Genomic DNA, 60,948 nt, shown 5'->3' on the forward strand with positions numbered 1-60,948 from the left:
TTGTTCTTTATAGTTACCTTGTTTATCTCTCTGTAGTTGATGCATGTCCTCATCAACCCATCCTTCTTCTTCACGAACAATACTAGTGCTCCCCAGGGTGATACGCTTGGTCGAATGAAACCATTATCTAGAAGTTCTTGCAATTGTTCCTTTAACTCCTTTAGCTCTATTGGAGCCATTCTATACGGCGCCTTGGAGATTGGTGTCATCCTAAATGCTAAATCAATAGCAAAATCCACTTCCGAATCTAAAGGAAACCCAGGTAAGTCCTCGGGAAAGACATCAAGAAACTACCATATCACTGGAATATCCGCCAGCTTCAGTCCTTCCTTTGGTACTGCTTTCACACATACAAGATACCCCTGGCAGTCAACTAAAAGTAACTTCCTTGCCTGCACCGCTGAGAGGATTTGTGGTGCAGAGTGCACTCATGACCCTACAAATCTAAACTCTTCCTTCCCCAAAGGTCTAAACACTACCTCCTTTCGGCACTCTATGCTCACATAGCTAGATGCTAACTAGTCCATCCCTAAGATAATATGGAATCCCTGCATCTCCAGAACAATGAGACTAGCAAACAACTTCCTCCCTTGAATCTCTATAGGATGGTCTTTAACCACCTTACTGCACATAATAACCGACCTCGTCAACTTAACCACTCCTAACTCAACCCTTAAAAATTGGGTCTCAACTCCACATACTCTAGCAAATCTCCTGGATACAAATGAGTGGGTAACCCCTAAGTCGAACAATACAATAGCATTATGTGACATAAATGAAATTGTACCTGGCACCACAATGTTGGCATTCTTTACATCATTCGGTGTCAAAGAGTACACCCGCGCCTACACGGTTCCCCTTTGGTGACATCCTTTAGTCGCCTGACTACTTCCTCCATACTATTGCTGCGAAGGCACGTGGTTGAGCACCATGCAACAATCCCGTCGGTGCCTCGTACTACCACACAAGTAGCAACTCAAAAAACCAGCCTTGCACTCGCCTATATGCATCTTATTGAATCTTGGGCAGTTACGTCGCTTGGAATTATCCCAAGGGATTCAGGGTCCTGACACTATTGCTGGCCTGACGAACTACCCGACCGCTTCTAGTAGCTTTGACTAGCACTAGACTGATAACTCTAAGATAAAAGGCCTTTTCTTCTAACTTGGCTCTCTCTCTCCCCTTCTTGTATACTAGCTTTAACCACCATGTCTTTGTCCACTAGCTCCATAAAGCCTTGGACCATCAATGCTACCACCTGCGCGTGTATAACGTGTCTCAGTCCTTTCTCGTACATTTGAGCCTTCCTCAGCTCATCCGGGACCATATGTGGAGAAAAACGTGGTAGCTCCACAAATATGGCCACATACTGTTGCACAACCAAGATCCCTGTGTTAGACGTAGGAACTCATCCACCTTTACCTCTTTGGTGGCAACGAGGAAGTAACTGCTGAAGTAGACCTCCCTAAACCGGCTCTACGTAACCGATATACACCCTAATCGCTGCTCCTCAACCAGCTTTGCCGATCACCACCATCTCTTTGCCTCCCCCACCAGTTTGAAGGTGGAAAAACGTACCTTTTGTTCCTCTGTGCATTCCAGCACTTCTAACAACTCCTCCATCTCCTAGACCCAGTCCTCCGCCGCAATCAGGTTCGGTCTTCCCAAGAATGCCGACAGATTCGTCCATGAGAACTTTTGGAATGTGCAACCTCTATCAGCCACTGGATGACTCCATTCCTTGGAATCTCTCCGAGACTACCTCTTGGCCTACCGTGCCCTACTACACAGTACAGACAAAGCCTCAACATCATCACTGCTGGAAGTATCCACATGATTGTCCCCTCCCATGACTCCCTTTCCTCTAGAATTCATCCTGAAGATAGGATATGACCTGATTTAGAAATTCCACATTTATCATGGTTAAAACAAATATGGAATGGCTAACACTTAGAATACATAAGTTTGTAGTTCAAAGGACCCACATGTACATTTCTATTGCAAGACTTCCAAAAATATCTTACCCTAAATATATGATAACACGACACACATACTTTCTAAGTTCGGTCCTTCAACCTAGAACCAAAACCATCAATGGATTTACCATGGTTTTCCAGAAATCCTCATTCTAGGAAAAGCATAAAAGACCGTCGACAAAATTCCTTTTCCAAGCCTCTAAACTAAAACCCGATCTATCTTACACTTCTCATTCTTAACTTATCCCAACATATACTCTAGTAATTAACACAGATCGTCAAAGTCTGAAAAACCTAGAAAACCTAGGCACTGATACCACCTATAACGCCCCGACCCAACACATGGGCTCGGGTGCTACTTTAGTGACATCTGTGTACCTGATACCATCTCAACATATAAAATATGCAGTGGAATAAATAAAAAATTTTCCAGAATCTATTACCAAAGTCTAAATATCAACATACATCCTGGTCTTTCCATACACATATAACATCTCAATCTAATAAGTTTCCAAACTCGGTCCACATGACCATGAAGACAAGCCCGAAGGCATACTACAATAAGTACTCATATCTGAGTTCTTGAAGACACTCACAAAAATAAACACACTAGTCTCCACCTCCTGGATCCCGCTAAACTCGATCTCTGTGATTCCTTGAAAGGATATGTTATCCAACAGGGTGAGACACCTCTCAGTAAGGAAGATTAAGTTAATGACAATGTGTGGAAGCATGTTTTTCAGTGTATACTAGAATCATATCTCTTTCTTTTACTGAACATAGTATGTATACTCATTTCTCATAACATATATCAATATTGGAGAACATTTACATTATTACATAAATATACATATATGCATAGAAGATACACCCTGGAACTACTAGCCATGTATAAACCCGTGGTTAGGGTTTTGCGGCCCGAAGGCTAGACAAAAACTCGGGGGATCAACCCAAGCCAAGTTAACTCTCTACTATACACACTGACGGAAATCTTTTGAAATCACTTGCGGGTTCTATTGCCCCACCACTTCCTAGAAGGGTACTTCCTCTGCCAAGGGCAATCAGTTAGGACCACCCAACACCACACACTCGTAGATGTGGGCACATGCGGCCAACTAGTGAAACTTTCTCTCTAGCAATGGTACCGCACTCGCAACATTGGGTTCACAGGTTTCCTAAAGCATATCGTGCAATTTAAGTAATTAAAACTATACTTTAAAACTCGTTTCTCAAATAAACTCCAACTTTGGTCGTTTAATACAATCTAGGGCCTCGACCCCTCTGTTACAACTCGGCCGTTTAATACAAACTCCAACCTCAAAATAAACTCTGTTATTTATAAAACTCGGCCTCGGTCATTTAATATAAACTCGACCTTGGCCCTCTCATAAGTTCCTACATTTTCAAAACAATTCTAGTATTTTCGCAAACAATTCAGTATTACACAACATACCCTCTCTAGTATTTCCATAGCTCACAAAACAATATACACCTGCCACACAATTTTCTTTATTTAATACATAGCCCATAGGCAAGCAATAAAACTCTGTACAAATGGTTTATAAGATCAAACCGAACTTTCCACCATTCATTTCTACTCAAAATATCATATAGTATCCTAGGTTTGTAAACACGCCCTTTGAACGGTTGGTTTTCAAAAGAATAACTGAAAACATAAACGTACTCATTCCATAAACATATCCACCGGTCAAAAACGATAAAACACTACATTATACATAATCCCCTTACCTGATTTCGGAAAAAAAATTGAAATGCTCGAAAACCAAATCCCAACCTCTTTCACCAAATCGAAATTCTAATCTGCTAGAACTGTAGATCCTAGCTCCCTAATCCTCACAATATTTTTTGATCGTCAAAACGGGTGATGAATGGTGAAGAGCTGTAGAGAGAGAGAGTGAACTCGCCGATTCTAGAGAGAGAGAGGGAGAGATTTTGGGATTTCTTTACCCTGAAGCAATAAAAAATGATATTTATAGGCCTTTTGACTCGGTCAGACTCGTCGACGAATTGGTCCCTCATCGACGAGCCATAGAAGGTTGTTCGTCGCCAAACCTCCTCCCTCGTCGACGAACCCAAGCTTGATATTTTTCATGTCGGTTAGGATCTCTTCGTCGACAAGAATCTGAATTTTGGTGACAAAACACTGAAGGGCATTCATTGACGAAAGCATTGGCTTCATCGACGATTCCTACAAAAATCCCCTTTTATACCTTTTCTTATTTACGAGTTCGGGTCTTTATAGGCTACATAATCATATATAATGTGTTTTGATGATATTAACATATTAGCAGATCCTAGTGTATCCTATCTTTGCAAATCACATTTAGTAAAAGAACAAGTGACAAATACATGAAGGTGTTGGATCAGAGGCAAAGATCGGACCGAGTAGACGTTTGAATAGGAAAGATCAAAAGGACACTCCCTCGAAAGAACTTAAGCACGTCCAAGGAAGCTAATGTAGAATCATATGTAATGGGGAGTGTTTGAGGTAGTGTTTATTGTAACTCTTGTAGTTCTGTTTCACACATGTTTACTAAGTAAGAGTTGAGTAAAATTGTACATGCACACTAGGACATAAAAGTATATAGGATTTCACTAAGTCACAAGTTCAACACTCATGGTTTTTGTTAGGAATGGTGTATTCCGAAGAGGGGGGTGAATTGGGTTTTAAAAGATTTTTGGCTAATTTAAACATTTCTCCGATTCACCATAGATCATATCCCATTCAAAGTACATGTGTGTATGTAGAATAATTTTAGCAGTGAACACACACAAGCATACACGTATGCAGTCAATCTTATTTAAATTAAATTGTGTATATTCAGATGATTATGACAATGAATATAAACAGACATACGTGTGTAGAAATTAAAGTATAGGAATTTAAATAAGATAAAGAAAGAAACACACATATTTGTTATTAAGGTTTGGCTAAGTCAGCCTACATCCCCACCTTCGGTATACCCCCCAAGGACTCCACTTGATGCTCGCTTAAATTGGGAGGAGCGACACCACTTACAATCCTCTCCTTATTGGGCGAGGAATACCCTAGGTCACATTACAAGGGTGACCCCAACCTACACACCTCTCCTTACGGGGTGAGGAATACCCCAGCTTAATTACCAAGCTGAGCTAAACTGGTCTCCTTTATGGGGCGGAGACTCCCCAATTCAATTACAGGCTGAACCCAACCGGTCTCTCTTACGGAGCAGAGACTCCCCAGTTCAATTAGCGGGGTGAACCCAAGTGGTACATAAAAATATTTTTGTAGATATAAAAATGCTTCTGAAAAAACAAACAGAGATGTACAACACTAAAGCTCAACTATGCACTTTATAATAATATAAATTTATGCTCAGTAGAGTAAGGGTGTTTTTCAAAAAATTTATGTAATCTTTGAATATGATGTATATAATAAGATGCTTCCAAGATTTGAACCCTAATAAAAATACATCTCCAACAATATTTTCAATACAAAATAGGAGAACCTAGGGTTTTGCTTTCAAAGGCATTTTGCAAATAATAATCTTTGAGTTAAAGATATATATATATATATATATACACATTAAGTACTCAAGGATTCAAGTAAGATTTATTGTTTCTTCAAAAGTATTGATCAAAAGAGATTATGTGAAGAAACATAAGCTTTACTCTCCAAAAATATTTTTCAAGATGAATATATAAATGAGAGTAAATGATCTAAGATGATTAACATGAATGCCCAAATAAAAATACTCTTTTGAAGAGAATTTTCAAGGAATGATTAAGAGAGTAAGAGAGAGTAAAAAAAATTTGCCCCAACAAAAAGATTTTTGCAAAATAAAATTTATGGGGGAACTTTGATTAGAGATTTGCCCAAAATATTTGAGAGAAAAATTTTGCTAATCAAAGTTACTAATTGAAGTTATTTGAGGGATATTTATAAACTCTAGGAAAATTTTGACCGTTGGGGACACGCACGGTATTTTGGAAATGTTTAATTACGAAATTAATTACATTTTAGCACTTAAAAAATTTCCAACCCAAGAGGTTCGGTCGGATGACCTTCAGCATCGGTCGATTGAACAGACACAACAATTTTGAATTTTGGGACAGGTTCGGTTGGCTATGGATGGTAGCTAATCAGCTGGCCAAGGCGATTTCCCAAGCCTTCGTAGGTTCGGTCGCCCGGGAAAAGGTTTGGTCTGCCAGTTCTCAAGGGTCGGTCGCCCAAGGCATTTTTGAGCAAAGGATGGTCGACCGGGGTAAGTAGAAAGGTCAAACTTCATTGGTTGGTCGATCGTGGAAGCTATGTTCAAATTAAGGTCGGTCAACCAAGGCTTTAGTCAACTATTTGACTTCTAGCCTACAAAGCATTCGGTCAACTGTGGTGATTTTAAAAATCAATGGGTCAGTCGATCGGGACTATTTAATTCACTTTAGTCCTAATTTTTTACCCTAACCAATTAGTTATTAAGAAAAAGTTCTTCTATGAAAAGTGTTGGTTCCTAGGGTTTGTCTACAACCTTTGATTCCCTACAGTTAGTCTATGGTGTTGTATGAGCATTCAAATCATATCATACAAGATGTATGCATTATTACAAACCAAATATGAAAACTAAATGGTAATACAATAGACACAAATATGTCTTCTTCTTTTGCTCCTATATCTTCCATGGAATGCGCCAAGAGTATAATCTTCAGGTTCCTCCTGGCTTCCATGTCCCTTGTCCTTATGTGTGAGTTGAAACATTACCTGTTCAAGCACTAAATACACACATAAGAAACTTGTGTTTTATCAACATCAAAATAGGGATTGGACTCAAAAAGCCAATAGTTTTCATCAATGGTTTTATCAAACCATCGATGGTTTAATACCAAGACTGAAATCGTTGACGATTTCAAGCAAACCATCGATGATTTTCTCCCGAGGGTAAATTGTCAACGATTTCTTCCTACGGCCCAGCTTCCATATTCTTGCTCACCATGCTTTCCTTATGCATGTGCTCCACTCAATATGAGTCATATACTCTAACAATATCCACCTTGGAAAATATTTACACCTTAGAAGAAATATGAAAGCATAACTCACAGCTCCACCTAGGACGGTAAGTTGTGATGCCTCCCATCTAGCAAGTAGAGACGATGATCAAGACCAAGCAATGCTTAAACTTGTCCATGATAACATGCTTTGTTAACATATCTGCCACATTCTCATACGTGTCAACTTTTTCAAGCAGTAGTTTACCAGAAGCAACCAATTCCCTGATCCTATGAAACCGTACATCTATGTGCTTGGTCCTCGCATGATACACTTGGTTCTTTGCCAAATAGATGACAGTCTAACTATCACAATGCAACTGAACTCCACCTTACTGAATGCCCAGCTCCTTGACCAATCCTGTAAGCCACAACGCTTCCTCGGCAGCCCCAAACACTACCATATACTCTAATTTAGTTGTAGATAAAGCAACAAGTGACTGCATTATGGACCTTCAACAAATAGGCCCTTCTGCAAGGGTGAATATGTACCCTTCGGTAGACCTTCTGTCATCCAAGTCCCCTACATAGTCAATATTCACGTATCCTACCACTAAACATAATGCCATAGTCTGTAATAGCCCTCAAGTATCTGAAAATTCACTTAACTATATCCCAATACTGTCGACCTAGATTCGAAAAGAACTTGCTCACCGCACTGATAGCTTGTGCCAGGTCCGATCTCGTACAAACCATAACATAAATTAAACACATTACTGCACTAGCATAAGAGACCTTTGACATGTCACAAATATCATCATCCATCTTTGGGCATTGGGCAATAGATAACCTAAAATGGTTCGCTATCGGTGTACTCATCGGTTTTGCATTAACCATGCTAAACCTCTCTAACACCTTCTCCATGTAGCTACCCTAAGATACCACAATATCCCTGAAGCTCTGTCCCTATGAATCTCCATCCCAAGAATCTTCTTGGCTGCACCCAAATCCTTCATGTCCAACTCTTCACTCAACATAGTATTTAACTGATTTACCTCAGTCATATCTTTCGTAGCAATCATCATGTCATCAACATAAAGCAACATTAAAATGAGTTAACCGTCTTTAGGGCTGTTCACAAATCTGTAGAAATTATACTCACATCTTATATACCCAATGTAACGACCCACTATTTAACTAGGGTTTTATATATATTTATAATGCTCTGATACCTACTAGATCAAATCAATCCATCAACCTAAGCAGTAAGAAGTGGAATTCATATAAACACAGCCAAGAAAAATATACAATACTAGAGTGCTAAAAGGTTCCTCAAAATATACATATATGAATGCTTCCCAAAATACCCTCAATCGGGTTAGGGCTATACATAAATACTCTAAAAAATACTCACTCTATTAGCAAGGTAGTACTGAAGCCCCTCTATCTACGAGCTTGATCTGCTCGCCTACCTGGATCACTTGAAAAATGTTAAAGTAATGGGATGAGCCAACGCTCAGTAAGATGAAATATGTTATTGCTAGTGTGTGGCGAATAAGTTACAATACTGAGAAGATCTGTTTCTATATAAACACATATAATTGAATCTGAAAATATAGTACAAATAATATAACAACCATCATCTCATGTTGCTTAACATAACTGTATTTTTAAATTTCTATACATAATACTTCTACTATACATAAGTACGCCCTCTATTATTGTAAAACTATATATACATATAATAATAACTGAAAACTTACCCAGATGGTTGTATGTCATGATTTAACCCCTCATGACAGGGTTGTGTAGCTTGAAGGCGGGATCTACCCTGGCTGGCTGACCAGGATAAACCACTATACTCCATCAGTCTGATTATCCCTCCTCAACCTATATCTGATGGGGAGCCTATCCGCTCCTGGGCATTTGATCGACCTATAAACCACGTATTATCTGAATAGGTGGTTGCACTCTATACTGAATATAGGTAACTGATATATGTAATATATTATTTTTACTGTGGTTTCTAAAATAACCATAACCCTATAGAATTTATTTGAAATTCTAAATAAACTGACTAAAAATATAATTTCTGCATAACTGAACTGTTGTCTAAACATTTGTATATTGGGGTGTTATGGTATTGATAAACATGTTATTCTGAGATTACTGAAAATGCATATTTCTGAGTATACTGTACACTGAAAAATTCGTCATTCTATAACATGCAAATATCATGGTATTTCTGTTAATAACTATAACCATGGTATTCACAAATTCTATAAATGTAGTACTATTCTGTTATCAACTCAAGCCACACAAATAAATATTAATATTATCAAGTTCTGGAAACTGTAAATATATATATATATATAATCTGAATAATAATTTGATAAAACATATAGTTCGTAGTGAAATCGTAAAAGGGTTTCCTAGCATAGCATGTTTCTCTTACCTGATTCCTGCTAAAATCTCTCTACTATAAAGGGTCCTACACTCACAGGGTTCTCCACTCAACACCTTAAAAACCATATATCCCAGAACAAAACATCATTATTTTTACGTCTACTACATTTCCTACAACTGCTACTAAACCAAATTTTGCTTAAAAGACCTTACCCTGAATTTGGGATGAAATGCAACTTCATCTGACCTACCATAAGCTTTAGTAAACTTGAATAGAACTTCCCCAGGAGCATCGTGGTGGCCTCAGATTGTTGATCTGACAAACGACGAGGCCGAAATTGAAGAGAGATAGAGGTGGAGCCATCGGAGAGAGAGAGAGAGAGAGAGAGAGAGAGAGAGAGAGAGAGAGAGAGAGAGAGAGAGGGAGTGAATTTCTGTTTGTTTTTTGTGTAAAAATCCAACTTTCAGCTATTTATAGAGTCGGATTTGTCGACGAGACATGTCACCACGTCGACGAGTTCTGTAGAAAGTTCGTCGATGAACCTGCACCCTCATCGATGAATTTCAGACTTCCAAAAATCCTTTCTCGATATCGTCTCGTTGACAAAACTTGTCTTCGTCGACGAGGCCCTCTTATACCATTGTCAACAAATCTCCTGTGTTTGTCGATGAGGCCCTCTTATACCATTGTCAACAAATCTCCTATGTTCGTTGACGAGGACCTAATAAATTCTCCTAGTTACATCCCAAAGTGCAACGCCATTTGCGTTCGTCGATGAAGTCGACTGCTTCCTTCTGTTCCTGTTTCCATTTCTACCTCTTTTATTATTTAAATACCATTATTCTTCGAGGTGTTACGTTCTCCTCTCCTTATAAAATTTCGTCCTCAAAATTTACTATTCATATAGCTCATCATCCCTTAAGGGCAAAATGATCTACTTATTTTATTACCTACCCTCACTTATGGCGGAGGAATACCGTGGTTACATAGGTAGTTTTGAGAGATTAAAATTATAAAAGAAAATTCCCCCAAAACCAAAATACATGATCTTATACTCTACATTACAATTACATTGTACAAAACAAAATTATCACTACTTTAATTACACATCACTGCTATTACCCACTAAACAAGTGGGGGTATTTCTGTCTAATTTCATCTTCAAGCTCCCACGAGGCTTCTTCTACCGTGTGATTCTTCCATAGGACTTTTACTAGTGGAATTTTCTTACTGCGCAATTCCTGTTCTTTTCTATCTAAGATCTGTATTAGAGCTTCTTCGTATGCTAGATCACCACTAAGTTCCAATTCTGCATAGCTGATGATATGGGAAGGATCTGGGACGTATTTCCTTAACATAGAGACATGAAACACGTCGTGAATCCTGAATAGAGATGGCAGTAAAGCCAGCAGATAGGCAACTAACTCAATCTTCTCGATTATTTCAAATGGGCCAATGAATCTAGAGCTCACTTTACCCTTCTTCCCAAACCTCATAATTCCCTTCTATGGTGCAATTTTCAGAAATACATGATCACCCACTTCAAATTCCAGTTCCCGACAGTGAGTATCCATGTAGCTTTTCTGCTGACTCTGTGATGCACTGATTTGATCTCAAATGAGTCTGACTTTATCGTACGTCTGCTGAACTATCTCTGGCCCCAAAACTCGTCTCTCACTTAACTCACTCCAGTGTAAAGGAGAACGACACTTCCTACCATAAAGTGCTTCATAAGGAGTCATGCCTATGCTAGCCTAATAGCTGTTGTTGTAAGCAAATTCCACCAATGGCATATACTGAGTCCAGCTACCCCCAAAATCCAACACACACACTCGCAACATATCCTCAAGCACCTGAATAATTCTCTCTGTCACCGTCTGTCTAAGGATGGAATGCGGTGCTGAATGTTGACTGAGTCCCCAATGCCTCCTGCAAACTTCTCCAGAACCGCAATGTAAAATGTGGATCACAATCCGAGACTATAGATACCGGCACTCCATGAGGTTGAAAAATCTCCTGTATGTAAATCTTTTCTAACCTGTTCATAGGGTAGCTAATCTTAGTGGGTAGAAAGTGCGATGTCTTCGTCAACCTATCAACAATTATCTAGATGGCATTCTGACAATGCGGCGCCGGCGGTAACCCAATGACAAAATCCATGGATACATGGTCCCACTTCCATTCAGGAATGAAAAGTGGCTGCAACTGACCTGCCAGCCTCTAGTGCTCAGCCTTAACCTGCTGGCACGTCAAGTACTGCTGTACAAATTTTGTTATTTCCCTCTTCATGCCACTCCACTAGACATACTCCTGCAGATCCCTATACATTTTCATACTTCCAGGATGAACAGTGTATAAAGATCTATGTGCCTACTCTAAAATCGTCCTACTGATGCTGTCATCTGCAGGCACACACAATCTGGTGCGAAATCTCAAAGCTTCATCATCAGAAATGCTAAATTCTTCTCTCTAGCCATCCTGTATTCTAGCTATCACTTTTGCCAATTCTGGATCATTCCCTTGAGCGACTTTAATCCTTTCATATAGTGTAGGTTGTACAACCAGACTGGCAATAAGTGCTTGAGGATCATCTGCTACTAATTCCACACCAAGTCTTTCCAAGTCCATTTGAATTGGGTGCTGAACCACTGCAGCTAGCTGTACAGTATCTTCTGATTTATGGCTCAAAGCATCAGCCACCACATTTGCTTTACCTGGGTGGTAATTGATGGTGTAGTCATAATCTTTGATGAGTTCCAACCATCTCCTCTTACGCATATTCAACTATTTCTGTGTGAAGATGTACTTTAGGCTCTTGTGATCATAAAATATTTCACATTTCTCACCATATAAGTAATGTCTCCAGATCTTCAGTGCATATACAACCGCAACCAATTATAGGTCGTGAGTAGGTTAGTTCTTTTCATATTCTTTTAACTGCCTGGATGCATATGCCACCATCCTACCATGCTGCATCAGTACACACCCGAGTCCTCTCAAAGACGCGTCACTGTAGATCACATACCCATCACCTCCTAATGGAATCGTCAGTACTGGTGCAGTGACAAGCCGCTACTTTAATTCCTAAAAACTCTGTTCGCATTCTTCATCCCACACAAACGTGGAATTTTTTCTAGTCAACCGCGTGAGAGGTCCCAACAAAGCCAAAAACTTCTCAACAAACCGACGGTAATAACCTGCCAATCCCAAGAAACTTCTGACTTCCTGCATGTTCTTCAGCCTAACCCAATTCACCACCGCCTCAATCTTGCTAGGATCCACTAAAATACCATCTCCTAAGATCACATGGCCTAAAAATGCAACGTTCTCAAGCCAGAACTCGCACTTACTAAACTTGGAATAGAGTTTCTCTTCCTAGAGTGTCTGTATAACCTGTCTTAAATGCACCTCATGATCCTCAAAACTCCTTGAGTACACTAGTATATCATCAATAAAAACTACTACAAACTAATCTAAATACTGATGAAAAATTCTATTCATCAAGTCCATGAACACAGTTAGGGCGTTCGTTAAACCAAATGGCATAATGAGGAATTCATAGTGCCCATACCTAGTCCTGAAAGTTGTCTTTGCAACGTCCTCTTCCTTTACTCTCACCTGATGATAACCTGATCTGAGGTCAATCTTGGAATACACCCATATACCCTAGAGCTGATCAAACAAATTGTCTATACAGGGTAGAGGATATTTATTATTAATAGTAACCTTGTTGATTTATCTGTAATCAATACACATCCTCATAAACCCGTCTTTCTTCTTTACAAACAACACTGAAGCTCCCTATGGCGATACATTGAGTTGTATAAATCCCTTATTCATCAAGTCTTGCAACTGATTCTTCAATTCTCCTAATTCAGCTAGAGTCATACGATAAGGAACCTTAGAGATTGGCGCTGTCCCTGGAGGCAAATCTATAAAAAAATTCCACCTCACATTTGGGAGGCAACCCTAGTAGCTCCTCTGGGAAAACATCCGGAAACTCTCGTACGACCGGGGTACTGTCAAGCTTTGATTCATTCTCTAATGCTTCCTTTAAAAAAGCCAAAAACCCCTTACTTCCATCTTGGAGTAATCTGCTTACCTATATAGCTGATACTATTTGCAACGGAGCATGTACACGCGAACCAACAAACCCGAATTCTTGCTCACTAGGGGGTCTAAAAACTACTTCTTTCTAATGATAATCAATACTTACATGATTAGTTTCCAACCAATACATGCCCAGTATTACATCAAACCCACACATCTCAAACATAATCAGGTCTGTTGGTAGCACTTTCCCCTGAATTTTTATAGGATACCCTTTGAGCACCCTTTGACACCTCAACATTGACCGAGATGGTGTAGCTACTAGCAATTCTCTATCTAATAACTAAGTCTCACTTGTAGATAATTTAACATACGATGTAGAGACAAAGGAATGAGTAGCACATGAATCAAATAAAATAATAATGGAATGTGATAAAACAATAAATGTACCTGTCACCACATCTATAGCAGCCTTAGCATCACCCGGCGTCAATGCGTAAACCCTCGCCAGGGCCACATTCCTCCGGTATCCACCACGAGGTGCCTGATATCCCCCCTGATAGGGCCTAGGAGCTAGGACCTGGTCTGGCGGACCTAGGCATGCACGTGCCATGTGGCTAGGTCTCCCACAATAGTAACATACACCTCTCCCTGCTAGGCACTCCCCTAAATGACGTCTCCCACATGTCTGACATATCGGGACATTCGGCACACCCTAATTCCCACGAGGTCCTGTCATTTACCTCTGATCTCCCCTATCATGACCTCCTCTCCATGGACCCCTATTAAAGCCAACTTGAAAACCCTGAGGCGCAAGCCTCTTCCTCTGACTCTAAGCCGCTATACCCCTCTGTATACCACTCTCAATGATCGCAGCTCTATCAACAACCTCCATAAATGTCTGAGCTCTGAAGCCAATCACTTGTTTAAACAAATTCTGCCTTAGTCCCTCTTCAAACTTCCTTGCCTTTTTCTCTTCATCAGGTGCTAGATGTGGAGCAAAACGCGACAACTCGATAAACCGATCCACAAACTGAGATACGGTCATCTGCCCCTATACCAGATGCATAAACTCAACTACCTTCACACTTCGAATGATAGCAGGGAAATACCGCTCGAAGAATAGCTCCTTGAATCGGTCCCATGTCACTGGTACTGGAACCAGCCTCTACTCCTCTATCAATCGCGCTGATCTCCACCAGCACTTCGTTTCTTTTGTCAGCTTAAATGCTGCAAATACTACCTTCTGCTCATCCGAATAGGGAAGCACTGCTAACATCTTTTCGATGTCCTGGACCCAATTCTTAGCTACAATTGGGTCATCTCCTCCAACAAAGGATGGGGGCTTCATCCGCGTAAACTGCTCGATCGAACAGCCACGCTCCCCAGAGCTCCTAGCCATCTCAGCCATCACCTGCTGAGTGATGCTGCGTAGCACAGCATCTGTATCTCATCCACCTATGCTCAAAGGTCCTGGCCTGTCTCCCCCAACATTCGTACCACTGCTTCCTCGGTCCATCCTGAAAAATAAGAACACACTTAAGAACCTTATCTTCTACACAGACCCTATCTATTTCATTCCACTCAAATCACATATTTACCATTAACTACTTCCCCAATCTTAACTCAAAATCTAGTTATGCCACCTAGACACACGATCTGACGACAATTTACTATGGTTTTTTTGAAATGGTCACCCCAAGAAAAAAACAGAAACCACCATGGAAATCCTATATCCAGACAACCGAACAAACCTCAAATCCTTTCCTATACTCTGGTATTGCATCCGCTGCACTCTAAAGTCTACAGAACTTAGCAACCTAGGTTCTGATACCAAATTGTAATGACCTGCTCTGATACCTACTAGATCAAACAAATCCATCAACCTAAGCAGCAAGAAGCGAAATTCATATAAACACAACCAAGAAAAATATACAATACCAGAGTGCTAAAAGGTTCCTTAAAATATACATATATGACTACTTCCCAAAATACCCTCAACCGGACTAGGGCTATACATAAATACTCTAAAAAATACTCACTTTGTTGGCAGGGTAGTACTGAAGCCCCTCTATCTGCGAGCCTGATCTGCTCGCCTACCTGGATCACTTGAAAAATGTTAAAATAATGGGATGAGCCAACGCTCAATAAGACGAAATATGTTATTGCTAGTGTGTGGCGAATGAGTTACAATACTGAGAAGATCTGTTTCTATATAAACACATATAACTTAATCTAAAAATATAGTACAAATAATATAACAACCATCATCCCATGTTGCTTAACATAATTGTATTTTTAGGTTTCTATACATAATACTTCTACTATACCTAAGTACGCCCTTTGTTACTGTAAAACTGTATATACATATAATAATAACTGAAAACTTCCCTAGATGGTTGTATGTCATGATTTAACCGCTCATGACAGGGTTATGCGGCTCGAAGGCGGGATCTTCCCTGGCTGGCCGACCAGCATAAACCACTATACTCCATCAGTTTGATCAGCTATCCCCAACCCATATCTGATGGTGAGCCTATCCGCTCTTAGGCATTTGATCGACCTACATACCACGTATTATCTGAATAGGTGGTTGCACTCTATACTGAATATCTGTATATAGCAACAGTACCGTGCTCTACTATCTGATCCATCAGGGTCTGATATTATATAGGCAACTAATATCTATAATATATTATTTTTACTGTGGTTTCTAAAACAACCATAATCCCATAGAATTTATCTGAAATTCTAAATAAACTGATTGAAAATTTGATTTCTATATAACTGAACTACTGTCTGAATATCTGTATATGGGGGCGTTATGGTAATGATAAACATGTTATTTTGAGATTACTGAAAATGCATATTTTTGAGTATACTGTACACTGAAAAATTCGTCATTCTATAACATGCAAATATCATGGTATTTTTGTTAATAACTATAACCATGGTAATCACAAATTTTATAAATATAGTACTATTATGTTATCAACTCAAGCCACACAAATAAATATTAATATTATCAAGTTCTGGAAACTATAAATATATATATATAATCTGAATAATAATTTGATAAAACATATAGTTCGTAGTGAAATCGTAAAAGGGTTTCCTAGCATAGCATATTTCCTTTACCTGATTCCTGCTAAAATCTCCCTACTATGAAGGGTCCTACACTCACAAGGTTCTCCACTCAACACCCTGAAAACCATATGTCCCAGAACAAAACATCATATTTCTACGTCTACTACATTTCTTACAACTGCTACTAAACCAAAATTTTCTTAAAAGACCTTACCCTGAATTTAGGATGAAATCCAACTTTGTCCCACCGATGATCCGCTCTGACAAACTTGAAGAGAACTTCTCCAGGAGCGTTGTGGTAGCCTCAGATCATCGATCCGACTAACGATAGGGCTGAAATCGAAAAGAGATGGAGGTGGAGCAATAGAAGAGAGAGAGGGAGTGAATTTCTGTATGTTTTCTGCGTAAAAATCCAACTTTAAGCTATTTATAGAGTTAGATTCATAGACGAGACACGTCACCTCATCGATGAGTCCTGTAGAAAGTTCACCGATGAACCTGCACCCTCGTCGACGAATTTCAAACTTCCAAAAATCCTTTCTCGGTTTCTTCTCGTTGACGAAACTTGTCTTCATCGATGAGGCCCTCTTGTATCCTTGTTGATGAATCCCATGTGTTCATCGACGAGGACCTGATAAATTCTCCTAGTCATTACATCCCAAAGTGCAACGTCGTTCACGTTCGTCAACAGAGTCGGCTGCCTCCTTCTGTTCCTATTTCCATTTCTACATCTTTTCTTATTTAAATACCATTATTTTTCGGGACATTACACCCAATCCGAATCATGTAAGAGTCAAACTGGTTGTACCACTACCTCGAAGATTGTTTGAGTCTATAAAATGATTTTTTTAATTTACAGACCAAGTACTTCTATCTAGGTTGATTGAACCCTTCTGACTAGACCATGTAAGTTAGCTTCTCCAAATCACCATGGAGAAACACTATCTTTACGTTCATTTGCTCCAAATGCATGCCAAAAATGCACCACCAATCCCAACACTACCTTAATGGAAGTGTGTCTGACTATAAGGGAGAAGATCTCATCATAATCAACTCCTTTCCTCTGTGAGTAACCTTTTCCCTCTAACCGAGTCTTAAACTTCTCTTATTCTTTTTCTAATACCACTTCTTTCTTCCTATACATCCACTTACATCCTATTATCCTCTTCCCTTATGAAAGCTCCAACCAACTCCCACATCTAGTTCTTATGCAATGACGCCATCTCCTCCATCATAGCACGCATCCATATACTTTTCTCTCGAATGTGGACCTCCTCTTGAAAAGCAGTAGGATCCTTGTTAATAGTGCTAAGTGCATAAGACACTAGATCATCAAATCTATACCTAGGTGGTGGCCTGATAATGCATCTGGGTTTATCTATAACTATACTACATTGCTACTAGTCTCCTGAGCTAGAACTCCCTACGTTATGCATATTGTCATCTCCACCTTGAGTGTTTAACTTCGTTTGCACCAAATGCTCATTGCTATTGTTAGAGATTTATACTAAAAGACATGCTTTATGTAATCAGTTTTATTGTTCATTAATAACTCTAGTTATTCCATTTTAATGAGAATCTTTGTGAGCAATGTTTGTCTGACATTATCTATTTAAGGATTATGCATGTGTGTCTTTTATTCTATATAGTAGGTGATCTAGTGTGTGGAGTACGGCTTACACATAGAAGATTAGATCATCAATTCTTATAGAATATAAATTTATTATTCTTAAATGAAATTTGACACACCATTGGAAGAACTGTAGCACAAGGTTTTAATAGGTCTATCTTAACTATGGGAAATGGTATAGTTCAAACTCCTTGTGCTAGTACACTTTGTGTGTATTGAACAGGACCTTCTTGGGATAATTTTTTTTATACTGACTATATAAAACAATTAATACCTCATGATTATTATGAGTGCTTATGCTTTTAATCCTGATATGATTATTGGACACGTGCGTGTAGTGTTTATTACTTTGATTTATAGAAGAGTGAGATTCTTTATGGGTCAATAAACTCACTGAGTTGGGTAATGACATTATGTGTATGGTGAATATTAATTATTGATGGAAACCACATCTCGGTATCGGGATTGATGATACCCCCTTGAGGAAGCTTATAAGTTTTGATTGTGTCAAACTCTGCAAGTGGATTTTGAATCCGACACATCAAATAAGTTAAGCTATTAACGTAATTAAGGATTAATCCGAGTCGAATTAGGAATTCTTAATTACATTGGAAGCCTTAGTCATATTTTCTTAGAGGTCCCTGCTATAGCCTATATACACACACTCTATTTAGCGGTAAGGGGAAGACGAAAATGCACTCACAAAGGCAGACGTTTTCGTGAGAAGCAAACCCTAGCCGCTGCTGACGAGCGCACTCTCTGAGGAGCAAGGCATGTTCGAGGAATATAGTAGAAGATCCCTGGTCATCATCAAGAGTTCTTCTTCAATCTCGCAGATTTGGGAGTTCTTCTTCGTGCTTGTAGATTCGACATCAAACCAGAGAGATCTCGCATGTATGATCTTAATCACGTAATTAGGATTTGTAGTATCGAATTTTTATTGTGATCCGGGCTTGAAAGATCAAATTTTTGTTTAACCCAGGTATGCAAGATCATTTTTTTTTTGGTTATCCATATGCACTACAACCAGATCTTATGGCTATTCCGCAGCATGCCCCTTTAATTGGTATTAGAGCCTCGATTGACGCTGTATACGGATAATAGTACCATGTTCTTCAATTTTTGAACTAGTGCGTGTGTAGGGTAGAACGTGTGGATGCACTAACTTTTATTTTACAGCGTTCTGGCTCGGTTATTATGGTTACATGAATGCATGGTTTATGATTGCGATTGTTTAAAACTTTGTAGCATGTGAACTCCGGATTATGGAGGCATAGGATTCTGTAATCTGATTGCGATTGTTTGTTACAAGATTCATAGCATATGAACTCCAGTCATGGAGGCATGGGATTCTGCAATCTGTTGCAAGTTCATCCGAGACGCAGGCAAAGTTGCGGCACATAGTAGTGGCGGAAAAGAAGAAGAACCCTAGAACAGTGTTGCACTTTAAATTTGAATTTGAATTTGAATTTGAATTTAAATTTGAATTTAAATGGAGGGTTTATAAATAGACTTGCACCCACAATCTATAGGTCGGACCCTACCAACTGCCGACACTCCGTAATGGAAAGCATAAAATCACGGTTTTATGATGCGAGTTGGTGGACCATAATAGCCACGATTTTTATTATATCATATTTCTTATTTATATATATACTTTCTTGGCGTGTTTTTTGTTCTTATGTTATGTCATTAGCATATAAGACTTAATATTTCAATATTGGTTTATGCATGTGCAACTAGAGAATAAAATTAATTCCCAAGTTATAAATTTTTTTTAAAAAAATAATTTAAGGGAATTTGGAAATTTATTTGTTGCGTGTATTTTAGTTACCAATATTGGAATATTAAACACGTGCAAATTTGCATCCCTCGTGAATTAAATAACTAAGTGGGTGAGGGAATTTATTACGTATAAATCCCATGGTCTCCATCACTAGTTTATAGGTGATGTAATTAATTTTATGAGTTTATATTAGTATCTTCCTCCCCATCAGATGGAATTAATTACAGACTCACAAAGTATAAATTCTAGTAAATTTTAGTATTGGGTCACCTCTCCATCTGAGGGATTCACTACGGGATAATAGGTCTAGTGTTATGTAATGGTATACACTTAGTTATGAATAATAGCATTCTCACCATCTGAGTCACTGCTATTGTTTATAGGACCAAAGCAAAGTCAGCAGTTTAATTTTTCTTGGCATAGTCACTTGCCTAGATAGTAAAATTAATAGGTCCTCACCTGTCTACACAAATATTAAGTAATAGACTACCTCCCATCAAGGCATATTACTTACAGTACGCTAGGTTGCAAATAGATTCTTTAAAAGAAAAATATTGGTAGAGGGAACCATATTCTTTTAATTGAATTAAAAGTTTATTATTGCTCATCATATTTTGTTATAATATGTGATTCTCGGGATTAATATGGCTTTCAATCCCCTGGCTATTATTCTCAAAGAAAACAAACTTGTTGGACCTAATTATATTAATTGGAAAAGGAACTTGGACATTGTACTGACTGCAGAGGAGTACAAGTATGTGCTCGTAGAGATATGTCCACAGAAACTCGATGAAGGGGCGACCGATGAGGAAACCCAGGCTTATTGGAAGTGGATTAAGGCTGATGAGGTGGTGCGGTGTTACATTTTGGCATCTATGTCAAATGTTCTACAACATCAACATCAGTCTATGCCTTCTTTCTATGATATAATGCATAACCTCAAAGAAATGTTTGGGGATCAAAATCGTGCTGCTAGGCAAACTGCTATGAAGGAACTTATGAATATCACTATGGCAAAAGGGACCCCAGTAAAGGATTATGTTTTGAAGATGATTGGTCTTCTTAATGAGCTATAGATCCTTGGAGCTGAAATCGATAAGGAAACCTAGGTCAATATCATTCTCTAGTAGCTGCTTGACTCGTTTAAGCAGTTTTTCCTAAATTACAACATAAATAAGCTCTCTCACTCATTGGCAGGACTACTTAAAGAGCTTTAAGCAGCGGAGGGCCTCATCAGGACGCCAAATTTTGCTCTTGTGACAGAGATAGGTTCTTCTTCTAGGCCAAAAGGTCGAAAGAAGTAGAAAAAGGTTCAAAAACCACAGGGAGCTCCTTTAGTAGTTAGTAGGCCACAGGATGGAGTGAAAAAGCCCAAGGGCAACCAGGGCACTAGAAAGCACAATGTCTAGTTTATCTCGCCAAACAGAACAACAAAGGTATATCTCATTCACTAGTAGTAGAAACATGTTTAGCGGTGATATCTACCAGTACTTGGTGTGTAGATACGGGAGCCACTAACCATGTTTGCAATTCTTTGTAGGGGTTCCAGCAAACCTGTCAGCTAAATGAATTGAATAGCACTGATAAACAACCATGTAAGAGAAAGAAACCTTTTGAATTGAACCAAACTTATCTTTGGCACTTATGCCTAGGTCATATTAATCTGAGATGGATTTCAAGGTTGGTTCAAAATAAGCTATTAGGTTCATTAGAAGTGGAGGCACTACCAGTCTATGAATCCTACTTAGAACGTAAGATGACCAAGCGAACCTTTTAGGCCAAAGGCTATAGAGCAAAAGAGACATTAGAATTGGTTCACTTTGATTTGTATAGCCCCATGAATATCCAAGCTAGAGGTGGCTTTGAGTTTTTCATTACTTTCATTGATGATTACTCAAGGTGTGGGTATATTTATTTGATGTGCCATAAGTCTGAATGCTTCGAAAAATTCAAGGTATTTAAGTCAGAAACGAAGAAACGTTAAGGTAAATGTATCAAGACGCTACATTCTGATCATGGTGGCAAGTACCTCTTAGGTGAATTTGTGGATTACTTATTAAAGGAGGGAATTGATTCCTAATTGTCTGCACCTGGTGTGCCACAACATAATGGTGTAGCAGAAAGAAGGAATATGACTTTTATGGACATGGTCAGATCTATGATAAGTTATTCAGATTTGCCTAATTCGTTTTGGGGGCATGCACTAGAAACAACAACCTATATTTTGAACTTGGTCCCATCTAAACAAGTACCTACTACACCCACAAAATTGTGGACTGGGTGCGAACCTAGACTGCTGCTTGTTCGGATATGGGGTAGTTCAACACACATGTTAAAAGGGAAAACAGATAAGTTAGAATCAAGAATAGATGTATATTTATTTATTGGCTACCCTAGAGGAACGAAAGGTGGTTTATTTTATTGTCCTAAGGATCAGAAGGTCATTATTAGCACCAATACTCGTTCTTAGAAGAGGACTATGTAATAAACCACAAACCCAAAAGTAGGATTGTTCTAGAAGAGTTGAGAGAAGATATACGATCTATACCAATAGTGCAAGAAGAACCACCACAAGACAAATTTATTCACATCCCATTGCCTTGTCATAGTGGAAGGAATGTTGTAACTCGAGTTGAGTCTGGCCCATCACGTGCAACTAGCATCAATACGTTGGTTGTTTAACTAGGGAAGAATGATGGTGCACAAGGATCAGGATCAACACAAAAAAAATGTGCCTCATCGTAGTGGGAGGGTTGTACACCAGCCTGATCAGTATATATTCTTGGGAGAGTCTTATGACATGATCCCTGATGAACTAGATATCGAACCCGACAACTACTGTGAAGCACTTCAAGATAAAGATGCAGAACTTTGACAAAAGGCTATGAAATCAGAGATGGAGTCCATGTACTCTAATCAAATCTGGGATCTTGAAGAGCCACCCAAAGGAATAAAACCCATTGGATGCAAGTGCATCATTCGAAAAAGCATGATATAGTTTTAATGCACATCATTCGAATGCCATGCATATATACTTTGCCTTAGCTACTAATGTCTTGATAAGTTCATGTCTTGTAGTAGTACTAAGGAATATTTGGGAACTATAAGATTTCTGAAAAAAAAAAAAAAAAAAAAAAAAAAAAAGAGAGAGAGGAACGCCACCTTGAGCTCTAACGACTAAGAAGGAATAAACTGATATGGTATATTGATCTTCCTCATTCTACCTTGTAGCTGATTCATATATTAATTCATGTGCTATATCTTATGTCAATCTTATTTGTGAATCATATGTTGAATCTAGCATTGAATTTATGTCATGATTAGTATGATATATCTTGTGCTAAATCTTTGTATGAATCATGATATTTTTTTTAATTGCATGATATCTTATGAGGTTCATTTCATAAAAATTTTCTTATACTCATAAGATCTTAGAAATTGTTGTAAATAGGGTTAGAATACTTTAAATGCCTAAATAGTGTATAATGTTTAAAATTCTAAACCTTAATATATACTATTGTCATACTGAGAACCCTAAGAAAATCAAGCCAATATGAGAATCTAAATTGATTATATCCAATCTATTTGCTTAATATATACGTATAATTATGATTGGTTAATATATGTTAATATTGGCTAGTGCATGCTTATATCAAATTATCAGTTCTTAAATTAAACCTTATAAGCATGTTTAAATAAATCTCATTCAAATAGACAATATTTTTTTTTTCATGATGCTATATATATTTAAGTAGAAATATTTCAAATATAGCATGAGTTGTCCATCACAAAGTACTGAGTTTTAGGAAATTAATAGTGTATATATCACTTAACCCTAAACTCATAATAAAGCTAAAATGCTTTTAAAGCTCTTCCCCATATCAGAGAATATTAGTTATGCCAATTACTGTTAATTGAACATAATTTTTTTTTGGCTATTTAATCGAGGGGGGGGGGTTATTTAAAATTTATCCAATTAGCATTTTTAATGCGTGGTTACACTTTTTGGATGATCTGTATGAGGTGAATGCTAATATCCATCTTTGCTGAATGACTATGCTGTAGATGGATAATTTATGACATAAATTACTATTTGAGCTGCTACTGTATTCCTATCTAAACTAAACGCTTACAAATCATTCTTCTCTTAAATGTTTGATCATACTAAATGGATGGATTATATTTTTTTAAATGAAATGTTTAAGCTGAATGCCACTATCCATTGCCTGTAAGATAAATTTATTATTTAATGGATAGTCTATACTAATTATACTATTGGATTGCATGCTTGGTCTAAATGCCTCCTGCATGGCTGATGCAGTGATGTGAATTGCATGCTGGTAGTGAAAATAGGTTCTCGTATGCTTAAATTGGATTATTATGAATTGTATGAGTGAATCTCTTGGGTTTTGTGCATAAAATTTTTGAGAAATGTCCTATTTACAGACAAAATGCTGTCGAAATAAAATGCATTTGAAGGGATGAACATATGATGAGTGTCCTTTAATAATTATCATCCTTGAACTATAATGCAAGTATGTGTGCACGCAAATATACAGGGGGAGGTTAAGCCTCACTTTTAGGAAAAATAAACAAAGAGCTTAATGCCTATATTCTCTTGTATACTAAGTCTTGTTATGAAGGATGAACATAGGTTGATTGTGCTTAAATAAAATTTGTTAGCTTTACTGTAATCTCAAGAGGGGGGGTGAATTGGTATTTTAAAATTTTCTCCCCTAGGTCTTATATCCAGTAGCAGTATTATTCAACCCTAAGGTCAATCTAGTGCAGATATAAAATAAATCAATATATTCAGCTAAAATTAAATTGTACAAGTAAACTATTTACGCATGCACAGTAAAGCAAGTAAAGAGAAATAACACCAGATATGTTATTGAGATTCGGTAAATGTGCCTATGTCCCCACCTTGGCTTACAATCACAAGGATTCCACTAAGGCTCACTTCACTAGTGGAGCAACATCGAAATACGACCAGGTCAAATTAACACAGGGTTGACCTCAATCTTTACAACCAATCCTTCTGAGCTGGATTAACGCCCCCTCAGGCCACGCCTGGAATACAACAAGTAATCAATACAAATTTCATGTACAAAATATGTGCTTCTCCAATAAACAGATTTGTACCAGTATAATCAACACACTACAGTATGATAGGATATGATAAGCTCAATATAGTTTAAATGTCTACTCTAAAAAATAATGCAAGTATAGCAATCAGTACGTGAGAGTGTATGTGTTATGATCTTTGTGTCAAGATAATAATATCAATCAAAAAGTGTAGTGACAAAGATCTTAAGCACACATGCAAATATCTCAAAAATATTTTTCTCAAAATCAACCACCAGAGATATTTGAAATCGGTTTGTAAAAATTATTTCACAAACAAACACAATACAAGCTCTTGAGTGTTGCAATGATAATGTAAAACTCACATGCTCTAAAGAGTTTTCCCAAGGAAGACTTATTAACAAAGTCACAAGGAAAAAATCAAAGCTTACTCTAAAATAAAATCAATCTTAATCAAACACAATCAATGAGAGTGTAAGCTTTATAACATAATCTCTAAAACACTCTTACTAAACGATTTTTACAAGAACGATGAGTAAGAATGGAAGTGGTGCGCTTGAATGTGAAAAATAGGTGTTTGGAATTTCAAAGAGAATATTGCTAATGATGTTTGCTAATCGAGTGTTAATCAAACCAAATGAGAGAGTATTTATAGACACTCCAAAAAATATAACCGTTCGGGACTCATTCAATATTTTTGGAAAAGTTTAAGTATGGTTAATTAAAAATAACCCCGATTTTACCTCTGTAAAAATTGGCAACCCGAGAGTTTTTGGTCGACCACATTTTAAGTTTGGTCACCAAAGGGCTTTTGACCTGCAGAATATGGTTGACCAAATTCTGGCGATTTTGGACCCTATGAGGTTCGGTCGACTAGGATGTGTTCGGTTGACCAAATTCAGAGATTCGGTTGACCAGGTCATTTTTCAACTAGAAGTTTGGTCGACCAGGGCATTGGGAATCAGTCACGTGCCAATTTGGTCGACCAGACAGTTCAAGTTCATTTTAAAAATGGTCGACCGAATAGTCAACCTGTTGACCCTAGGAGCTTTGGTCAACCGAATAGTCTATGTAGGTTTGGGTTCAGTCAGCCGAACACACTAAAAATGTGCATGTAAGTCCTAATTGACATTTAAAGTCACCTATGTTCACATAATTGTAATTTCTAAGTTATAAGGGCCTTGTCACGTGATGTTTGGGGACCTAAAGTCAATCTATAGTCTTCGAGCTTATCTGTCCTATCATGCATGCAATGCATTAATTATTTTAGAGCATTAATATTACATACCCAAAATAAAATGAAATAAAAATTACAATAATAAACACTTTGGGTGTTCATTTTCTTTCGAGTCCATGTGCATCATATGATACTTCCAATTGATCTCGCACACAAACTCATCAAGCATTAGATACCAAAGTATTTGTCATAATCAAAACGGGATATGACCTATAAAGTCAACATATGCTTTGCACTAGACCTGACATCTATTTTGCCATCGGTATGGTCAACAGATATCAGTCTAACCTAGGGTGGGAACACTAGACTGCGGTAAAACATATAATCAAGTACCTGAAAAGGACTAGAGATTATATGTTGGTTTATCAGCAGATAGTCTAGTACCCATTGGTTACACAAATTCAAATTTTTAGCCAGATAAAGATTCCAGAAAATCAACCTCGAGAAATGTGTTTACCCTAAGAGGAGGAGCCATTAGTTTGAGGAGTATCAAGAAATCATGTGTTGCTGATTCCACTATGAAGGCCAAATATGTTGCAGCCTCTGAGGCAGCCAAGGAGGCCCTTTGGCTTAGGAACTTTCTATTGGATCTAGGAGTGGTGCCTTCAGTACAATCGCCTATTACACTTTATTGTGATAATAGCGGGGCGGTTGCTAACTCAAAGGAACCCATGACCCACAAGAGGGCAAAAAACATCAAACATAAGTATCACTTGATACATGATATCATGCAGATCGAGAGGTGATGTGATGGTGACCAAGATTGCATTGGCAAGCAACCTGGCAAACCCATTTATAAAGAGCTCACCAACTTGTACTTTTTATAGTCATGTAGAGGAAATGAGAGTGAGATGTATGGCAGCATGGCTTTAAGTATAAGTGGGAGATCGTTAGAGATTTATATTGAAAGAAATGCTTTATGTAATCAGTTTTATTGTTTATTAACAACTTCATTTATTCCATTTTAATGAAAATCTTTCAGAGCAATGTTTGCCTAACATTATCTATTTAATGATTATGCATGTGTGAGTTTTATTTTATATAGTAGGTGATCTAGTGTGTAGAGTACGACTTACACATAGAAGATTACATCATCAATTCTTATAGAATATAAGTTTATTATTCACAGTCTTAAATGGAATTGGACACACCATTGGTAGGACTGTAGCACAAGGTTTTAATAGGTTTTATCTTAACTATGGGAAATGGTATAGTTCCAACTCCTTGTGCTAGTACACTTTGTGTGTATTGAACAGGACCTTCTTGGGATAATTGCTTTTATACTGACTATATAAAATAATTAATACCTCATGATTATTATGAGTGTTTATGCTCTTAATCCTTATATGATTATTGGACACCTGCATGTAGCGTTTATTACTTTGATTTATAGAAGAGTGAGATTATTTATGGGTCAATAAACTCAGTGAGTTTGGTAATTACATTATGTGTATAGTGGACATTAATTATTGATGGAATCCACGTCCCGATATCAGGATTGATGATACCCCCTTGAGGCAGCTTATAAGTTTTGATTGTGTCAAACTCTGCAAGTGGATTTTGAATCCGACACATCAAATAAGTTAAATGGAAGGTTATAGGAAAATAATATGTCAATTAATTAAATTGTTAGTAATTAATTTAATTGACGGTTATCTGTAATCCTTACGTGAGAGATAAATAAGAATTTAATAATAGGAGCTTGAAATTTAATTTCGAATATGATGGGGAGTGCAATTATAATTCTTTAGTGGTATGAATAATAATTAACATAATTAAGAACTAATCCGGGTCGAGTTAGGAATTCTTAATTACGTTGGAAGCCCTATTCATATTTGCCTAGAGGTCCCTATTGTAGCCTATATACACACACTTCATTCAGTGGCGAAGGGAAGATGAAAATGCACACACAGAGGTAGACGTCTTCATGAGAAGCAAACCCTAGCTGCCGTTGACGAGCCCACTCTCTGAGGAGCAAGCGTGTTCGAGGAATACGGTAGAAGATCCTTGCTCGTCATCAAGAGTTCTTCTTCGATCTCGTAGATTCAGGAGTTCTTCTTCGTGCTTGTAGATTCGAGATCAAAATATAGAGATCTCGCAAGTATGATCCTAATCACGTAATTAGGATTTGCAAGATCGAATTTTTATTGTGATCCGGGGTTGAAAGATCAAATTTTTGTTTAACCCGGGTATACAAGATCATTTTTTTTTTTGTTATCTGTATGCACTACAGCCAGATCTTAGGGCTATTCCGTAACAAGCCCTTTAGCTACTATAGTTTTCTTGCCCCTATTTCTGTTCTTCTTCCTAAGTACGCTACAACATGGATTTCTCATTGACAACCATATCTTTACTTATCACACCACCTTGTTTGCCTTCGGACCCCACAACTTGAACCTTTTCACCCCTTTCTGATACCCCAGAAAGATGCACTATCTAGACTTTGCATCAAGCTTTGATTTCTTCTCACTAGAAATGTGCATATAGGCTGGACATCCAAATACTATCAAACTAGAGTAGTATACCGCACTGCCTATCCATACCTCCTCTATAACTTTCCCATGTAGTACTACCCTTGGTGATTTTTTAATCAGGAAACATGTCATATTTACTACTTTTACCCAGAAGTTCTTCTCAAGCCCTACATTCAACCTGAGACACTGAGCCCTTTCAGCTATAGTTTTATTCATCCTTTCCACCACACCATTTTGTTGTGGTGTCTTGCCTACTATGAAATGTCTCCTAATGCCATGTTGCTAATACAACTCCATGAACCTCGAATCAGTGTATTCAGTTCCATTATCTGACCTGAGATATTTTATTTTCCTCCCAATCTAGTTTTCCACTTCAGCTTTCTACAATTTGAACTTGGTAAATGTCTCTAACTTGTGCCGCATAAAGTACACTCAGGCCTTCTGTGAGTAATCATTGATAAAACTCACGAAGTACTGTTAGCTTTGGTGCAATCCCGAAAGGAGGGGGGGAGGTGACTTGGATATTTAAAAATTATCACCTAAGTCAATCGGTCTAATAACAGTATTGAATAACGTAGGGTCAGTCTATGCAATCAATAAGCAAAACATACACGTGCAGTAAACTAAAGTGCGAAAAAAGTAAATGATACATGTGATATGTTATCGAAGTTCGGCCAAAGTGCTTATGTCCCCACCTTAGCTAACAAGCACAAGGATTACCACTATAAGCTCACTTAATAGGTGGAGTGGCACCTAAACAACCAGATCAATTAGCACAGGGCTGACCTCAACCTTTACAATTAGATCAATTAACACAAGGCTGACCTGAACCTACACAATCCTTCTGGGCTGGATTACTGCCCTCTCAGGCCACGCTTGGAAATACAACAGTAATTTCTCAATCAAATGGTACGGTGATTATGCTTTCATGTAAAGCAGATATATACCCAATACACACAGTATTATCAATACACTACCAAAAGATAGGATTTGATAAGCTCAGTGTAGTCTAAGTGTTTACTCTCAAATATTTATGCAAATATATCTGTCAGTGCTTAAGAGTGTAAATGATATGATCTTTGTATTAAATAATGATTTCAATCACAATGCATAAACAAAGATCACAAGCACACTTCAAATATCTCAACAAATAATTTTTCTCAATATAAACCTCAAGAGATATTAAAAAATGGTTTGTAAAAATTTATTTGATCTTTGTATTAAAATAATAATCTCAATCAAAAAGAATAGCAACAAAGATCTTTTAGCACTCAAGCAAATATCTCAAAATATATATATTTCTCAAATATAAGCACAAGAGATATTTGAAAACGATTTGTAAAATATTTTTCGCAAAGAAAACCAAATATGAACTCTTGAGTATTGTAATAAAAATGTAGAACTTAGAAGTTCTAAGAAGTTTTTCTATGGAAGGCTTATTTATGAAGCCCCCTGGAAAAACTAGAAGCTTACTCTCAAAGAAAAAATAATTTCAATCAAAACGAGCAAGTAAGAGTTTAAGCTTGGTGAGATGAACGCAAGAGCACTCTTATTAAGTGGTATTTACAATATGGATGAGTAAGAATGGGAGTATAAAACTTGAATATGAAATATGGGCTTTTTGAGATTTAGAGGATATTTGCTAATTTTTTTTGTTAATCTCATGCTAATTATTCCAAATGAGGGGGTATATATAGACTTCCCCTTGATTATAACCGTTCAGAAAATATATGGAATAATTATAAAAATTTTAATATATTTTAACCAATTTAACCCCGTTTAAAAATATTAACCACGGTAAAAATAATGAGGCTACTCAGGAGCACTGGTTGACCGAGGCAAGTTCGGTTGATCGAGTTGTGCTGAGTTCGGTCGAACGGGCGTAGATTGAACTATAAGTTCGGTCAACCAGGCATGGAGTTCCAAAGGCGATTTTTCTATTTAGCGCGGTTCGGTTGATCGGGAAGATTTGAAGTAGGAAGTTTGGTCGACCATGCCGTTGAGTTCCACATATGGGAACTCGGTCAACCAGGGCGTTGTTATGCATTTCAAGCACGATCGACCGTAAGGTCAATATGTTGACTCCTAGGGAGTTCGGTCGACCGGGAGTAATTGAACTGGATAAGTTCAGTAGATCGAGTTATGGTCAATCTGTTGACTCGACACCAGTTCAGTCGACTAGGAAGATTTTGTACTTGAGAGTACGGTCGACCAAATATGCATATTTAGTGCATTTCGGTCCTGTTTAAGCATGCAATCACTCTATTCAAATGACCATACATATATATATATATATATATATATATATATATATATATATATATATATGCATATGTGAGTGTCCTGGGGTCATTATAGGCCTTCTTTAGTACACTGAAAAAATTTGGCATTGGTTGACTAAAGGGTGTTTCCTAAGGTTCATCTATGGTCTTGAGCTTATCCATCCTACCATGTAGGTAAGACATTAATTATTACAGATCATTTTCTTATCTTACTATTACCGACCCAAATAAATGATTAAATTACAATACAACATGAAATAACTTTCAGGGTCTTTAGGTCTTCACTTTATGTGTCATGTGCGTGCACCATATAATACTTCCGATTGGTCCTGCACACAAACTCATCAACCATTAAATATCAAGGTATTTGTCATAATCAAAATGGGATATGACCAATAAGTTCAACAAGTACATATGTCCTCCTCATGATGCTATCCTTACCAGCCCTTAAACATCTGCATAAATGTAGACAAGGATTCCCTCCGTCTTATGTGTGGCTATCATGAACTGCACCCTATTTTGTTTCCCAAGCACACAATACCTACAGAAATTTAGCTTGAATGTTTTGGCACCCTTCAAAATATTTCTCTTATGAAGCTCCATCATCCCATGCTCACTCATATGCCCTAACTGCATATGCCACAAAACGGTATTATTTGACTCAGACTCTACAGCTACAGATCCACCTACAACTATGATACCTAGCAGTGTATAGATATTCCTTGGTACTTTCTGCCCCTTCATCACAGTCAGAACACCCTTACTCACCTTCATTACCCTACTTGTAGACCTGTAACTAACTCCGTAACAGTCTAAAGTGTCCAATGAAATCAAATTATTTCTTAACTCTGGTATATGTCTAACATCACATAACGTTCTCACAACACCATCAAACATCTTGATTCCAATATTACCTATTTCGACAATTTTACCTGAAGCATCATTTCCCATTAAAACAGATCCAAAATTTTCCAATAAGTGGTGAACCATTTTTTTTTTTGGTATCATGTGATAAAAGCATGCCAAATCTAAGATCCAAGAATCCATGAGACCATCTGAACTGGATGAAACCAAAAGCATATCACCATCACCACTTCCTGAGTCTTCTTCTTCCATTACATTAACTAAGTTTGATGAACCTTCTTTATTTTCTGCATTACCTTCTTCATCTCTGGATAATCTGGTTTTATGTGCCCCTTTTTTACACATTTAAAACACCGTACGTCTTTCCTCTTCCTCAAATTGGATCGAGCCTTAATGTTATTCAGTCCACTCTGAAACTTCCCTCTCCCATGATCTTCGTTACCCTTCACCACAAGCCCTTCAGCATGTGAATTCTCATCGTTAGCCTTCTTCCTTTGGTGAAAGCCCAAGAGAGCACTCTTGATATCCTCCAACTCCAAAGTTTCTTTTCCCCATGTCAGAGTCATAACAAAATTTTCATACATAGTAGATGTAGGTAGGGAATTTAGCAGCATCAATGCCTTGTCTTCATCCTCAAACTTCATATAAACCCGCTTCAGATCACTAATGATCTAATTGAATACATTGATGTGTTGATTCAGATATGAGCCCTCTGCCATCTTAAGCCTAAAAAGTTTCTATTTATGATACAACTTGTTCATCAATGACTTGGATATATACCAACCCTCCGGTTTCAGCCAAACTGCCACAGGTGATTCCTCATCCATGATGTGATATATCAGGTTATCAGCTAGAAAAAGTCTGATAGTTGCCACAACCTTTGCTTCTAATTCCTTCCAATTCATATGGTCCATGCCTTCTGGCACTGCCCTCCGTATAATGTCTTCATCATACCCTGCTGCACTAAAAAGTCCTTAACCCTCCTTTGCAAAGTCTGAAATTTCCCGATCCATCGAACTTGACAATGTCAAACTTTGTAGAAGAAATCCTAGTCATTGAAAACAATAACTTTGAGACCAATTTGTTGTGCAAAAATACCAATGTGCGGCGAAAACACAAATCAATCAAATCGTGCAATGCAGCAACCAACAATGAAAAATATAGATTCACAATCACACACATGTAATTATCAAAGTAATAAAAAATACGACACAAGAATTTACGTGGCTCGGCAATGCGCCTACGTCCATGGGAACAAACGACTAAATTTCACTATCAATCATCAAACCAAGGTTACAATATTGTTTGTATACTAACCCTACACATACAAAGGACTTAGAAATTTCCTAAAATACCCTTGTAGCAATCCCCTGGAGTTTTTTCCTTTGAATCCCCAACCTACTGATCTTCCCGATTCAAAATTCAAAATCAGCGCCAAACAAAACCTTTGATGGTTTCAGTAAACCGTCGATGGTTTAATACCTAGATTGAAATACTAAGACTGAAACCCTCGACGATTTCAAACAAACTGGCGATGGTTTTCTCCCGAGGGTAAACTGTTGATGTAACTATCGATAGTTTTTTTCTGAAGCCCAGTTTCCTTGTTCTTACTCACCATGCTTTCTCTGTGCATGTGTTCCACTCAACATGAGCCACATACTCCAACAGATAAGATTGAGAATTTTTTAGATGATTTTATGTTTCCCTAAAATGTTCCTTTTATAATCATTTAGGCCTTCCTCTCATCAATTCTCCCATTAAGGAGGGGCTATTAAGGAGTTCTGGGACTTTATTGTATTTATAAGCTTTTACTGTGGAATTACATGCATTTTATTACCACTTTAATGGTCCTTAATTGCAGTCTTTGTATCCATTGACCTTATGCAATGATTTGGCTATTAGGTTAATATTTATGCCTTACTAGTCCTCTTGATAATACACTAATTCTTCATCTCACCATAGGATGAAAATATTATTTTTCTTGCGATTTAATCACTTACAGATGATGTTATTTACGAATGACATGTTAATTTTTTCAACTAAGAGAAACTTAGAATGCCTATTCATATTTTAACTAAAGGGCATATTTTGTATCACATCTATTTTCTATTTTTCATTTTCATTTATGTATAGTGAAGAAATATTTTATGACAATACGTTTCTTTATGTTTTTTTATTTATATTTTTTTAACTTCTATGGATTTTCACTATTTTTAAAAAATTGAAAAGAAAATTGTATAATTTTCATTTGTTTTATTTTGACAACTTGTCAAAATACTTTAATATTCAAAATTAACTTTTTGAGCATTACATTCTTTATTTTACTTATAACTTTTAATTGGAATTAAGATAAAATGGCCATATGAATTTAAAATACAATTAAAATAAAATTATTCATATAATTTCTAAATATTTGAAAAAAAATAATGAAATTGGTTTTAAAAAGATTTTTACTATTTCCAATTATCATGTTCTATAAAATTATTCTAGTAACACTAAAAATGGAGTTTCATAATAGTTAAGTAAAATAATTAAAATAATTTTTACTTTTATTATAATATTTTAAAATTTTGTATTTTTTGTATATATTATTTTAATTACATTTTTAATTATTATTCAAAACAAGGACAAAATAGTACTGATTCAATTAATTTTTAAATTTATTTTATTTATTTATATTAAACAAATATATCCTTGATTTTTAATGTTTAATATTTATTTATTTTTTTGTTTTCATAAATTTTTTTTGTCAAAACCGTCCCTAAACTTCGACTTCCATAGTTCCATGGATTTTAACCCAAAAGAAAGAAGAAAGCATTGGTTTCTTAATCACTTTACGTTAGCGGCAAGCGAATTGAATTCAAGCAACCGTGAAGAAATTTCAAAGCCCTAAATCTCTCTCTCTCTCTCTCTCTCTCAAAGTGTGGTGCGACTGTGAGAGACTATGGAAATAGATAGGGCTGATGGCCGTACGCCAAACCAGCTGAGACGACTCGCTTGTTCTCGCAACATCCTTCACCGTGCCCATGGCTCAGCGAACTGGTCTCAAGGTATTCTTTGCTGCTGCTCTTGTTGTTGTTGTTGTTGTTTTGTGTGTTTGAGTGTTTTCTTCTTTTTTTTGGGCTGGGCTGGGGTGGGCGAGGGAGGAGGGCTGTGTTTCAGTTTGTTGACCTTTTGGGCATTTTGATTTAATATCATTTCTAAACTGCCTTGGTGTCCTTTGGGGTTTTCTTTTTTATTTTGCTGTCTTAAATTTTACAAATTGTTGTGTAAATTCTATATTTTCCTAATGGAGTTTTATTTTTTTGCGTGTTGGGGTTATACTTTGATGTGTTTTTCTCAAATAATGGGAAGATGGTGTTTTGGTTAATTTTATAATGTTGTAAATTCTACTAATATTTGAGCGGGTTGCTGAAGAAATTAGTTGTAAAGTGAATTATTTTGCTTTATTTCAGGAGATACAAAAGTCCTTGCAGCAGTTTTTGGACCAAAAGCCGGGACAAAGAAGAATGAAAACCCTGAGAAGGCCTGTGTTGAAGTCATTTGGAAGCCTCAAACAGGGCAGATTGGTGAGTTTTTTTTAAAAAAAAAATTTATTGCCTCATTGTGTGCTGTATGTCATTGTGTGCTGTATGTCATGCACATTCTATAATCTTAGCCATTGGGACTAGGAAAAGAAGAACTGCCATGAACACATTTTCTAGTGAAAATATTAAAGTCATAAACCAAGATCATCATATCTGTGGATGTTTCCTGATTTTTTTTTATTTTTTGACATTTTCATAAGGGATGATGAATTTTAAGTTTCAAATACAATCTGGAAAAAAGAGCAAAGCTGCTAATTTGTTTTAGGGTGCTGTCAGTGCTGATTGAATGCCTCCCACTTCTCTCAATTTTCTTTATCATGAAATTCTCCATATGAAGAATTATATATGAGCTATTACTTTGATCTCTTTGCTTTGATATTTTAAATTCATATTGTAAGGAGTTTACCTTTCTATGTTTTGATGCATTAATTGATTTTAGCAATTCATCAAAATTGGGTTAGCTGTTTCTCAATCTTCTTTGGGTTACCAGCAGTCTAGGTTGACAGCATGTGATCTGCAGTGTTTGGGACAATGTTGTGCTCTAACTGCACTAGTCCTGTATGTGTTAAGATGAGGATAGACTGATCTGCTTGATAGGATTAACATTCAGTTTAGATGGGCCGCTGTTGGATATTTAATGATGTATAATTGAATTGAGCTTCATCAGGTTTCTAACCATACTAGGCTTAAGTCCCCATTCACAATCATGGTTTCACATAGTAGCCGCAACCATTATGTAAGGCTTTATGTAATGGATTTTTTGGGTTCTTATTGGCAAAAACTGCTAAATCAGTGTGAATGAAAATCAGAGCCGTAGCGGCTGTTATGAATTGCTACCGTTATGCATCGGCTGTTACGGCTGTTATGGGACTGCCACACCCGCTACAAGACTATTATGGAAAGACAATAATTTTAATTTTACACTTCTCTTCTAATAATTTTTGTCCCATTTTTTTTCCTTTCATAAGTCAATTTTCAATCAGCTAAGTGAAAGAAGGGGCCAAGATTGTAATGAGCATGATAATGACACAAAATTATTTATTTTTTGTCATATTCACAATATAAGCATTAATTAGCAATTTGATATGAACAATATTTTATTTGAAAACTTGTTTATTATGATAATATTAGTAATTTGAGATTTCTTTTCCCAATGTTTGAAGAGGCTTTGGATTTGGATTTGAATAAGATGTAATGTAAAATTGTATTGAAATTTATCCAAATCCACTCAAATCCAAATCCAAGGTCCAAAGTCCATGCTCACAAATGCAGCATTTATGTATTGTTTAAATATTGTACAAGTTGTTAATACTTTATTCTTTTATGATTATAATATTTTACTTTTGTAGCTTAGATAATACAATATGACTTGTTGGTACAAATTTATTGAATTTATATTACATTAAATAATAAAATAACAGATGCAATATGATTTGTTGGTATAAATTTATTGAATTTGTTTTACTTTAAAGAATAAATAATAGAACCTGTTTAGTTTTTTGTATGTTTTATGTGCCTAATAGATTAGTGAAGTGTATCATTATATAAGCTAATTTATGTTGTTTCATTAATTTATTGATGACACGTATGATATGATTAATGGAAGTGAACAATTTATAATTTTTCTATCATAGCAATAGAATTTAATAACATTACTAAATAGTGTTAGTAATTTGAAGTAAAAGATACAAATGCATTAAAAATATTTTTTATACTAACATGCAAATATACTAATATATATAAGGTTGTGTTTGCTTGAAAAAATTCATGACCGTTAAGTGCTGTTCTCCTACGTCCTGCCACACCTATCATGCTCTGCTACATGCCACTACTATTTAAAACCATCCTCACAACTAATTAGAGCTTTTGGAACTTGTGCACAAAATGAGAAGTCGAAACCATATTCAAAAATTTCTTCCTAGATAATAGGTTGTTATTTGCAATTATGGTCCAGCACATACAAATAACGATATCCCATCCTATTTTCATTTTACATTTTCTTCTCAAAACCAAAATCTCATCCTTCTATATCATGTCATGTCTCCACTAACCCCAAACCTTGAGACCCCTAGGTTGTGGGCTAACAATTTGAGTGAAGCCTTGAAACTATCTCTTACATGGGTCCTAGGTGCATGCGTAAAGATAAACAGTTTACAACACTAAATAACACTCATTAGGGTTATAGCAACATCCGACTTGAGATAATTTAACAAATAGAAGGTAAGCATGAGTAACAAGAATTGAACCCATCACCCCTTGGAAACCATACCTCTAATACGATGTTAAATTACTACCAGATCTAAAAGCTTAGGGGTCATCTGATAGCACTACAGGAAAGCTTTCAATCCAATTAATTTGGTTAATTAATCAAATTACTTGAAATTTCTTTTTTAAGAATAATTCTCTACTGAATCAAACCAAACTTTTCCAAATACAGAATTGCTAACTGACTGGAATACAGTTTGGTTAAACCGGTTAACTGAGTTTAATTGAATATAATCTACCCCAAAATGAATTATGAGAAATGGATGAATGATTTTTGGGTATTTGGGTATTCCAACTTCCTAATGAATTAACAAAACTCTATTTTATATAAGTTAACATTTACACATGCATGCACATGATGCATATATTAATCTATATATGTTGATAAGGATATATAAATTAACATTTACACATACATGTATATGATGTATATATATTGAATGTTAATTTTTAAATGTTATATACATGTATATTAATTTGGTTAATTCAGTTAACCGAATACAATAAGGCCTATACAAAATCGAAAACCAAATAATAAAAAATCTAAAAAATTCATACTGAACCTGACCTAAGAAAAAATTAATCGAACTGATTTAATTGAATTTGGTCAGTTAATTCGGTTTTAATTGGATATTGCTCAGCCTTAGAAGCAGCGTAAAAAATTATGGAAACGAAAACTAGAAATGAAATTAAAAAACCAAAAATAGAAACTAAAGTTTGAAAACTAACAAATATTTCCAAAACTAAAACAAATTAAATCCCTAATTGAACTCATGTCAATTTTGCCCTTGAATCAAATAACAATTAAAAAAGGGGTAAAATCTAGCAACACCCCTTGATTTTTTTGGATTTGACACTTCACCCCTTGAGTTTATGAAAACTACTTAAAGAGCCTCTCGAGATTTATTTTTATTGGCAAAGCGATCCTTTCCTTGATTAACAATTAGTCAACCATTAATTCCAGGTGAAAAATGAACTTTTACCCTAACAAAATTACATTTTTACCTTTTCATTCAATTGTTATAATATAAATTAGGGAAATGAGATCAATTTAATAAATTAAGTTGAGGAAATTGATAAGTACTATGTTTTGAAGATATAATTGGTAAGCAAATTGTATGTCCAATCGATTTTCATGTTGATTGGTCCAACTGATCCAACTTGTTTAGGTCAAGTTGTTGGCATAAGTATGATAACATAATTATATTATTATTTTTTTAAAAAAAATTTAAAAATATATGAAAAAGAAAAATAAATGAATAAGAGTAATAAATTCAGAAAAACAAACTTAGATAATTATAACGTTCCAAAAATGTTTGTTATGGACAATTTTTATGCAAATTAAATAACTAATTGCATCTTTAAAACAAATGAAATATAGTTTTAATATTTTTAATTTGTAATAACTTATCAAACAGTGTTAGAAAAAAATATAAATTAAAAATTCATTTCATACTTCATAAGTTAAAATTAAAAAATTTAATGTTAGTCCTTATGTATTTAAAATGTAAATAATAAATGGATTTAAAAAAAGTAACTCAAATTTTATATTAATTGATTGAACCTTGTAGTTTGATCTAGCTTGTTGAAGTCGGTTGGATCATTAGTTTTTCTAAATTTAATTGGGTTTGTTATTTTATGAAATATGAGATTCATAAAGTAGGTTGGTTCCGGGTTCCCAATTTGACCAAGAAATATTTTGTAGCAGTACAATTACTACGTATTTTTATGGTTTATTAGAATAACTCTTAATTTTTCATATATTTAAATATTTTTAAATGATAATAGAATTAAATTATTATGCTAATGTCAACGGATTGAGCCAAATCCATTAGATCACTTGGACCATTCAATTTGAGAACTGGGATCTCCATTTTTCTTACCAATTTGGTTTTCACAACATTTTACATAACAAACTTTGTTAGTTTTTAGAAACTAAGATGGGTGGAGTGTCATATTCAGAAAACTGGGGGAGTATTGTTAGATGTTACCCTTTAAAAAAATATGGTTAAAATAATAAAAATGCAAAGATATAAATTAGAAGAATATTATAATAAAAATAGAAATTAATTGTAATTGTTTGATTTAAATAATATATTTTAACTAGAATTTTTAGTGATCCAAGAGCAATCCTATTGTATATAATGATTGAAAAATGGTAAAAACAATTTTTTAATGATTTAATTATTTTTTTCAAATTTTATAAATTTTATATATAATTTTATTTTAATTATATGTTAAATTCACATGGTCATTTTTTCGTGAATTTTTAATGAAAAATTGTGTATAGAATGAATGGATTCACCAAAGCCAATTTTGGATATTAAAGAACTGATGTTTCCTTGATAAGTAAATTTTATAAAATTTTCTTTTCAGTTTTTGCCAAAGTGGAAGAAATAAGACTAAACAGCCCCTTAAATTGTTAAGGCTTTGGGCTAGAAATGTATATCAAGCCTTAACAAATGTAATTTTTGCACGCAGTGCTTTTGAATTGGTAAAGAGTTGCAGCTTCCACATGAATCTAAGTTCTTGCCATCTTGATAAAATTCAGAAATTCAGAGATTTGATATGCTTGCTCATGCTTAGTAATTGCTCTTGAGTATTGCTTGTTTACTGCCCTTTGAGCTGCAATTCTGGCATTATTAATAATATCTGACGGTTTTATATCAAGAATTGCAATCATAAAAGGTAGGAGCTCACTGTTACTGTAAGGTCCTAACAAAGAATAGCTGGTTTGTTGCTTCATATGATTTTGCTAAAAATTTCTTCAATGCTCAGGAAAACTGGAAAAGGAGTATGAGATGATATTGAAAAGGACTTTGCAAAGCATCTGCCTTTTGACCGTTAATCCAAATACTACGACCTCAGTTATAGTTCAGGTGAGGTTCCATGATTTACTTGGAAAGTATCTGTCTAGCTTAGAACTTGTGCTGCCCAACTTGATTATCTGCCACTCATAGCCAATTACATTGCTATAGTTTTGGAATCTGCAAGACTTCGTACACCGGTAACAAAGTTGAATTGAATACATGTGCTAACATTAAAAATCCCTTATGATTTCCTTTCTTATCTAATTAAATCAAGGGCCTCAAGTTAAACTTAAACATGATATTGTTTAAGACCTATTAAAACTATCTTGTCCTCATTTGCATTGGCAAAGCTACCTTCACATTAGGGATGTTTGATCTGGTGCCCTCAATCTTGAAGCTCAGGTGATGATGCAAGGTACTAAGTCAGTGTTACCTCTCCGACTTAAAGTGGTTAACTGAGTGTAGTCTGTTTCCTTTCAAATAGCAGTTATGCTATTGCTAGATCCAATGGGCTTGGATTACCAATGAAACAATCTTCAACATTTATCCCTACCTTCTTAATCAATGCTGAGATGGTTTGTTGTCTCTTTGATGTTCTACTTCAATATAAGATATTATCCTTTTTATGTTTGAGATATAGCTTCTTTTCTTGTTTGTTGTTGTTATTGTATGACTTGCATTTTTGAAAATTTTGATGCAATATGGTTTTTCATTGAGACCCAAAAAAAAAAAAACAGATAAAATATAAAAGAGTTTTATGCTGGGTAAATAGTTGGTAATGACCCAAAATTTTGTTTGGATGCTAGCAAACGGATAAAATATAAAAGAGTTTTATGCTGGGTAAATAGTTGGTAATGACCCAAAATTTTGTTTGGATGCTAGCAAACGGATAAAATATAAAAGAGTTAAATAGTTGGTAATGATCCAAAATTTTATTTGGATGCTAGCAAATAACAATGAAAAAAGTTCATTGCATTGCAGAAAATGGCTGAAGATGGAAGACAGATAGGTTGACTCTTTCTCTACACGCTAGATGCATGCAAGTACATGTCAGCCTAGTAGATCTTCTGCTCTGTTTGGGCCTTCCATTTTTAACAATTTTCATTCAATTCCTGTAGCCCTTCATGTGATGATGAAATTATTGAGTGTTGATTCTTCAGATAATGGGTTCTCCTGTTTCCTTTGCAGGTTGTCAGTGATGATGGTGCGGTATCCTTTATGGTTATGCTGTTCCCTCTATATATACACGCACACACATATACACCTATATACACTACAGTTACGAGTGGTTGTGGAGTGTTAACATTCACAATTCTTCTGTGCTAGTATCCCCTTATGTGATCTACAAATGTCATTCAAACATATATTAAAAGAGAAAAAAAAAAAATAGGGGGGGGGGGGGTGGGGAGGGATTAAGGATTTGGACATGCTACCAGGTTAAGAGTGATGGAGTTGACAGGGATTTAGATTCAATTCTGCATGAGCTTCTGGTCTTAATTTTTTCAGTATGGTTTATGCTTAAGCTTTTGGTAGACCCCTGTGAGGGTTCAGACAACCATGGCTATGAAAAATTCTCCTACAGATTGATGTACAGCATATGCTTTTTCCTGTCATGGAAAATCAAAAGATATTAATTCCATTGAACCTCTTTTTTCTTCATCTTCTTTCTCATCTTTACCTATATGTTGAGATGTCAAAATTTTCCTTTACTGTTTCCTTGGCTAGCTTCTTCCATGTGCCATTAATGCAGCATGTGCTGCTCTTGTAGATGCTGGAGTTCCTCTGAAACATCTGGCTGGTAAACAAGGCTCTGTAGCTATGCTTTCTATTTTTCATTTTGTGAATTTCTATTGAAACCTAATTTCTATTTTGAACAGTTGCCGTCTGTTGTTGTGTGGCAGAAAGTGGATATGTTATACTAGACCCTACCAAATTGGAAGAACAGGTTATTCCGGTCTTTTTCTTTAATTTTGCTTCCCTCTTGGTTTCGAAAAGGTTGATCACCAATTGCTGCCAACAGTGAAATATTACATCGAATATGTTGCTCTCTTGTATTATTGCTTTTATCACAAAGTCTCAAGGTACCATTCAGAAACATTGGGAATTCAAAATTAAAATAACCCTATTTCCATATGAATATTTACTCAGGTTCACACACACGTGATCTTACATATGTAATATTCGTTTCGAGATGAATAAACAACTGTCATTTATGGTGGCTAGGAGGCCTAGGTCATGGATTTTTTTTTTTTTAACATAAGCAGATTGGATGCTCTAATGCTCATTTCTTAACTTGTGTTCTGAAATGACAGAAGATGAAGGCATTAACTTATTTGGTCTTCCCAAACTTGATTCACTCAGTTCTGCCAGAAGGATCATCGCTTGTGGGAGGTGAACCTATGGGGCATGGTGTCATTACATCTGTTACCCGAGGTGTGATGCCAGGTATTTGCTATGATTTGTCCTTGGCCTCTCTTTCACATTTATCGACTGCCATTATTATGGAATCTTGTTATGAAGACTGGGTTTTGAGGTAGCCTTGGGATGGATTGCAATCATCATTGGTTATTATATACCCAAGCATGGTAGTGGAATTGGGTTTTGACTTGTTCTCTTCGTGTTTGTGCTTCTTGTCTGTTATTTTAGGCTCCATTTGGATTCAGATTTTGTTGGAGAAAAGGGAAAAAAAAATTAAAAAAGGGGAATTAATCTTCTGTTAATTTTTCTTCATCAAATATGATGATGAATAAAAAGTTATTCAAATATGATCAAAATTTAAGAAAAATTAAGAGCTAATGATATGTAAAATAACAATTTTTTCTGTTGATTTACTAAATATACTATTTTATTTCTCGTTTGATAACAAAAAGAAAAAGTGGGTTACTTCATATATTCCTTTCATTTCTCTCATGTTTCCAATTTGCCCATGGGGCCTTAAGAAATTTGAATAACATGATTTTTCAGATTGATGTTAATATCTATGAAGTTTATAAAAACCCTTAGGAACTAATTGTTAGGATTGCACTTTTTGTTCATGTAGGTTAATTTGGCATTTGAATTCAAAAATAAAATAAAATGCACTACTCATTTGTTCATGAATATGACTCATAACCTAACATTTGTTAATGTTTAAATCTGTACCCAGTGGATGATTATCTTCACTGCCTGGAACGAGGGCGTGCTGCATGTGCAAAGATGTCAGATTTTCTCAGGAGAAGCCTGCAGTCCCAACTCCCAAGTGACTCCACCAAGGCTGCGTGATTTCTGACCTGATTTCTAAAAGCATTTGATAATCAACCAATTGATGCTGTTTCGTTGGTGGTGGTTGCTTCCTTGTCTGTAATCGGAGATCACACTCTTTTTTTCTGGTAGGTTATCACAAGTTTTACCTAACCCACCTGATGAGCATAAAACCCAATGTGAAAATGTTATGCATTGGACTGCTAATTACCCCAACACAAAGACATACGAACCGGGGAAAAAGAAGAAAGGTAGGGGTTTACTAAGATTATTCTTTTGACATGAATGTGCCCAATTGTGCTGGTTGATTATGGCTTAATTCAGATGTAAGAAAAAGAATTGTATGGTAAGTAAAGACAGCTCTATCTTTTGTAGTCACTAGAGGGGTCGTAATGAAAATAATTTGGCTTTTGATGATAAAGAACTGCAAGTGGTAGTTTTGGATCGCTATTATTTTGAAAATTTGAGTTTCCTTTTTCTTAGTTATGCATTTTGATCAAAGAGTAGGTTTTATATGTACGTGTGCTAGACTAAGAATGGTTTGAGATGAGGACTCATGCTATAATGTTAATGTGGTGGTTTGCAATATGAAAATTCTGCTGTATGTTGATATCAAAATGCTGTAGAAAACTTTTTGCCCCTTTCAAGTGAGGCAAATTGAAAATTTATTGGATGTTTTTTGTTGACTCCTAGCTTTGCATATTTGCTGTGGTAGCATCTCAGCAAAGATGTTGATTGAAGGAATATCCCGTAAAGTAAGTTCTGTGGTTAAGCTTCAAACTTCGAAAGTCAACGGGCTTCTTGGTATTATTTTTCAAAAAATATTAAGATAAAGGTAGGCTGTTAAATTATGTAAAGTTTATATTTATTCTAGGTATAAAATTATTTTATGGAGCCTCTAAATGGATCCTCTTACAAATCATCAATTAGATTTATTTTTTCTTTTGGAGGTAATTTAGTGCAAGTTCACTAAATGAGGCCTAGTTTTAGACAAGAGCCTGAATTCTATGAATGGGGTTTTTGAGTGCGAAATCTTATTTGAAGCCAATTACCCAAAAAAAAAAAAAATTGTCCGTACAAGTCCTTGAATTTTGAAACCACCAGAGATTAAAGAAGTGTATTTGGTATGCTCCCAAGTGGATGATTGACTCATATGATAAACTATTTTATTAAATCACTTGTTCTTGAAATGTGATGTCGGCCTAATTACAATATTTTTATTTGATTTGTGTTATTAAATTTTCAAAAACTTGCCTAAGATGTTCGTATTAGTGTTTGTTTGAACATTCAAATTTTGATAGACATTTCAAAAAAAATTACTGTTATACCCTTAACCTATGTATGAATAATATATAAAGAATAACTATTAAAAATATCTACCAAATTAAATCCACATCCTAAAAATTTCAAGCATCATAAATAACAATAATCCATAATGGGGGCAATATGACCTAAAAATTTTAGCTTGTATTGTCATAACATAGTAATAACATTATTTTTATTATTTTCTTGATTTATGTTTTTATTATTAAAACTATTCATTGTTATAATTATAATTATATCATATAATGATACTATATTATGGGACATTAGTGTTCAAGTGGTTAAAATAGTAAAGATAACTTGGTTTAGAAAATAAGATTATTATGATAATGGAATCTTATAAACTTACTCACGGAGGATGATAGGAATAGGATGTCAATGTTTAAATATTCATCCACAAGGGTGTCAATGCAAGTTCAGTATATTTTTGTTTTTTTATTTTCTATTTTATTTTTATGTGTAGTTGCTTGTGCCATCTTTGTGCACCCTTTATATTATAGTGGCAGTCTCCCAACTAAGGAAATTTCCCGAGATGCTGCAAATAGAAACTCACTTGGGCAAGGAGAATTGCTTATCACCTAGGCGACTCATGAATCACAAGTACCCATTGAGACAGTAGAGGCCATGCGATCATTCAGATGACGATGGTCGCCTAGTCATCAAGGGACATGGCGAACAAGTATCGTGCAAGCATGGTAATTATAATAAAGTTTTGTCAACTATAATAATTGGGTCTTTAGTAGTGAGAAACCGATCGAATTTATGATTTGTAACCATAAAATTTAAGGATAGCAATTATTTGGGCACAATTTGGGTTTTAATTGTAATTCCAAGTTTGACTTAAAGTTGATATAAATAGGTGTGTAATCTATCTTGTAATCATCTCCCAACCAATTTACACATAAAAGAACTAGCCTAGCACTAAACAGGACCCCATCCTTCTATCCATCTCTCTCTCTCTCTCTCTCTCTCTCTCTCTCTCTCTCTCTCTCTCTCTCTCAATCTCCTTCTTCTCTCTATCTTCCCCTCTCTTCTAATTCAAGTTTTCTCACCTCCTTATTTTCTCCCTCCTCCTACAACTTCTATCATTCTTGCTATCTTTATCCATGCACCTCTATCGAGGTTGGCATAATTATTCCATTGATAACTATCCACTATCTCCCCATCTCAATCCACACAATTATTTTAAAAATTACTTTATTTATATATATATATATATATATATATATATTTATCAAATTTCTTTTTGACACTCACATAGAACCCACTATGCTACCAATTACTAGAGTTGTAAAGTAAAAACAAGTTGTCACCAAGGTCAATTAGATTCACTAATGTTGATCTAGCGATGATTCAACAAAAAATTATCGAGAGTTTTCATGTAGCCTCTCAAACCTCTTATAAGGCAGTGACTACGATAAAATTAATCATGGCTATTTCAAGAATGACATGAAGTCTTGGATGGAGAGCACAGGAAAGGAGATTCTTAGCGATTCAAGGTTCACAATAGAAAGGTCTGAGGAAAATCTTACTATAGGTCACCCACAGTATTTTTGTTGGGCATGGTCAAACTATTGCCTATAATGTGTACAACGCATTTGGCCAATACGTTTTTTAAGGGATGATGCTAGGGGCAAAAATCACTTCATGACAAAACCATTGCCTATAACTACTTTAATGAATTCAATGAATCCGCTCTTTTATAGAAGGACGCTGGGGGGCAAATCCACTTGCCCTACAATCGGCTCATAGTCTAGTCATCATTCATGTTGACTTTAACAAGACTCAAAAATATGAGAAGCAACGAAATCTACTTATAAGCGTTGTCAGCTAAGAGGATTATAAAAAATATTCCACTAACAATTATGTAAAAGAGGATGAAGAGCTTAAGGCTACCACCAATGAAAACATGAGGGCTTTTTAGCGGCCAATTATAATTAAGAGGAGCAGGATTCCAAAACGGCCAAATATGAAGAATTCAATAACTCCTCATAGGCTAAGGACTCAAAGTTTGTTAAAGGCTAAGACAATCTGGAGAATGAGAATGATCTCAAGATTGATCTAGAGATTGGTGAAATTATTAGCAAAATTTTTTAGTTAGGTCCCTTGGTCTAGCCTATATCTTGTATAGGGTGATTATCTCCTAAACCCATTTTTAATTGGTCAACTATGCTCCAACCTACTTAGGGAGCATCATTTAGAAAATATTGATTGATAAGAAAATTATTCACCCTAAGAAAATAAGGGAACATTTTAGGCAAAAAAGAAAAGAAAAAGAAATTACGACTACTTATTTATAAGCGTTGAAAAAATAATCAAACGAAGTAGTCATGGGGGGGTCATTGTTTGTGCCATCTTTGTGCAACCCCTTGTAGTATGGTGACAATCATCCAACTAAGGAAATTTCCTAAGGAGTTACAATGGAAAGTCACCTGGGCGAGGCAAATCACTTATCACTCAAGTGACCAAAGAATCACAAGTAGTCACCTAGGCAACAGAGACCATGTAGTCGTCTGTCAATGATGGTCACCTAGTCATCAAGTGAAGGTCGCCGAGTTATTATTCAGTAAGGCAAACAAATATTGGGCAAGCATGTTAATTATGATAAAGTTTTGTTAGCTATGATAATTGGGCACTTGATGTTTATAAACAAACTAAATTTATGATTAGGATTAATTGCCTAAATTTATGATTTGTAACTGTACAATTTTAAAGGTGGTTTTTAATTATAATTCCAAGTAAGACTTGGGATAGATGTAACTAGGTACATAATCTATCTTATAATTATCTCCCAACTAATTCATACACATAACACAACCAACCTAGTACTAAAGGCAGCAATTATTTGACTTGTAATTCTAAGTTTGACTTTGGATGGGTACAAATAGGTGCATAATCTATCTTATAATTATGTCGCAACTAATTCACACACATACCACAATCAGCCCAATGCTAAACGTGCCCTCGTGCCTTCTCTCTCTCTCTCTCTCTCTCTCTCTCTCCATCTTCTCCTTTATTCTAATTTTCCCTCTTCTTTCTCTATCTTCTCCTCTATTCTAATTTGAGTCTATTTACTTCCCTATTTTCTCCCTCCTACTATTTCTACAACTTCTATGATTTTCACTATCTCTATCCTTGCATCTTTGATGAAGGTTTGTATAACAAGTTCAATCACAACTAATCCACTAATCCACCATCTCCCAATCCCAATCCATGCCATCATTTAAAAGATATTTTTTTTCTTGATCAAACAGTAATAAAGAAACATTTTATAACAATACCTCAACCCTCATGGAGGAGCAAAAAACCACAATATATTATTATGGAAGCTAAAACAATAGTTTTTCCGACTACATTACAATATCTCGCCCCTTATACAAGAGTAACTATGGCTAGATATTTTATACAATGGAGCATGTATAAAGGAGTCAAATGTTTTTCTATATTTTTTCTCGGCACAACTAGGTCATCTAGGACTTGAAGTAGAGATGTAGACACCCCATTTTGTCCACGACTCTATATAGTAAAATTTATATTTTTTTTTAAATAATGCCCTATTGGGTCTTTCCCTAGGTATAATCACCATTCAATTCAAATTCATACATTATTTTGTAAATATTTATTTATAAAAATTTAATAAATAAATAAATAAATACATAATAAATAAAAAAAGATAAGAAAAAAGCTTTTTAAAACAATACTAAAAATCTTATGGGCTCACTTGCACACACATTATAAGAAGAAATTTCAGTTAGAAATGGGTGGTAATTGCAAATCAAAATTTTAAAAAAATAAATAAAAAATCAATCAATCTGTTATTAATTTGATTGATCAATAAGAGTTAATGGGTTGCTTTCCCCTGGGCCTATAAATAGTGATTTTAAGAGAATTGATGGGAGGAAAAAAATTAGTAGAACTGGAGAAGAAAAGAAGTGAGATAGCTGAGAGATTAAAATGTGAGGAATAAAGAAAGGGTTGAAAATTTGAGAGTGAAGGAAGCCAAAGTTCGGCCATTGGGGGTAGCCGAAAAGCAGCAAAAGAAGAAGGAACAACTTGAAATTATTGAAAGCAAAGGAAGCAGAAAACAAAACGAGACAATATTAGGAACAACAAGGAAGAGGAATTGAAGAGGTAGGCATCTTATACTTTGATTAATTTAAATACATGACTTGTTTTGAAAATTCAATTAACAATGAATAGAAAGGTAACCGATTGGGTAAGTTTGCGGAATTGTGAGGTATAAATGATTATTTAGAAAGTTTACCTTTATTTTATTTTTTTCAAATTTACTAAAAATCAAATTCCCCAAGCAATGTGTATAAAATGAGCATTTAAACCCTAAGAATCCCTCTGAAATCCCCCAAATAAATATGGATGTTTGACCCAGATCCTAGAATATGGACCCAAAAAACTTGAATACCAATACCCGAGAACTTAGATACAGAAAACTTGGAACCAATGTATGTTTTCTCTGGACGGTCGGATTGCTGTCACATCAGCGATTCATGTCAAGTGCTCTATATCCATTAGTTTTTGCCAGGTGGTGGGTGACGTCACCATGCCATGTGTCGCTTCCAAATTTTCAAAAAATAATATATATATATATATATATATCTCCTACTGCCATGTGTTGCCACCGATGGCTGATATGTGGCAGCCCCTCTTTACCCTTTCCCCAAATCAGGTTAACATGATCTCACCCGAGTCAACTCAGATTGACCTGATTCAAAACAGTTGAACTGGTCAGATCTTCCTAGACCACCCATCCTTATTTATTTTCATTAATTAATTTCCATTCATTTTTAATTCACAAAAATTGGAAAAAATAGTAAAAAAACAAATTAGAAAAAAATAGGAAAAATATTTAAAAAAAAAAACAAAAAAAAAATTCTTTGAGTTATTTTTTACTTAGGAAACCACAAAAATGGAAAAAAAAAAAAAAAAAACATAAAAAATGAATAAAATGGAGAAAATTCTAAAAAAAAAATCCAAGAAAGTTGTAGAAAAAAGTTGAAAAATGCCAAAACATACTTTAAAAAGTTTGAAAATCTAAGAATGTTTTTGAGATCCTTTATTTGCTTAATTTTGTGTATTTGCATGGTTATTTTATATTTGTATATATCTTCTTATTATTATTATTATTTTTTTGCATCCCAATCATAAAACAAAGGGTGAAGAAGTGTTTCAAACTTTACCTATATCAGTTCTGAGAGGGGAGGTTTATCTAATAAGTTCTCCTCCTTTGGAGTCTAATTAGAAATTCCTAAATCACACCATATTTTACATTTTATTTTTGAAATTTCAATGTTTATTGGTTTATTAATGAGTTAATTAAGGAACAAATTGGAATTTCAATTTGGAATAGTTCATGGTTAATTAAGTACCGTTCATAAAATGGGTTTGTAGGGGGTGCTAATACCTTCCCGTAGCATAACTATACTCCCAACCTCAGCTTTGGTAAAAGCAGACCGAAACTACTAGTTTTTTAGTCTTAGAATTAGTCTAGAGACCAATCAATGATTAGTAATTATGTGAACTAACCGCACCTAGAAAATAATAGGCTAGTGGCAACTCCATCAAACCATCAATATTATTACTCCTCCCATTCTAGACCCTTTTCAAAGACGTTGTGATAGCTTGGCAACTCCACTAGGGATATAGTTAGTCAAACCATTAATTCATTGTGAATTATCTTAAATTTGAATATGATGGTCCTTCGATTGCTCCATGAGTTTACCTCTATATATGAATAATTACTGATGCGTGATTTGATTTTTGTTTTTATATTCAAATGAATGTTGTGAATGAATGGATAGGTGTATGCAAGGTGTAATAATGTGATGTAATGTGAGTTCAAGCTTTTAACCTTATATGTGCACACATGCTTTTACAAGCCTTATACCCAGGATTTACCTTCTTAGGATTAGATAGGGGTGTAGTAACTTTAGCTCCTATGAAGCATAAGTCTTCAGGGGCATGTGAATGACTCCACTCAGTTTTTACCTTGTCCAAACTCATTAAGGAAGGATAAGGGATATTCTAGGGACCTCTTATTGATAGAAATAGAACCTAAACCACACATACTTAAATCCTATTTCCTTTCTTAGGATAGAGCCTCGGAGAAAACCCATAATTAATGAATCCACCTAGTTTGGGACAAGAGTTTGATCTTTCTTTGCATACTATTTCTATTATTCCGTTGTATATTATTTTGAGGGTACTGTTTTAAGGATAAAACAAGGTTATTAGTCCTAAGGGTACCGCTTGATCTCTTACTTTTCAGTGTCGTTTGAGATTAATAATACTATAAATTCCCTTCCAATTTGTAGTACATTTAACATTGTTAATATTTTGCCACATTTTTTTTGGTATTCATTTTAGGTATACACACTACTTTGCCAAAATTCTGGATTAGCCCCAAACTACCCCATGGACAACTTAGTAGTGGTGTAAAAACAAGAAGAAACATAAGTACAATGGTATTTAGAAGACCATCAAAGTCATCAAGGAGACAGTTTGATTGAAGAAATTGAAGTGATGTTGCTAGCTCGGATTAAAGTTGACACTCGATCAAACTCTTTGAAAAATTTGAAGGCAATTTGGGTAGGTTGGATAGTAGAAATACGATTGTAGTTTTCTTAGTTGTATGGTTACATCAGATTTTGTTGGCCTAACAAGGCTTAATCTCATTTGATGATAACAAATCAAGGTTACTTAACATGTTTGCATAAGTTAAGTTTTGGAGCTTAAATGTTTTTATGAAATCAAGTAAGTATGCTTGAAGAGCTTAAATGAAGTTTACACTTAAAGCTATAAGCCATGATGGATATAAAGCTTCAAGTTATAAGGGACATGAAGGTTATTGAAGAATTGATTAAAGCTCATAAGGATATTGGAAGCTTCACAACATGTAGACTTAGGAACCTAGATAGATTCATCTTGTTAAAGTCTCATGTAAGTACTTCAAATTTCAATATTAATGATTGAAGCTCTTAGAAATTATTATGGACTTAGAGACCTATTTTTATACATGGAAAATATTTTCATAAAGCCTAAATTGAGTTTTCCAAGTTACAAGTTTAAGTTTTGGAATCAAACTTTGAAAAACAAAGTGTGGCCAAGTGGTCAGGCGATCAATGATATATCATCAAGCGACTGATATGCTACTGATGTTGGTAATGAACGAATAGAATAGGAACAGACGATTGAACTATCATGACCAGTCGACTGACCTAGTACTAACTTTCCGAATGCGCTATTTTTAAAGAGCTTGGGCGACTGACCTTATGGCTTAGTCGACTGATATCTGTGTTTAAACTTTTAATAAGCACTAATTTTGTTTCCAAAATTGAAGAATTGATTTCCAAACTCAGAAAAAACTTAAGGAAAATAGTAAGAAACCTTTTTGCACTATATATAGATTATATTTTCGCAAATTGGGTTAACTCATACACATATACAAATTCAAAATAAAGTGTTATACTGCTGAAAGTTTTCTAAAAATGGTTGCTATGTGTTCTTGCTGAATACTCACAAAAATCTGATTTGTTCTTCTACAATCCTCACTTTATAATCAAATTACTGGTGATATAATCTTGATCTTCATATCTTTATTGATTTTATTGAAGTATATATTGTGATTCTAATGTGTACAAATCTACTCTAGCTGAGAGTATATTTCTTGTACAAACAAACTTGTGTTTCTTGTATTGTTATTGACGATTCAGGTTTGTTGAATTGTTGCCTAGCGAGAGGGTTGTTCTCGTTAGAGGGGCATCTCCACCTTGAATAGAGAGAGGGATACTTCACCTAGTAATGAAGTGGAAAGGAAAATCCTCAAAGCAGGTTGCTCGAGGCAAGGACGTAGGCTGTAGGCCGAACCTTGTAAAAATCCGGTTGTTCAGCTCTTCTTCCCTTACTCTTTAAATTCTTGCAAGATTATAACCTGCGTGTATGTTTATTTTCTCTTCAAGAGATTCCTTTTCAAGAGGTTCCATAATAGGGATTTCATTTTCAGGAGAAATTGGTTTTGTAGATGTCAAATGGATTATCCACCTCCGTAACCTTTTTTGGAGTGTTTACAGATTTCAATTTTCTCTTTCTGGGAGTTTTATCTTTTGCACCAACAAGCCTTTCATGCTTAACTTGTAGTTTAAGTTCATTAGTTGGCTGTTGTCCTTTAAGGACATCAATACGTGTTGGAATATTTGCAGCAAGTATATGAGATTTTAATATGGCCTTTGTATTTGTAAAAAAAAAAAATCTGTTAATTGATTTGTAACCCTTTGCAAATGCATAATCTTCTAAACTTCAAGTTCACTTTGATTTGTACAAGAATCTAAATGAGATAAACTCATGGTATTTCATATGATTTCATGTTGTGATTCAGACACTGATTTTGCTCTCCCTAATGTAAGGAATACTACTTCATCAAAATGACAATCTTGAAACTGTGCTTTAAAAAAATCACTTGTTAAAGGTTCAATATATCTAATAATAAAAGAGGAATCAAAACCAACATAGATACCAAGCTTACATTGAGGATCCTTTTTAGTTCTTTGAGGAGGAGCAAGAGGAATATATACTGCATAACTAAAAGTTCTTAAATAAGAAATATAAGGTTGTTGCCCATAAACTAATTGCATGGGTGAAAGATTATTGTAAGCAGTTGACCTTATATGAACTCAACATGCAACATGAAGAATAGCATGTCCCCAAACAGATAAAGAAATTTGGTTCTCATAATCATAGGCCTAGCAATGAGTTGAAGTCTCTTAATAAAAGATTCACCTAAACCATTTTATGCATAGGTATGAGCAACAGGATGTTCAACATCTATTCCAAGTGACATGTAATAGTTATCAAAAGTTTAAGATGTAAATTCACTAGCATTATCCAAACGAATTGATTCAATTGGATAATTCAGGACAATGAGCTCGTAATCTAATCAATTGAGAAAGAAATCTAACAAATGCAATATTATGAGTAGAAAGTAAAGAAACATGTGACCATCTAGTAGATGCATCAATTAAGACCATGAAATATCTAAATACTCCAGATGGTAGATGTATTGGTCCACATATATCACCATGAATTCTCTATAAAAAACTGGGTGATTCAAGACTTACTTTTAAAATAGATAGTTTGACAATTAATTTCCCTTGAGAGCAAGCAGTACATATGAAATCATTTTATAAAAGAATCTTTTGATTCTTTAGTGGATGACCATGTGAATTCTTAATAATTCTTCACATCATTACATCTCCAGGATATCCAAGATGATCATGCCAAAGTATAAATAACTTTGGGTCATTACACTTCTGGTGTAAGACATTATATAATTCAACTGCTTTGATATTTGTATAATACAATCCAGAAGATAATGTTGACATTTTTTCTAAAATTTGTTTCTTCCTAGAAACAATAGAAGTAATATAAAGGAATTCTTTACTGCCTTCATTTGTAGTTTCAATGTGATATCTATTGAGTCTTAGATCTTTAAAGTTAAACAGATTTCTTCTGGATTTGTTGGAATACACAACTTCATCAATTTGTAATAAAGTACCATTGGTTAACTTTATATTAGCTCTTTCGGAGCCTTCAAATAAATTTGTAGAACAAAATATTATATTAACATTTGTTATAGATATATTCAAGTAATGGAAATATTTCATATCTCAAAAAATTGTGTGTGTTGTAGCACTATCAGTTAAACAAACTTCTTGCAAAGACATTTTAGAATCAATCAAAACTTTAAGACAATTCACACTACAACACATATTTTAAAAACTCATTATTATAATCGATTATAATAACAATAAATACAATAATTTATTTATTAAAATCAAAATATAATATTGCTTACTATATATCTTAAAATATTACATCATTATTTTCATCTTGATTTACAAAGAAATCAACAACGTCAAGATAAATAGAGTTGGATGGTCCAGCATTAAGATCTATTGGAATAACATTATTAACAAAATTTGTTTCAACTTCTTTACTCTTTTCTTTTTCTTTTATTGAGTCTTGGTATAGATCTACCAAGTGTTTGGGCATACGACAAGTACGTGACCAATGACATTTTTCTACGCATCTGTAACATTTAGTTTCATGCTGCCTAGGTTGTTGATTTTGATGATTAACCCACTTCTGGGAATCATCCCTGTTCTGTGGGTTATCCCTTTTCTGGGGGATTGCAGCCTTACGTTGATGTCAGTGATTATTTCGACCACGGCCACCACTATGCCCACGACCATGCCTGCGGGCTGGTCCTCGACCACGAGATGTATTCATATTCACTTCAGGGAATGGGGTCGAACCAGTTGGACAAGTTTGTCGATTTTTCATTAAAAGCTTGTTATTTTGCTCAGCAACAAGAAGACATGATATAAGTCAAAAAATTTAGAAATTTCCTTTTCCTATATTGGTGGTGCAAGACCACATTAGTGGGATGGAAAGTAGTAAAAGTTTTTTCTAGTATGTCTTCATCACGAATATTTTCACCACATAATTTTAACTTTGAGCTAATCTTATGCAGAGTTGGGTTATATTCGCTGGCTGTTTTAAAGTATTGCAACCTCAAGTGCAACCATTCATTTCGAGCTTTTGGTAAAATCATAGTTTTTTGGTGGTCAAATATATTCTTTAAATTTTTCCATAGGATAAGTGAGTATTTAATAGTGAGATATTTAGTTTTTAATTCTTCATCTAAATGACCATTGTTGGAAGTCCCAACCCAGAGTATATAGTCCAGAGGGGGGGGGTGAATAGACTCTTTTCGTAGAATACGTAATTTTCTACAAAATAAAAACTCTTGGCAAGATACAAGAAATTATATCGCAATATAAATATAAATCATGCACAAGATATAAAATAAAGAGTGTAAAGGAGAGAAAGAACAACATCGATATTTTTACGTGGTTTGGCACCAAGCCTACGTCCACGCCTTAGCACCAAGCCAAGGATTCCACAATCCACTAAAGATACTCCTTCACTGGCGGAGAAGCCTTACAACTCAAGAACAAATCCCTACATTTGGGAACAAACCCCTACCGTGCTCTCCAAAAGCCTTCGCTTCGGTTCACAAAGAACCTTACAACAATGGTTCACAAAGAACATTACAAGAGATTGGAAATACAATTTAATGCTCCTTAAATGAGCCAATATGAAACACAACCAAATCCTCACTCTATTCTCTCAATGAATGAATCTTACAAGATAAGTGAGCAAGAGAGGATTGAGCACTTATGAAGAATAACTAAAATGCAAAGTGCAAAGTGCAAAGTGCTTAGGTTTTGGAATAAATGATATTTTTCACAAATATGATCAACAATGCTCAAAACCATGTTAATATAAGTCTAATAGCTCGTATGTATAGCCCAAGAGCCAAAGGAGCCGTTAACTAGCCGTTGGGGGGAAGAAAAATTATTTTATTTGATAAACTAGTCGTTTTCCGCCCATTGGAGCGGTTCTGCTCGTTGAACTCGTCGACTAGGCCCTGCACTCGTCGACTAACCATACACTGCACCTCGTTGACGAATCCCCTGTGTTCATCAACGAGGTCCCTGAATAAGAAAAAGTAATCAACGTGAAAGTTGTGGAATTTTGTCTTAACTTTCTAAGGACATCCAAGTCATCCCATTTGGACTTTTTTAGAAAATGTTATGCCTAAAATACAGAAAGGTGTTTAGGACTCAATGTTGCACTGCGGTAGTGACGATTGCTTTGTTTTTCCTTGTCATAAAGCGTTTTAATGACTTAAAACATTCTTGGACAAAAGTATATGAAATATATTGAGTCTAATGAAGATTAAAACTTGTCCAAATGAATTTCCCCATAAATATAAGATATCTTGTTTTATGAAAACATATTTGAAAACTCGTTTCGATATCTTATATGCTTAGTATGTCCTTTATTGAAAATATACTTGACTTTTAGGACTTTAGGACATAGAGCTAGTTTTGTACAATAGGGACCAAGTTTTGAAAATGTTTATAACTCATATATTACTTAACACTTGTCCCATTTTGAAAACTTAATTGAGTATAGGATTATTTTGACAACCTCTTTGTTTTTACTTTGAAAACTATGAATTGTGAGTTCGTTACTTTTGTGTAGATCCTATATGCTCATGTGTCCTAGTATGCTTATGCAATGGCTCAACTCTTACTCAAAAATCAAGCAAGACACACACCGCAAGAGTTATAATACTCACTCACTCACACAACCCTTATTACAATTAATTTATACACAATAAAAACTTCGGGATGTGCTTTGGTGCTTCTAAGTCAGTGTCCTTCCGATCTTTTTCTATTTGATGTCTATTAGGTCCGATCTTTGCTTCTGATTTGGTACCTCTGTGTATCTGACACTTTGTACCTATACTAGATAAGATCTGCAAGGATAGAAAATACTAGAAACAACAAATAGGTTAATATCATCAAAACATATAAACCAAGATAGTGTAGCTGACAGGGCTAACATTCTCCCCTTTTTGATGATGTCTAACCTATTAAGAATCTACTTAATATTTGCATTTGTGTTTGTTCTTACTAAGGCTTATTGTGCAAAGATAATCTTACTTAGAACCACTAATGAGTTGTTATCATCAAAACAAGACAATTAAGCTTGCGTAGCCTTTAAGGCTAACATTCTCCCCCTTTTTGATGATGGCAAACCATTGGTGTTCTATATGGGGTATATTTTAAAGCTCCCCCTTAATTTATGCATATTGTTAAATGATATTTATAATTTGCTCCCCCTTACTATATGCATATGAGGCATAAAAATAATTCATGTTCATTTGAACTTTTAACATGCATTCCATATTTTCCCCCACACATACATCATGTTTTCCCTCACATATATAACACCATAAATCTTATCCTCATGGATAACTTCAAATATCTTCTCCCCCTTTGATCATCATCAAAAAGAGAGGTGCTAATCATTTATCTTAAAAATACTCTAAGAGCCTATTAAGAATAGTTTCCATGGTGGTGAGGTGAGTGTGTGCTAAACACATATACCAAAATTTTGGGTGCTAAACCATAATATTAGAAAAGCCTAGATTGACTTCCTTCCAAACTCATGAATGATGATTCAAAAGTTAAACCATTTTTTGTAGATCAATCATTCAATGATCATTCAAGAATGAACATTTTCAAAATAAGCACAAAATATTCATGCGTATAATTTAAACATGGTAAATGTGTCCAAACAACTTGGTAAATAGCATGTGTATAATTTAGAGCATTCTAGGAAAATTCAAAGGATTATTGAAAATTTTGCATGTTTTTCAATATAGCATACAATGTTTAGGAATCAACATGCACCACTACCTATTCAATTATTCAGCATGCATTATAAAAATTCATAAAGTTCAACCCACATGCAATGGATTTCAAGCCATGATCATTTAACATGCAAAGACTTATAATTACCAATGAATCTTCATGCAAATGATCTTTTTTATCATGCATCATTTATAAATATTCATTAATGACAATGTACATGAACCAGTCCAAGTGACCACTTAAGGTTAAAGCACTAAGTTCAACTTGGTCACCATACTAATACTACATAAGACTTTCAAAAGTATTTAGAATTTTAAAAATAAGTCTTATGAAGTCATAATTTCAGTTGACTAACTAGCATGTATGTCTAAAATAGATCAATGAATTCAACATGCCAGACCCTAGTCAACTAGGGGTGAGCATAATTCGGTGAAAACCGAATTAACCGGCCAAAATTGGCCGGTTCGGTTCGGGTAAAAATTGCGATTCGGTTTGTTCGGTTGGGATTTATAATAATTTTGGTTAATCGGTTTCTGTTCGGTTAACAGCAAAAAATAATTCGGTTAACCGATTAACCAGATTTATTAATTAATTAAATTTTAAGTATAAATTATGAAGGGGACGACAACGAAGGGGACGATGACGCTAAGCTTGGTGCGGCTGCGGAGAAAAGTGATGGTGTTCCAGTAGACGGGGAGGATTGAGGGTCATGTTGAACTTGAGAGTCTCGGCGGCGCCCTTGGCAATGGTGATGCAGTAGCCCATGACGTTGAACACCTCCCGGTGCTTGTACTGGATGAACTTCCAGGTGAAGAGTGTAGCGCAGAGTTGCAGACGGCAAGCCATAGCAGGATCCCGATCACCCACACGCGCTCGATGCTTCCAGTTGTCCTCCACGAAGTACTGGAGGTTGCGGTAGGCGGTAGCCTCGCCGGAGCTGGTTGGGTTCCTTGGTGGGCACCTGCTTCTGACTCAGTAGCTGACTCAGTACTCAGCTGAAGCAAATTTCTATTGGACCATTGGGCTCATTCTTTGAGTCCAGCAGACCAGCAATGCGCTTGGGCTGAGCGCTCTGCTTTTGGTGGGCAAGGGATTCAATATGCCTCTATTTGGGCCAATTCAAATAAATACTAACAGATCCTAAGAAGCCCATGCTTACCAAAATTTTGAGATTAAGCTCAGTTAACTTAACAAAATTAAAATTTTGAGATTAAGTTCAACTTAACAAAATTAAAATTAAATTTGGTTAAAATCAGTTAACCGAATTATCCGAATTGGCAATTCGGTTGGGTTCGGTTCGGTGGGATTCAGCAATTCGGTCGGTTCGGTTAACAGCATTATTTAACCGAATTTTTCGGTTAATTTGGTTAATTACCCGAATTTGGCCGAACCGACCGTTTGCTCACCCCTATAGTCAACTACCAGCATGCAATGCACAAATCTGCATCGACCAAGTAGATTATGTTCAAATCAAGCATGCAGTTTAGTATATTCAATCAACATAAACTATTCATCAAATAATATAACATTTAGAAAGTAATGGATAATAAGCGTTCAATTCACATGAAGCATCCAATATATAAAAAAAGATATTTCCAAAATAAGCACAATACACTGAAGTATTTATTGGATGAACTTTAAATTTGCTACTACCCTTCAATTATACAACCCAAGCACAAAAATTTTATGATCTTTTTGAATATATTAATCATTTAAGCTTCAAGATGAGTTTAGGGTTATATGTGCAAAGTTTATAATTAATTCGCAAAAGCTCAATTTTGCATGATGGACAAAATATATTATATTTTAATATATTCATACAAAAACATATGTATATAGCATTTAAAAAATTAGTTAACTAGTTAAGATCCTTTGTCCATTTAGGGGGTTTACTTAAGTATGCAATAACCAATACTATCATATAATAACCAATCATAATGATATACATATATATATATATATATATATATATATTAAGCGAAATAGATTGGATGTTTCACTAAAGTTCTCATATTGGCTTGATTTTCCTAAGGTTCTTAGTATAATAATAATGTATACTAAAATTTAAAATTTTAAGCACAAAACACTATTTAAGTTTTTAAAACATTATTACCCCTTATAACCTAACAAGAATCTTATGAGTAAAAAAAGTTTCTTTTAAGATATCTCATAAGATATCATGCAAATATAACCCATGATTTGTTAATGAATTTAACACAAGATGTAAATCATGAATCATGGCATGAGATAAAGTAGAAGGAGGAAAATATACCTTTTCAATTAACTTGGTTTTATTTGACAATGCTCTTAGAAAATAGGAGACATGTTCTCCTAATTTGCCACTAATGGGAAGGTATTCCTCAAACATATGATATCACAAATAAATGCTTCATTTTAGAATGCCACTTGTTGTTATGATTATTTTTACTAAAACTCAATTCATGAATGTTATGTTTAGATATTCTACTATGTATTCAAACAAGAGCATATATCTTGGTGTTCCTCTACTGTCATCTAAGCTGAATGCTGCTCATTACAAGCCGTTGATTGACAGAATTGCT

General features: G+C 35.3%; 2 protein-coding genes across 3 annotated transcripts; both read left to right on the plus strand.

Moving 5' to 3' along the window:
• The first annotated feature begins 20,560 nt into the window (after positions 1–20,560).
• LOC131151379 (uncharacterized) lies at positions 20,561–20,992 on the plus strand. The gene has a single exon (XM_058102624.1). It carries the CDS (start codon positions 20,561–20,563, stop codon positions 20,990–20,992), a length of 432 nt encoding a protein of 143 aa, XP_057958607.1.
• A 13,582-nt stretch (positions 20,993–34,574) lies between these two features.
• Positions 34,575–44,184, plus strand: LOC131151973 (exosome complex exonuclease RRP46 homolog). 2 transcript variants are annotated; one of them, XM_058103508.1, is made up of 8 exons: positions 34,575–34,911; positions 35,317–35,430; positions 40,492–40,592; positions 41,712–41,732; positions 42,249–42,321; positions 42,401–42,468; positions 42,836–42,968; positions 43,669–44,184. In XM_058103508.1, the coding sequence occupies exons 1-8, from the start codon at positions 34,806–34,808 to the stop codon at positions 43,782–43,784; spliced, it is 732 nt and encodes a 243-aa protein (XP_057959491.1). In that variant the 5' UTR covers positions 34,575–34,805; the 3' UTR covers positions 43,785–44,184. The 2 variants fall into 2 exon arrangements, with proteins under 2 accessions (XP_057959491.1, XP_057959493.1); XM_058103510.1 differs by having other exon boundaries at positions 34,644–34,911; positions 42,425–42,468.
• Positions 44,185–60,948: the final 16,764 nt, after the last annotated feature.

Source organism: Malania oleifera, chromosome 3, assembly GCF_029873635.1.
Source record: "Malania oleifera isolate guangnan ecotype guangnan chromosome 3, ASM2987363v1, whole genome shotgun sequence".
Classification (NCBI taxonomy): domain Eukaryota; kingdom Viridiplantae; phylum Streptophyta; class Magnoliopsida; order Santalales; family Ximeniaceae; genus Malania; species Malania oleifera.

Excerpts from the sequence above, each read along its gene's own strand:
- LOC131151973 (XM_058103508.1), top strand. The coding sequence starts at position 34,806 with ATGGAAATAGATAGGGCTGATGGCCGTACGCCAAACCAGCTGAGACGA. Across the intron at positions 34,912-35,316 it reads CTCAGCGAACTGGTCTCAAG|GAGATACAAAAGTCCTTGCA; the intron begins GTATTCTTTGCT and ends GCTTTATTTCAG. Across the intron at positions 42,469-42,835 it reads CTACCAAATTGGAAGAACAG|AAGATGAAGGCATTAACTTA; the intron begins GTTATTCCGGTC and ends CTGAAATGACAG.
- LOC131151379 (XM_058102624.1), top strand. The coding sequence starts at position 20,561 with ATGGCTTTCAATCCCCTGGCTATTATTCTCAAAGAAAACAAACTTGTT.